The 72,089-nt window shown below is 43.9% G+C and overlaps 1 protein-coding gene across 1 annotated transcript; it reads right to left on the bottom strand.

The window, feature by feature from the left end:
- Positions 1-33,079: 33,079 nt before the first annotated feature.
- On the bottom strand, positions 33,080-34,466 carry LOC126092921 (mucin-1-like). Its single transcript, XM_049908651.1, has 2 exons — positions 34,422-34,466; positions 33,080-33,994 (listed from the first exon to the last, which is right to left on the bottom strand). Exons 1-2 carry the CDS (start codon positions 34,464-34,466, stop codon positions 33,080-33,082), a joined length of 960 nt encoding a protein of 319 aa, XP_049764608.1.
- Positions 34,467-72,089: the final 37,623 nt, after the last annotated feature.

Genomic DNA, 72,089 nt, shown 5'->3' with positions numbered 1-72,089 from the left:
AGAGACAACTTTAGTCGGTTTGAGAAAGCGCTTTATACTGGACGGTAGCAAAGTAATTGCTGACGGCTTTCAGAAGCAGAAGGATTCAGCCACGAATATCCTTTGTAATTACAACTTTTAGTAACTCTCTTCATTCGTCGATGCTATAGTGACCACTATAAACAGGTTCATAACGTCCGCCACCACAGTCGAGTGGTCGACTTAGAATCGCACGTTCCATATCGTTTGGAACATGCGCCTTCGATAGGCAGACATTCTTGGAAATTTCCGAAACTTGCGTAAGTTTCCAGATCAGTGGTTTTTCACATTGTTAGGGGCAAAATTCGCTTCAAAAAATTGTGGGGGATATGGATGGCGAATATGTTGACAGTTGTTGTGGTCTTCAGTCCTGAGACTGGTTTGATGCAGCTCTCCATGCTACTCTATCCTGTGCAAGCTTCTTCATCTCCCAGTATCTACTGCAACCTACATCCTTCTGAATCTGCTTAGTGTATTCATCTCTTGGTCTCCCTCTACGATTTTTACCCTCCACACTGCCCTCCAATGCTAAATTTGTGATCCTTTGATGCCTCAAAACATGTCCTACCAACAGATCCCTTCTTCTAGTTAAGTTGTGCCACAAACTTCTCTTCTCCCCAATCCTATTCAATACCTCCTCATTAGTTACGTGATCTACCCACCTTATCTTCAGCATTCTTCTGTAGCACCACATTTCGAAAGCTTCTATTCTCTTCTTGTCCAAACTAGTTATCGTCCATGTTTCACTTCCATACATGGCTACACTCCATACAAATACTTTCAGAAACGACTTCCTGACACTTAAATCTATACTCGATGTTAACAAATTCCTCTTCTTGAGAAACGCTTTCCTTGCCATTGCCAGTCTACATTTTATATACTCTCTATTTCGACCATCATCGGTTATTTTACTCCCTAAATAGCAAAACTCCTTTACTACTTTAAGTGTCTCATTTCCTAATCTAATTCCCTCAGCATCACCCGACTTAATTTGACTACATTCCATTATCCTCGTTTTGCTTTTGTTGATGTTCATCTTATATCCTCCTTTCAAGACACTGTCCATTCCGTTCAACTGCTCTTCCAAGTCCTTTGCTGTCTCTGACAGAATTACAATGTCATCGGCGAACCTCAAAGTTTTTACTTCTTCTCCATGAATGTTGACAGAAGAACACAAAAAAAGCGAATGGCATATTCATTGTTCGTTTTGGGGAGCTATCACAAGAAGGTTACGAGTTCTTGAGTCACATTGTGACCGGTGACGTAACGTCGATTGCGCACTACACTCCAAAGAATAAACGACAATCCAGTGAGTGGCCTCATCCAACCTCTGCGACGAAACAAGGAAATTTGAAACAAGAACGTTCAACACGAAAAATCTTGGCCACAGCTTTCTGTGACCGGAAAGGCACTATTCTGTTAGACTTTTTGCCAAGAGGAACGATAATAAACGCTGACAGATACCGTGAAACATTATTAAAACGTAGGCACGGTATTCGAAATCGCCGGCGGGGAATGATCTCAAGACGCGACGTTCTGCTTCACGAAAATGTTCGGCCTCACGTTGCGGCAAGAACAAAGACGGAACTGGACAAGTTTCATGGGGAATTACTGGATCATCCACCATAAAGCCCTGAGGTGGCACCAACAGAGTATCATCTGTTTGAAAAACCCAAGGAGTTTCTTGGTGAAAAGCACTTGGAAAACGATGCCACGTTGAAAGACGAGTAACTGGTTGAACGGCCAGGCGGCAGAGTTCTTTGATGTTGGAATCCAAAAGCTGCTCCCACGACTTGACAAATGTTTAAATATTCATGGCGATTATGCTTAAAAGAGAAAAATTAATATATTGTATTTTGTAATACAATTTACGTTCATATATACACTCCTGGAAATTGAAATAAGAACACCTTGAATTCATTGTCCCAGGAAGGGGAAACTTTATTGACACATTCCTGGGGTCAGATACATCACATGATCACACTGACAGAACCACAGGCACATAGACACAGGCAACAGAGCATGCACAATGTCGGCACTAGTACAGTGTATATCCACCTTTCGCAGCAATGCAGGCTGCTATTCTCCCATGGAGACGATCGTAGAGATGCTGGATGTAGTCCTGTGGAACGGCTTGCCATGCCGTTTCCACCTGGCGCCTCAGTTGGACCAGCGTTCGTGCTGGACGTGCAGACCGCGTGAGACGACGCTTCATCCAGTCCCAAACGTGCTCAATGGGGGACAGATCCGGAGATCTTGCTGGCCAGGGTAGTTGACTTACACCTTCTAGAGCACGTTGGGTGGCACGGGATACATGCGGACGTGCATTGTCCTGTTGGAACAGCAAGTTCCCATGCCGGTCTAGGAATGGTAGAACGATGGGTTCGATGACGGTTTGGATGTACCGTGCACTATTCAGTGTCCCCTCGACGATCACCAGTGGTGTACGGCCAGTGTAGGAGATCGCTCCCCACACCATGATGCCGGGTGTTGGCCCTGTGTGCCTCGGTCGTATGCAGTCCTGATTGTGGCGCTCACCTGCACGGCGCCAAACACGCATACGACCATCATTGGCACCAAGGCAGAAGCGACTCTCATCGCTGAAGACGACACGTCTCCATTCGTCCCTCCATTCAGGCCTGTCGCGACACCACTGGAGGCGCGCTGCACGATGTTGGGGCGTGAGCGGAACGCGGCCTAACGGTGTGCGGGACCGTAGCCCAGCTTCATGGAGACGGTTGCGAATGGTCCTCGCCGATACCCCAGGAGCAACAGTGTCCCTAATTTGCTGGGAAGTGGCGGTGCGGTCCCCTACGGCGCTGCGTAGGATCCTACGGTCTTGGCGTGCATCCGTGCGTCGCTGCGGTCCGGTCCCAGGTCGACGGGCACGTGCACCTTCCGCCGACCACTGGCGACAACATCGATGTACTGTGGAGACCTCACTCCCCACGTGTTGAGCAATTCGGTGGTACGTCCACCCGGCCTCCCGCATGCCCACTATACGCCCTCGCTCAAAGTCCGTCAACTGCACATACGGTTCACGTCTACGCTGTCGCGGAATGCTACCAGTGTTAAAGACTGCGATGGAGCTCCGTATGCCACGGCAAACTGGCTGACACTGACGGCGGCGGTGCACAAATGCTGCGCAGCTAGCGCCATTCGACGGCCAACACCGCGGTTCCTGGTGTGTCCGCTGTGCCGTGCGTGTGATCATTGCTTGTACAGCCCTCTCGCAGTGTCCGGAGCAAGTATGGTGGGTCTGACACACCGGTGTCACTGTGTTCTTTTTTCCATTTCCAGGAGTGTACTTTCTTTTATTCTGTTAGAAATCGGCTCTTACTTTAAAAATAATCCTTGTAAAATTGCGAGGAGTTACAGACATGTGCATATTCCAACCACGAAAAGAATTGTCAACCCACGTATAGTCAAACACACAAGGAACTGTCGCCTGGAAAATACCGAAAAATCGGCCAGTAGCAGAATGTATTTACCGAGATGGGAACCAAGAAATAAAATTCAGTGAGATAATCGTTTTAACAAAGACGTAGCATTATCATGCATGAATATATAGAGGAGCAATAGAGACTTTTTTCAGTCACCATTCTTCGGGTCTACTTAAGAACGGGATCCAACCCGTCGGCTTTGACCAATGACGTCAGAATTTGCCCGAGGTCATTTGTTAGACAGATTTAAAAGCAAATACGAGTGTTCGTAAACAAAGGAGCACACGAGAGAAAACAGATGTTGGAGATATATCGGGGCCAGTAATATCTCGACCATAAAATTAAGGATATCGCGAGTTTGAGTCCTAGTACTTCTGTCTTCCATTGTTGAGATGAACTGCGCTACCACTAATGCTCTGTTGTTACGTAGATAGTATTACTACCGAAGACAGAAAGATCTACACACACGATATTTGTATCCCATACTGCAGTTGCCCTATATAGGGCAGTTGAAGAGTAGGATACTACTACCCCAGGTTACGTGATCTGGGCTACTACTAAGGAAAACGAGGAAATCGACGTACGTTACATTGGCAATCTGTACCACACTTCAACTACGCGAAGGCGGACGAAGACAACACACATAAAATTTGTATCCCGTACTTCAGTTGACCTATTACGTCAACTGAAGAATGGGATATTTTTTTGTTTTTTTCCTTCGATGCTAATAGTATCGACTGAAAGTTATCATAGTCTTCCTAGCGACGCCAGGAAAATCAACAGCAGTGAAATTTACATCCCATTCTTTAGCTGAGGTATAGAGGTCAACTGGAGGATAGAATATTAGTACTACCGAATGGGAAAGAACGACATTTATAATATGCGTATTCTGTACTTCAATTGACGTGTGTACGTCAACTGAAGAATAGGATACTAGTGCTACTCAAGGCGAAAAATAGCGCCGTACAGATCATTTGCATCTTGCTCTTCAGTTGACCTATGTAGGCAAATCTCATCGATGTTACATACACTCCTGGAAATGGAAAAAAGAACACATTGACACCGGTGTGTCAGACCCACCATACTTACTCCGGACACTGCGAGAGGGCTGTACAAGCAATGATCACACGCACGGCACAGCGGACACACCAGGAACCGCGGTGTTGGCCGTCGAATGGCGCTAGCTGCGCAGCATTTGTGCACCGCCGCCGTCAGTGTCAGCCAGTTTGCCGTGGCATATGGAGCTCCATCGCAGTCTTTAACACTGGTAGCATGCCGCGACAGCGTGGACGTGAACCGTATGTGCAGTTGACGGACTTTGAGCGAGGGCGTATAGTGGGCATGCGGGAGGCCGGGTGGACGTACCGCCGAATTGCTCAACACGTGGGGCGTGAGGTCTCCACAGTACATCGATGTTGTCGCCAGTGGTCGGCGGAAGGTGCACGTGCCCGTCGACCTGGGACCGGACCGCAACGACGCACGGATGCACGCCAAGACCGTAGGATCCTACGCAGTGCCGTAGGGGACCGCACCGCCACTTCCCAGCAAATTAGGGACACTGTTGCTCCTGGGGTATCGGCGAGGACCATTCGCAACCGTCTCCATGAAGCTGGGCTACGGTCCCGCACACCGTTAGGCCGTCTTCCGCTCACGCCCCAACATCGTGCAGCCCGCCTCCAGTGGTATCGCGACAGGCGTGAATGGAGAGACGAATGGAGACGTGTCGTCTTCAGCGATGAGAGTCGCTTCTGCCTTGGTGCCAATGATGGTCGTATGCGTGTTTGGCGCCGTGCAGGTGAGCGCCACAATCAGGACTGCATACGACCGAGGCACACAGGGCCAACACCCGGCATCATGGTGTGGGGAGCGATCTCCTACACTGGCCGTACACCACTGGTGATCGTCGAGGGGACACTGAATAGTGTACGGTACATCCAAACCGTCATCGAACCCATCGTTCTACCATTCCTAGACCGGCAAGGGAACTTGCTGTTCCAACAGGACAATGCACGTCCGCATGTATCCCGTGCCACCCAACGTGCTCTAGAAGGTGTAAGTCAACTATCCTGGCCAGCAAGATCTCCGGATCTGTCCCCCATTGAGCATGTTTGGGACTGGATGAAGCGTCGTCTCACGCGGTCTGCACGTCCAGCACGAACGCTGGTCCAACTGAGGCGCCAGGTGGAAATGGCATGGCAAGCCGTTCCACAGGACTACATCCAGCATCTCTACGATCGTCTCCATGGGAGAATAGCAGCCTGCATTGCTGCGAAAGGTGGATATACACTGTACTAGTGCCGACATTGTGCATGCTCTGTTGCGTGTGTCTATGTGCCTGTGGTTCTGTCAGTGTGATCATGTGATGTATCTGACCCCAGGAATGTGTCAATAAAGTTTCCCCTTCCTGGGACAATGAATTCACGGTGTTCTTATTTCAATTTCCAGGAGTGTATATCGCGTTTTTCGTCTAACTGCCACCAGCATCCCGCACTTCAACTGACGTGTGTAAGTCAACTGAAGTACGGGATGCAAATTTTACTAGTGTCGGTCTTTTCACCTTTAATAGTAGTAGTAGTGGTAGCTTTATTCATCCATAGATCTCTTTTGACAAGGATATAGGACATGTCAAAATATTTACAAGTTTAGACTAATTTCTTCTGGTTAGAGACAATCATTAGATTTACTCCTGGTATACAATACTTTCTTTACAAATAACTTATAAATTAATGTAATGCCATACTGTTCACTTTTATCTCACTATCACTCACTGCACGCACAATACACGCATTGTTTCAAAATACTTCACTCACTACACACACAAACACACATACACACACTGGTGATCTCTGGGCCATTTTCTGTACCACAACTTCCCATTTGCTATCCTTTATTTATTTAATCGTATGGCTAGGGCTCCGCGTCGGGCAGACCATTTGCCGGGTGCCGGTCTTTCAACTTGACGCCACTTCGGAGACCTGCATATGATGAGGATGATGGGATGAGGATGAGGACAGCACAACACCTTGTCCCTGGGCGGAGAAAATTCCCCGACCCAGCCGGGAATCGAACCCGGGAACAGGAAATTGACAATCCGTCACACTGACCATTCAGCTACCGGGGGAGGACATTTGCTGTCCTGAACAACTGAGTCAGTATCCCTCTTAATGACTGAAAGAGGAAGAGGTGTTAGTATTGTGCTATGCGTAGCTTGGGAGTAAGTATTTATAAAAAGGAAAAAAGTAGGAAAGAAACATAATGTGAAGGCGTTATGTGGAATGTTGGATCTTCTATAATCATTATTATTATTTATTTATATAAAATTTTTTCATCAAATCTCTCTGTTTTATCTAAGTAATCCTTCAATGTATAAAATGTATAGCTTAACAGGTACTTTTTAGCTGCCTTTATAAATAAATGTATTTTTGAAATTTCTTTACTCTCTTTTGGTAATTTATTGTTCAGTTTTATTCCTTCGTAGAAAATGGTGTTTTGAGTTTTACGTTTATTTTTTCTTGGTAAATGTTGAGTCTAGCTCTTGTTGCAAGATTGTGGACAGATCTGTTTGTGGCCGGCCGCGGTGGTCTCGCGGTTCTAGGCGCGCAGTCCGGAACCGCGCGACTGCTATGGTCGCAGATTCGAATCCTGCCTCAGGCATGGATGTGTGTGATGTCCTTAGGTTAGTTAGGTTTAAGTAGTTCTAAGTTCTAGGGGACTGATGACCACAGCTGTTAAGTCCCATAGTGCTCAGAGCCATTTGAACCAATTTGAACCATTTGAAGATCTGGTTGTGCAGTAATTACCAGTGTTATTTTTGATGTGTACAACTGACTGGTAAATGTATTCACATGGAGCAGTTAAAATCCCCAATGTTTTGAACAGGTCTTTACAATGAGCTCGACTAGTATCTTTGGTTATTATTCTTATGGCTCTTTTCTGGAGTTTGAAAATTGTGTTCATATTTTGTGCATTTGTTCCCCAAAAACGAATGCCATAGCTAAGAACTGAGTGTATATATAAATAATATGTAACTAAAAGACACTGCATGTTACACACTGATGATAGGATTCTAAGGGCATAACATGCTGATGACATTCTGTTTGCAAGTAGCTTTGTGTGTTCACACCACTTCAACTGAGAATGAATATTCATTCCTAGAATTTCTGCATTTGCTACACAGTGTATAGAGGTGCCATCTACATTTAATTTAACATTGTCATTTTTGGTCTTCAAACTGAAATTCATGGCATTAGTTTCCTTTATGTTCAATGTCACTTTATTGCTCATTGACCAATTATAAACTTCCTTGAGAGTTTCATTTGCGTTCTCTGCAATGAGTTCTCCTGTTTTCTCAGTGACTATTACAATGCTGTCCAGCAGTTTAAAAAATACTGAATCAATCACTCACAAGACAGATTTTTCACACTTGAAATGTCGCGCACATCAGATGTCACAAAGAAAAACAAACCATTGGAAAGAGTAACATGGGGCATTTCACAGACTTAATAATCCTCCATCAAAACATGCAATCAATAAAAAATAAAATACAACTATTAGAAGTTGAGCTCCAATCTTTGAACTGCATAGTAGTTTGTGTTACTGAGCACTAGTGTAGAGTCACAGAAATCCAACATGTAGCAATATTATTGTATGAAAGGGCAAACTCTTACTGCAGAACTGCTTCAAGGGGTGGAGGATCATGCATTTATATCAGAAAAGGAACGAGGTTCAAATCAAGACATGACCTCAGTACAGTACATGAAGACAAACCTTTTGAAATATCAGCTATTGAATTAACAGGGCTTTGATATCACCAAGAAATTAATAATTTTGTGTGTGTATAGATCTCACAGTGGTAGTGTGGACACTTTTTTCAATAAATTAACAGAAGTTCTAGATAAAGTATCAAGTACAAAGGGCAACATAATTGTTTGTTGGAACATAAACATCAACACTAATATCATAAATGAATCAAGCAGCAGCACCTTCATAAATATCCTTCAAATTTTTGGCATGTTCCTATTGGTCAATAGTGCAACAAGGGTTACTACAATGATTGCATCAGTAATGGACCATGTGGACACAAATATGGACAGGGAAAAATGTGATGTAGCTCTAAAAGATCTCGGACTATCAGACCATCTCTGTCAAACAACAACAGTAAAATCAGGCATATAAGCATTACCTAAACCAGAAGCCTACAAACGACATCTACCAGAAATCAAAATAAAAGATTTTTCAGAAGAACTAGCAAAACAAAGCTGGGATGAAGTGTATAAGGAAACCAATGTGAATATGAAATTCTCTAAATTCGCCACATTATTTAAACTGAACTTTGAAAAGGCATTTCCAAAAATATGCATGTCTCTATCAACATCTCACATAACAGATGGATAACAGCAGGTCTTAAGAAGTTCTCCCAAACACTTAAACACTCTATGAAAAGATGCGCAATGATACAGAATTCTTAAATTTCTATCATAGATATAAAAAGATCTATAGGAAGGTGCTGATTGCTGCAAAAACGTCATTTAATGACAAAATAATATATAATACAGAGAATAAAAGTAAAGCAGTCTGGGATGTTGTAATAATAAAGGAAACGAGAGAGGCAAACAAACGCAGAATAACATACTGCTAAGGGTGGGGGAAAAGATAATAAATTATCCACAACACTTAGCAAACTGTGGAAACGAGTATTTTTCAAGTATTGCAGAGAAGTTACAGCAAAAATTCCCCGAAAGAAACATAACACCTGTAAATAATGTTGCACTAAATACGATGATGCTACTTCCAGCCACAGAGACTGAAGTCAATAAAACTGTTCAAAAACTAAAAAATAAAAAGTGAGTCAGCTTAGATGAAATACCAATGTGTGTACTGAAACAATGCATATGTATTATACAAGGACCGTTAGCAAGTATAATATATGAATTCTTCACATCAGGGACATTTCCAGAACAGTTAGAACAGGCGAGAGTTGTACCTTTGCTTAAGAAAGGTAATGCGAAAGACATAGAAAATTACCGGCCCATTTCCCTGCTGTCACCATTCTTAAGATTAATAGAAGCAATTATGAAAGACAGATTCATGAATTACCTGAATAAATGCAATCTTTTAAGCGAATCACAGTTTGGTTTCCGCTGTGGCAAAAATATGAAGTCAGCCATAGTAGAATCCACAAAAATTGTGCTTGATGCTCTTGATAAAGATGAGTGTGTCACGGGCATATTTTTTGCATCTTTCTAAGGCCTTTGATACAGTAGACCACAAGATTCTATTAAATACACTCCTGGAAATGGAAAAAAGAACACATTGACACCGGTGTGTCAGACCCACCATACTTGCTCCGGACACTGCGAGACGGCTGTACAAGCAATGATCACACGCACGGCACAGCGGACACACCAGGAACCGCGGTGTTGGCCGTCGAATGGCGCTAGCTGCGCAGCATTTGTGCACCGCCGCCGTCAGTGTCAGCCAGTTTGCCGTGGCATACGGAGCTCCATCGCAGTCTTTAACACTGGTAGCATGCCGCGACAGCGTGGACGTGAACCGTATGTGCAGTTGACGGACTTTGAGCGAGGGCGTATAGTGGGCATGCGGGAGGCCGGGTGGACGTACCGCCGAATTGCTCAACACGTGGGGCGTGAGGTCTCCACAGTACATCGATGTTGTCGCCAGTGGTCGGCGGAAGGTGCACGTGCCCGTCGACCTGGGACCGGACCGCAGCGACGCACGGATGCACGCCAAGACCGTAGGATCCTACGCAGTGCCGTAGGGGACCGCACCGCCACTTCCCAGCAAATTAGGAACACTGTTGCTCCTGGGGTATCGGCGAGGACCATTCGCAACCGTCTCCATGAAGCTGGGCTACGGTCCCGCACACCGTTAGGCCGTCTTCCGCTCACGCCCCAACATCGTGCAGCGCGCCTCCAGTGGTGTCGCGACAGGCCTGAATGGAGGGACGAATGGAGACGTGTCGTCTTCAGCGATGAGAGTCGCTTCTGCCTAGGTGCCAATGATGGTCGTATGCGTGTTTGGCGCTGTGCAGGTGAGCGCCACAATCAGGACTGCATACGACCGAGGCACACAGGGCCAACACCCGGCATCATGGTGTAGGGAGCGATCTCCTACACTGGCCGTACACCACTGGTGATCGTCGAGGGGACACTGAATAGTGCACGGTACATCCAAACCGTCATCGAACGCATCGTTGTACCATTCCTAGACCGGCAAGGGAACTTGCTGTTCCAACAGGACAATGCACGTCCGCATGTATCCCGTGCCACCCAACGTGCTCTAGAAGGTGTAAGTCAACTACCCTGGCCAGCAAGATCTCCGGATCTGTCCCCCATTGAGCATGTTTGGGACTGGATGAAGCGTCGTCTCACGCGGTCTGCACGTCCAGCACGAACGCTGGTCCAACTGAGGCGCCAGGTGGAAATGGCATGGCAAGCCGTTCCACAGGACTACATTCAGCATATCTACGATCGTCTCCATGGGAGAATAGCAGCCTGCATTGCTGCGAAAGGTGGATATACACTGTACTAGTGCCGACATTGTGCATGCTCTGTTGCCTGTGTCTATGTGCCTGTGGTTCTGTCAGTGTGATCATGTGATGTATCTGACCCCAGGAATGTGTCAATAAAGTTTCCCCTTCCTGGGACAATGAATTCACGGTGTTCTTATTTCAATTTCCAGGAGTGTACATTAGAAGCATTAGGAATAAGAGGGGTAGCTAATGACTGGTTACGATCATACCTAGCAGATAGGGTACAAAGAGTAGCTAGCAATCCCGCGTCCAGCTATCCTGATCTAGGTCTTCCGTGGTTTCCCAAAAGCGCTCCAGGCAAATGTCGGGATGGTTCCTTTGAAAGGGCACGGTCGACTTCCTTCCCCGTCCTTCCCTAATCCAATGAGACCGATTACCTTGCTGGCTGGTCTCCTCCCCCAAACAATCCAATCCAAAGAGCAGAAATAACACATACTTCAAATAGATCTAAATATTGACTAAAATACTTATCAGAACCAAAATACACTAATATAGGGGTTCCGCAAGGTAGCATATTAGGGACCAATACGATTCGTGGTATACATGTATGACTTTCCCAATGGTGTTGCTCATGGTGAAAAAATTCTCTTCGCTGATAGCGCTAGTATAGACTTGAAAAAAATCTTAGAGATACCAGTGCTGGGAAAGGGAAGAAGAGCAACAGCTGCCAAATGTGTATTACGTACTGCAGCTGACGATCCTATACGTAACGCAAAACAGACTAATATAACAATGAAATACATCAAAACAGACAAATTCAGTACAACACGCAAACGCCTCCGCAAAAAAAAAAAAACGAAGCTCACCCAGAAAGACATGAACAAAAATCACATACCCACATACACAAGAAACACAACATTACGAAAACACAGACACACACATTCACATCAACGAAATGAAGTTAAAAAAATTCACAGAAGAAAATTACGCAACATAAGAAAAATGAAGAATGACGGATAAACCCCAAGAAATCCAAATCAATATTTTAACCGTCTCGACCAACCCCACCCTTCTGCTTAATTATCAGTTACCCGCCATCCCAATCTGAAATTAACTAATAAATTTCGAACGATACATTTGCCCAAGACGCTTATGGAAACATTTAAATGTGCAATATATATTGGGTACACTACGCCTCCATGAATATTCATCTAAGTGATTGTAGTGTCGAAATCCATTGATTTCCCTCCCTACAACAGATTTTATGGCTGACCAATAACCATCTATACTATTGGTACCAGCCCCAGTCCCAGTTGATGAAGATTTGAATTCAATGTTATGATTAACAACAAGATGCTGAAAACCCCTATTCCCAAGTCCCAATGTGAATAAATACCATCGGAAATAATTATGGAACCCTCTGCAACATGATCTTCAATTAATTTCACCAAAACTTCCTTCGTTCGATTAGGAACTACTTTACAACTACATCGTCTCATTCTGGACGTGAAATTACAGCCCCCCAAACCCATAATCCTACCGCAGGTTCCCCCTTGTACTTCATTTGCCAAAATGCGACTCATTGATTTGCACACATAGCCAAACAGGATACCTGAAACACCAACAGCATGTAATTTTTATGATATCCCTCGAGGTGAGCTTACATTTCTCGAACCATGTTCCTCGTCTCGTTGAGCACCATAACCGATCCTTGCAACACCTCCATACGAATAAGTCGTGAGTACGACGAGCAGAAACAGTTAGCAGGCGCATATGTTCGCCGCACTCACGACATTGGCAACAAGACCAGACATTTGTAAAAATCGAATGCTTGCCATCATGTCTATGTCCATAGCCTCCTTTAAGTCATCCATATTCATTGGAATACATAAACCCATACCTACAAACGAAAATGAAAAACTAAAAACTCTCCTAAAATAAAAAGCTATTCACCGAAATTATCTCAAACTCACTAAGAATGAAGTCAAGTACCTGATGAATTACAAAGAACCAATTATTTAAATCAATGTACACGAAAAAAATTTTATGCATTATCTAGCGCTGTCTTTTAAAACCACATTCATTTTTTTCAATGTACAATGATGGCACTTATCCACAGTAGACAATCCATTTATTATCTATGGCCCGAAAGTAAACACATAATATCTATTTTTCAATGTACAATGATGGCACTTATCCACAGTAGACAATCCATTTAATATCTATGGCCCGAAAGTAAACACATAATATCTATTTTTCAATGTACAATGATGGCGCTTATCCACAGTAGACAATCCATTTATTATCTATGGCCCGAAAGTAAACACATAATGTCTATCAGCAACCTATGACGTCATTGGTCAAAGCCGACGGGTTGTGTATCCCGTGCTTTAGTAGACCCCTTCTGTCTAGTTTGATGTGGCCCGCCACAGATCCCTCTCCTGTGCCAATCTCTTCATATCAGAGTAGCGCTTGCAACTTACGTCCTCAAGTATTTGCTTGATGTATTCCAATGCCTGTCTTCCTCTACAGATTTTGACCTCCACAGCTACCTCCAGTATCATGGAAGTTAAACAGTCTGATGCCTTAACAAATGCTCTATCATTCTGTTCCTTCTTCTTGTCAGTGATTTCTATATATATTCCTCTCCTCGTCGATTCTGTGCAGAACCTCCTCAGTCCTTATCTTATCAGTTCACTGGATATTTAACATTCGTCTGTAACACCACATCTCAAATGCTTCGATTCTCTTCTGTTCCGGTTTTCCCACAGTCCACCTTTCACTACAGTTCAGTGCTGTGTTCCAAACGAACATTCTCAGAAATTTATTTCCTCAGACTGAAGCCCATGTTTCACGCTAGCAGACTCTTCTTGGCCAGGAATGCCGTTTATGCCAGTGCTACTCTGCTTTTGATGTCCTACTTGCTCGATTCGTCGTATGTTATTTTATTGCCTAGCTATCAAAATTCCTTAACTTCATCTACTTCACGACCATCAATCCTGATGTTAAGTTTCTCGCTGTTCCCATTTCAGCTACTTTTCGCTACTTTCGTCTTTCTTCCATTTTCTCTCAGTGCGTAATCTGTAATCATTACACTGTTATTTCATTCAGCAGATCCTGTAAACCTTTTCACTTTCACTGACGATAGCAATGTCATCTGCGGTTCTCATCATTTATATCCTTTCCATTGACTTTTGATTCCATTCTCGAATCTTTCTTTTATTTCCATCATTGCTTCTTCGATGTATAGATGGAACAGTAGTGGCGAAAGACTGCATCCCTGTGTAACACCCTTTTTAATCGGAGCACTCCGTTGTTGGTCTTCCACTCTTATTATTCCCTCTTGGCTCTTGTACATATTGTACACTCCTGGAAATTGAAATAAGAACACCGTGAATTCATTGTCCCAGGAAGGGGAAACTTTATTGACACATTCCTGGGGTCAGATAATTCACATGATCACACTGACAGAACCACAGGCACATAGACACACGCAACAGAGCATGCACAATGTCGGCACTAGTACAGTGTATATCCACCTTTCGCAGCAATGCAGGCTGCTATTCACCCATGGAGACGATCGTAGAGATGCTGGATGTAGTCCTGTGGAACGGCTTGCCATGCCATTTCCACCTGGCGCCTCAGTTGGACCAGCGTTCGTGCTGGACGTGCAGACCGCGTGAGACGACGCTTCATCCAGTCCCAAACATGCTCAATGGGGGACAGATCCGGAGATCTTGCTGGCCAGGGTAGTTGACTTACACCTTCTAGAGCACGTTGGGTGGCACGGGATACATGCGGACGTGCATTGTCCTGTTGGAACAGCAAGTTCCCTTGCCGGTCTAGGAATGGTAGAACGATGGGTTCGATGACGGTTTGGATGTACCGTGCACTATTCAGTGTCCCCTCGACGATCACCAGTGGTGTACGGCCAGTGTAGGAGATCGCTCCCCACACCATGATGCCGGGTGTTGGCCCTGTGTGCCTCGGTCGTATGCAGTCCTGATTGTAGCGCTCACCTGCACGGCGCCAAACACGCATACGACCATCATTGGCACCAAGGCAGAAGCGACTCTCATCGCTGAAGACGACACGTCTCCATACGTCCCTCCATTCACGCCTGTCGCGACACCACTGGAGGCGGGCTGCACGATGTTGGGGCGTGAGCGGAAGACGGCCTAACGGTGTGCGGGACCGTAGCCCAGCTTCATGGAGACGGTTGCGAATGGTCCTCGGCGATACCCCAGGAGCAACAGTGTCCCTAATTTGCTGGGAAGTGGCGGTGCGGTCCCCTACGGCACTGCGTAGGATCCTACGGTCTTGGCGTGCATCCGTGCGTCGCTGCGGTTTGGTCCCAGGTCGACGGGCACGTGCACCTTCCGCCGACCACTGGCGACAACATCGATGTACTGTGGAGACCTCACTCCCCACGTGTTGAGCAATTCGGCGGTACGTCCACCCGGCCTCCCGCATGCCCACTATACGCCCTCGCTCAAAGTCCGACATCTGCACATACGGTTCACGTCCACGCTGTCGCGGCATGCTACCAGTGTTAAAGACTGCGATGGAGCTCCGTATGCCACGGCAAACTGGCTGACACTGACGGCGGCGGTGCACAAATGCTGCGCAGCTAGCGCCATTCGACGGCCAACACCGCGGTTCCTGGTGTGTCCGCTGTGCCGTGCGTGTGATCATTAATTGTACAGCCCTCTCGCAGTGTCCGGAGCAAGTATGGTGCGTCTGACACACCGGTGTCAATGTGTTCTTTTTTCCATTTCCAGGAGTGTATAATATTGTCCCTGTTTTCTGTATTTTCTCTTCCCGTATCAGAGAGTACTTTACTGGCTTCTTCAGAGCACTAAATAATACGCATAAAAAGGGAAAATAGGAGGATCATATACTGTGATACGAGATGATCTTTGACCCTAGTGATGCAATGGAAACCCCGTCCCCCCATACGGTGGTGAGTCTTTGAGGCAGCTCAATACTGAGAAATGCTCTCACGATTTACGTGATGGTACCACTTCGGTGTTACTCCGTCATGTTCAAAAATGGTAACGAAATTCCTGTAATCGTCTTCTACGCAAAAAGAACAGTCCGTAAACATGTTCTCGAAGATCGGCACAGGACACATGTAGTTTTAAAGTGTCTCCGTCAGGCTTGACTACGTTGCTGTGTAGCCATATCCGTACGTTCTGTCGCTATTCTTGTTAACTGAAATTTATCCTCATCACTGAACACGTTGTTTCTTGCCTTCGAATGGATTGTTTACAAATGAATGCTGTATTGCGTGAAACTCAAATATCGTCGCAAATCACACCATACGGAATGACGAACAGTTAACTCCTGACTGTTACACAGACTGAACTGCTACGGATTACATTTAAAACAAGAAAGGAAAATTAGAGAACTGTACTTAACACTCTGATGACGTGCTCTGCGCCTTGGGGATGCGTACATGGCGGCCCTCTCACAGACAAGAAGTCTCGAAATAATGAGACAAATCGTAGGATCGCTTTAGTTATGGGAGATTCAATATCGCATACTTGGAGAAAACCACGTTGTATTGTCGTAAATGAATTGTGCCGGCTGAAACAGAGAATGCAATACACTGTTTGTTGCCTGTTATCTCTATCTCGATTAAGCACTTGTTGGTAATGGATGAGCGAACATACGAGTTAGGTTCTCGAAGGAGAACTGTTGCTGCAAGTACATGAAACGGCAACTTAATAGTAGTCACCAATGTACACATTTAGCTTCGAAGTGGAAGTGGAAGTTAAATTTCATGCCAAATGTCTATATTGATTCGCGTAATAAATAAAGAGCGTTCGTGTCGAAAAAATATTGAGTTACAGCTCTCGGTTTGAGTGCGTAATAACTTCTACACCTTTAACAAACGGAATTTTAATTCCGAAAATAAATTAAATAACACAACTGCATAGATAATAACATAGCGAGTGAAGATGCAACTATCAGCTAGCAGAGAAATAATAGAAAGTAGATCGCATCACAGTATTGAGGTATGCAAAACAAGGGGTACTGGAACTGATGATTTATTTAAGCTTACAGGAAACTACTCCTGAAAATCTAAAAATTTAGCTAGGTACCTTATCTTAAGATGAACGCAATTACCATGCGTTTAATTGTGATCTCTAAGATCATGTTACATATTTGTGCTGGGAATCAAGAGACTAATGGAATGGACAACTGTGTCCACATTCTTAGATAATAGTATTGTTTACCACTTTTAGAATGCGTAAGTGTTGTGGTAAAAAATGGGAAGTCCAAATCATTTTCCCTACCATCATAGCTCTGCGCTGACATTCTATTACAAGGAAATTACATTCTTTCCGTGGTGAAGACAATTTTGACTTTTCATGCGTTACTAGGAAATTTGTACCTAAATTGCTATTTAAGTAATATTTCCTATTAGTAATACCTTTAAGAAAAAGTAAAAGGCAAGCTCTTTCTTTTCAGCTTGCATCTTCTCTATCCTATGTCACCTACTACATTACTTTATTTCACACATAAAGCAACGATCTCAAATAGATAATTTCAGTACTCTGTACTGAGACGGAAGTTGCTCATCAGTACACCCGAGAGATTATACGATTTCTTTCTACCTCCCCTCCGCTTCACATGCGGGGCCGCTAGTTAAACAACAGTAATAGTTCCAGTTCGCATACCTGGTAATTTAAACGTTTTCCTTGTCGGTACGCCAGGTGGGTGACCAGCTGCCTACGGTTATGTGGTTCGTCCTTCTCGTATTACAACTGATTCGTTATAACATACCCAGCCTAGATGTTATTTGTGTCTTGGTCACCGTGGGCAGCAGCAAGTTGTGGTAGCTTCCGGCTCCCCTCGATGTAGCCCGCCCAAAGCCACGAAGAGGCTTGTCTACGTTCTGTGTCTTTCGAGCATTGTTCGCGAAACATAATCATTTATTAATATCCACTTACATTTGTTCCTGATTGGCTGTGTCATACCACCATCGAGACGCAAGCGTTTGATGTTCCACCGCGGGTAGGTAAAAGTAAAGAAGTATGAGTTCGGCTGAGGGCCACGCGGTGTAATTTGGACAGCGAGCGTTTCACTTCTGACGAGCAGTGAGTGTGTCCTGTCTGCGAGATCCGGGCAGGGAGTACAAATAACAGCACAATCAGTACCAACTGAAGAAGACTGCTGGATCAGTAGTGCAAATACTGTGCGTGAAATGAAATCAGCAACTCGTCACTACACATGAAAGCAAACAACTGATCAATTACCTTCAAGAATCCTGATGAACATCTGTGACCCGTCTTTATAACATTGTCGAGAAGCAAAACAGTTGAAAAAATGTGACAGATATTCCTTCACGTTGGTGCCTGTGTTTATCTTAGTCACATACTCCCCTTACATGCTGAAATAAATGTGGAGAAGCGCAGGATATGTGATACTTACCATAGTTCAGGCTTCTCTTGGTAATCTGCAGGTCTGGTTCGTCTGTACGACCTTGTTTCTATAAATTCGGCATACAGTGTACGCGATGTAGTTTCAGTAGCTAGGTTCACTTCTCGCCATTTGTGTCTTATGTATTCGTAGTCATATTTATTTGTCGGGTTCGCATATGTAGCATGCAGTGTAGAGGGATCTGTTTAGGAGTTCATTGTTAGCCACAGGGGCACTCTGTTTGCTGACCGAGGTGTGCCTTCCATGAAGGACCATTCGGTACCGGCCATATCCTACTAAAGGAATGCACCATGCCTGGACTGGGGTGTAATGGTGAATTTTCAGCTCCACTCGGACGTTGCGGAAAAAGAGTAAATTCTAGAACCGTTAACAATGCTTACCCAATCCCGCTGCCACGCATTCACTTGTCACTGCACCAGTTGCCCCTAGTCCCTTAAATCATGATCCGTATTTTCCATTATCTGTCTACTTTTCCTCTCTTCAAGCAGTATATTTAAGCTCGCTGACACATTGTTAGCTCACTCGGATATGTTCCGAGTATCACGCATAGTGCCTCCACTGACGTTGTGCTGAAAGCCCCTATCAGTCTCAGCAGAACAGTTCTTTGACGTCGCGTAACAAGGTACGTTCGTTATGAGAGAGTGACCATGTGCACGCCGCGAACACACACTACGTGATCAAAATTATACGGACATCCCAAAAACATACGTTTTTCATTTTAGGTGCGTTGTGCTATCACCTATTGCCAGGTACTCCATATCAGCAACCTCAGTAGTCATTAGACATCGTGAGAGAGCAGAATGGGTCGCTCACGGACTTCAAACGTGGTTAGGTGATTGGGTGTCACTTGTGTCGTTCGTCTGTACGTTTGATTTCCACACTCCTGAATAACCCTAGGTCCACTATTTCCGATGTGATAGTGCAGTGGAAACGTGAAGGGATACGTCCTGCACCAAAGTGTACAGGCTGACCTCGTCTGTTGACTGACAGAGACCGCCGACAGTTGAAGAGCGTCGTAATGTGTAACAGCGAGAAATCTATCCAGGCGATCGCATACGAATTCCAAGCTGCATCAGGATTCACTGCAAATACTATGACAGTTAAGCGGGAGGTGAGAAAACTTGGATTTCATGGTCGAGCGGCTGCTCATAAGCCACACATCACGCCGGTAAATACCAAAGGACGCCTCGCTTGGTCTGAGGAGCGTAATCATTGGACAACTTCACAGTGGTGTAACGAATCACGGAACACAGTGTGGTGAACCAATGGCAGGGTGTGGGTATGGCGAATGTCCGGTGAACGTCATCTGCAAGCGTGTGTAGTGCCAACAGTAAAACTCGGAGGCGGTGGTGTTGTGGTGTTTAACATGGAGTGGGCTTGCACCCCTTGTTGTTTTGCGTGTCACTATCACAGCACAGGCACACATTAATGTTTTATGCACCTTCTTGCTTCCTACTGTTGTACAGCAATTCGGGGATGGTGACTGCATCTTTCAACACGACCGAGCACCTCTTCATAATACACGGACTCTGGCGGAGGGATCATATGACGATAACATCCCTGTAATGGACTTGCGTACACAGAGACCTGATCGCAATACTATAGAACACCTTTGGGATGTTTTGGCACGCCGACTTCGTGCCAGGCATCACAGACCGACATCGATACCTCTCCTCAGTGCAGCACTCCGTGAAGAATGGGCTGTCATTCCCTAAGAAACCTTCCAGCACCTGACTGAACATATGCCTGCGAGAGTGGATGCTGTCATTGACGCTAAGGTTGCGCCAACACCGGATTGAATTCCGTCATTAACGATTGAGTGCGCCACGAACTTGTATGTCATTTGCAGCCAGGTGTCCGGATACTTTTGATCGCATAGTGTAGGTTGTAGTGGAGCTCTTTTAGCGGCTGTGTTGATGCATGAGAGTCGAAAAGTTCCGCTGTTTTATCAACCCCCTGTTTTAAGGGGTTGATTGAGCGGTAGTCCATCGTCAGTCTATACCAGTAAGTATCTAGTTATGGGTTTTCTGTGAATATTTGCATTGTGCCGTTTAATGAGCCGCTCTCCCTGTAATTTTACTACCGATAACATGCGGACTGTCATGTCGGTAGCCCAAGTGACCTTCTTTCTCAGGCATCACCTGCCAAGACAGTGTAGAATGACTTTAGATTTGATTTATAGAATTCTTCATGAGTTGGCTCACACCACAGACAACATTTCATCAACGTCTGCGACATTATCGCAAATATGTACTAATATACCCCATACTTATCTGCTAGGTGAAGCTCGATGGAAAACTTGCGTTTGACATTGTGCGCTAACTCGTATACCCGGTTAAATGTATCATCAATCGATTTATTTCCGCGGAACCCGTAATTTGTGCTAATTGAATGTCGTATACGTGGTTACAGGTGTTACAGAGTAAATATATAACCAATTCGTAAACCAAACATCGTCTGCTTACACTTCTGGAGTTAACTTTTAACGACGTTGTATATAAAAATTTCTGCAACTAACCAACTAACAGTAGGAAAAGTACCTTCAGAAACAGTGTTGGAATATATATGCTGTTCTAAGAGAATCAAATGAAATCTATGTATATGGAGAAGCATGACTTGCTCATCGTAATGTTAATGGATATTACTAATGTACGCATGAACTGTATGTTGATTACGAGTCTGAGGTACTTACAAACACACACACACACACACACACACACACACAGAGTGAATAAATGAAGCAACTGACGTCATCCGCAGTGGCTAGTCTACATGTACTTTATACATGTAGATTAGTGGTTAATACCTGTGATACAGGGAAGCGCCAAAGAAACTTGTATAGACTTGCGTGTTAAAACAAAAACAAGAAAAGCAAACTCTGCTCGAACAGGCCACGAAGTTCCATCGATACGGACAGGTCGCCGTGTCATTCTAAGCCTATAGGTGTCACAGGATGCTGGTATAGAGTGGCATGTGGTCGACACACGCTCTCCCAGCCGTATGTCAGTTTACTGCGTATTCAGATACAGAGATATGTTAACAGGCAGAATAGAGCGTGGCGATCGGCTACGCCTTTCTGATACTACAAACATCTGGCGCAGTTGTTAGATGGGTTACTGCTGCTATGGTATGTTATCAAGACGTTAGTGTGTCTGAGCGTGGTGTTATAGTCGGCGCACGAGCGATGGGACATAGTATCTACGAGGTAGCGATGAACTGGGCAATTTCCGGTATGACCATTTCGTGAGTGTACCGTGAATATCAGGAAACCGGTAAAACATCAAATCTCCGACATCGTTGCGGCCGGGAAATGATACCGCAAGAACGGGACCGACGACGACTGAAGAGAAGCGTTCAAGGATACAGAAATGTAACCCTTCCGCAAGAAACTGTAGATTACAATGCTGTGCCATCAATAAGTGTCAGCGTGCGAACCACTCAAGGAAACATCATTTATATGGGCTTTCCGAGCCGAGGGCCACTCGTGTACTCCTGATGACAGCACCAGGCTATGAGAAGTATGGGACTTAACATCTGAGGTCATCAGTTCCCTAAAACTTAGAACTACTTAAACCTACCTAAGGACATCACACACTTCCATGCCCGAGGCAGAATTCGAACCTGCGACCGTAGCGGTCGCGCAGTTCCAGACTGTAGCGTGACTGCAGGACACAAAGCTTTACACCTCGCCTCGGTGCGTCAACACAGTTTTAAATTGTATCGAGAGGATGGACGTGTACGGGTAAGGAGATAACCTCATGAATCCATGGACCCTGCATGTCAGCAGGGGACTGTTGAGGCTGGTGGAGACTCTGTAATGCTGTGGGGCGAGTGCAGTTGGAGTGATGTGGGATCCCTGATACGTCTAGGTACGTCATTGACAGGTGTCACGTACGTAAGCATTCTCTCTTATCACCTGCATCCATTTATGTCCATTGTGCATTCCTACGGACTTGGGCAATGCCAGCAGGACAATGAGCCCCACCAAAGGTCCAGAATTGTTATAGAGTGGCTCAATGAGCACTCTTCTGAGTTTAAACCTTCCGCTGGCCACCACACTCCGCAGACATGAAAATAATTGAGCATATCCGGGATGCCTTGCAACTAGCAGTTCAGAAGAGATCACCACCCCCTCGTAGTCTTACAGATTTACGGACAGCCCTGCAGGATCCATGGTGTCAATTCCCCCCAACACTTCTTCAGACACGTCACGTCGTGTCCCGACCCTTCTGAGTGCTCCCGGGGGCCCTGTACGATATTAGGCAGGTGTAGCAGTTTCTTTAGCTCTTCAGTGTAAGAAATGCAACTGTTTCTGACACACTGTTCATCAAGAGCATATTATCGAGGTTCCACTTACGCTTCCAACTGGACAGGGCTTCAGCAGCCACGCTGTTAAATTTTAATACTTACGTCCGTCTTGGTTCTCCTCCGCTGTCAGCAACTTTGGGCCAGCTTCTCAGCTATAATAGACAGCAGATTCCTAACCTGGGCCAGTTTACCGCGGGAACAACGGACAAGGCTGTGGTGCGCCCATTGATATTCCTAGCAATGGGCAGAGCGCTTACGGAACATTTGTTCGTTTTGGACGGTATCCGGGCTTTTCGATTTACGATATCCGATTCCGTTTATTTTGTGTCTGATTTTGTGCCTTATGAACGGCTGAATTATGTTTACCAGGAATATTGTGCCCTTTTCTCCCGGGACTCAAGAAGGCTGCTGATTACGTAGTGCGTATGTCATAAAAATCGACAGCGTGAACTAGTTTATTCCGTGCCAGGAATGTAACACTTCGCGCAAAAGTGAACGAAGAATTAGACAGATTGACCGCTTTAGGCGTCGTGGCACCTATTTGATCCAGTCCCTGGGCTACAACATTAGTCATTATCAAGACGCCGACGGTCATAATCCGTGTCTGTGGTGATGACTCTGAGCTGCCAGGACTAACCTGTGACGAAGCTGTGCATGTACAGTATTTTTCAAAAATAGATTCCTTGGAAGTACATTAACAGCTACAACTTGATGACAGATTACGTCTGCTTCTTGCTATGAATATCCCGTAAGGCCTCTACATTTAAGACTGAAGTGTTTCTTGTGTTGTAAACACGCCGTTCCGTAGGACTAAAGTGCAATTTGGAAAAGTCATACTTCTTGCAACCCTGTATAGAATACATTGGACATCTTATTTCTTGTCGGGTGATTCAGCCAACCGACAGCCACACACCGCCTGTTACGGCCCTTTCGCCCCGCGAATATGAGAGGGTTCCAGGATTTCTTAGGCAAAGTGGCGAATTGCCTCAAGTTCCTTCAGCAAGTAGCTTTGGTTTCATTTCCTTGATATCAGCCACTTATGAAAGGTGCAGCGTTTGAGTCAACTCCTGCCTGAGACCACGCATTCCAGACCTTGAAGAATGTTCGCCGTTCTGCCCCTTACTTGACCACTATCACCTGGTCCTCCAATTTGTGGTTGCAACTGACCCGTCGCGGTATGGCTTGGAGCTCGTGATGTAGTGGCGTTGTGCAAAATAATCATAACAGCCCATTTGCTTTGTGTCAAAGACGTTTAATGATGGACAGGAGAATTATTCTCAAATAGAGAAGGATGCGCTTGTTATTATGTATCCTATGAAGAAATCTTATATGTTTCTCTACAGTGTTAAGTCTCATTTGGTGTCTGATCACAACCGCAAATGTCTCTCTTTAGCCCCGTGGCAAACTTCCCGTATAACACAAGCCATAGACTTCAGAATTGGGCCCTGTTCCTTAGTAGATGTAACTATGGTATTCATTTCCGCAAGTAGCTTATCATTGAAACGCAGTCGCCCTTTCGCATTTACTGATGGGATCTGACCCTGGTTTCGATCAGGATGATGTTCTCTGCTGATCGTAAGGTTTTCGCTTGGCACGACATAATTCACCTTCTGCATAAGGATCATTTGCGACATTTCATTCACCAAGATGTTGGCTAGTCGCCATGTCTAAAGCTTTGAATTAATCATGAATTTGAACATTTAATCACAGCTTTATCTAAATGCGCAGTGTATCAGGCCGCTCACCGGCAAAGCTGTTCACCATGGTCTGGGCTATCAGCCTTGTGAGTGGGTCCGTGTAGACTTCACAGACTCCCTCTTGGATGCTTGTTGATTGCTGGTCATTGACACTTACTCCCGTTTCACAGAGCTGCCAACCTCCACTTCAACACTGCAGAGCCTCTCACTCAGGTAATCTGAATCAAAGATCTGCCCCACACCTCGGTCAGTGACAACTGTCACAATTTTATTCTCAGACCCTTTTTGTGCACAGTATGGTATTCACCACATACGTGCATTTCCGTTCCACCTTCAATCGAGCAAAGATGCAGAACACCTCATCTGCACTTTTGAGACACAACTAAAAAATTGTAATGGTAACGTCACAGGAGAAGAGATATATGAATAACTTATATGACAAATGAGGAACGCAGGGGTTAAAACATATACTGGTGAGCATTTTATTATTTTTCTTAAGATTCCTGGGATTTCAGTTGGCGCTGTGGGAGATTTGTATGGAGATAAATTATTAATTCCTATCTTTAATTTAAGATTACACAGGGGCTGTTCGGAAAGTAAGGTTCGGTCGGTCGTGAAATAGAAACTACAGTGAAGATCAAAAATATTTTAAGTGCAACAGTACGATAAACTTTCCAGCAACTGCTCTACATAGTGGCAGCTACGACTGACGCATTTGTCATAGCATTGTAGCAGTTTCCACAATACCGCCATCACAGAATTCTGCTAAATGTGCTTCCTGCCAATTCTCTACGCTGATCTGCGGCTTGTTGTCAACGACCAAATTTTATCGCTCTGTGAGCAGATATGAAACTCAGAGGTAGCCAAGTCCCCGCTCTATGGTGGGTGATCAAACACTTCCTACTAAAATTGCTGCAGGAACGACCTCATTGCCCCTGCAGTGTGCGACAGCGAAACGTCCTAAAGAAGGAAACGCATGACGATAACGCTGTGTGGGCTGTATGAAATCAGGCGAAATCTCTCACAGGCCCTCATACATGGTGGAAGACACTGTTTTTTGGGCATCTTTAGGTGCTCTCTGTGCACAGAGAGCTGAAAAGATCGAAGTGTCGCGATCGTTGGGCAGATCTATGCAAAGCTTCTGCAAACTTTCGTCGTGGTTTCCACTGCACGATCTAGCGGACCATACTTTCCGAGTAGCCCTCTCAGAACGCAATACGTCAAACTGTCTGCAACATGGTATGTTGTTTCCACGTACATATATGCAGCTGGAATCGGAGAGGTGACAAGGCTCATTTTTAAAATTCTCAATAAAACTGGGCGGGAACTGTCGAGGGTTTTTTCGAAGTAGATGTCTTAGTGGGACCCATTGCCATTTTTTTAATGTGTGTGATATCTTATGGGACTTAACTGCTAACGTCATCAGTGCCTAAGCTTACACACTACTTAACCTAAATTATCGTAAGGACAAACACACACACCCATGCCCAACGGAGGACTCGATCCTCCGAAGGGATCAACCACACAGGCCATGACTGCAGCGCCCAGAACGCTCGGCTAATCCCGCGCGGCTTTGCCAGTTTAATCACGCGTATGTCAACATCGCGTCTCCGCCACACCCCTCCACACCCACAAAGCACATTTTGGCCCTGTAGGTTCCAATCTGCAAACGACAGTAAAAATTCGGTCGGGCAACCACGTTCAAGGGGAATACTACGCCATATAGCCTTTAGAGAATGGTTGTAACTTGCTGGGCTGTCAGCAATGTCAGCGTCTCCCGTTCCTCATTGCATTTAGAGCTGTCATTTTCCACAGTGATATGGGTGGGAGTCATCGCCCCAAGGGAAGGTGGTTTCATTGACGCGCCTTATGCAACCCCTGCCGCCTTCGTTTTAATTCTGAGCGGCGGTGTGTCTGAAATGTGTTCCTCGGCCAACCACAAGAAAACTCCGTGATTTCAGTGATGGGTGTCGCGGTTGTGACCTCTATCTCAATGGCGTCAAACGAAAGAGTTAAACGTCCACTGTGGCAACGGGCAGAAAAGTTGTGAAATTTGGTGCGGATGTGACATCATTAACCCATCTTACAGCTCATACGACCTTCTGAGCTGCGGCCTGTTTTGAAGTGTCATCGAGCCAAGGGTGACGTCGCAGGGCGCCAGTTTTGCACCTTTATTGAAGAAGGCTGTAGGCACTTTGAGTCACATTTCAATTTTCTGTGTCCTAATGGATGTTAAGTATTGAATTTCGTAAAACTGATCCTTTAATTCTATTGCACAGTGTATTTTCCCATACTGACCTGTGCTTATCAACATCTTGTTGATCTGCTTTTACAAGTATACATACCAGGTTGGTACGGCTGAATTTTGATCTTTTAAGTACAATGAGTTCTGAAACCTCTTTATTTAAATGAGTGTGGCTGTACTTAAATTGCTGAAGGACTGAGACCCACAATATCTTAGTGCTACGCAATCTCACTGCTCATAGAAAAATAACCAGACTTCAAATAATTAATTCAAAAGAATGGCGCTGACTAAAAAAAAATCCTAACAGTAACCTATACATTTCATTAAGCACTTACCTCACAAAAATCTTCATGATGCGAACTATTCCAATACCGTGAGTGTCAATACTGCCAGCTAAATAAAAGAATCTAGCTACTAAAGCAACTAACAGGCATGTGGTTAGCAAAGGAAAGATTTTCTTGAAAACCAAATCATGTATTTTTTTACGTTAATATTGTGACATCCAGTTGAGACACGGATATAAATCGTAACTGACATCTAGAACAAAGGTATATAATCATGAATAATATTGAATCTCCAAGTCGAACGTGTCCAGATTGTTAGCCTACGCTAACACTTGAGACCTCTATCCTCCACCAATGCTAACTTCTCATCACTGCTGGCTGTTCACCTCCAACTGCCCAACAGGACTTCCATCACTGCTGTCGACTAACTTCCAACTGCATAACACAACTGGCAATTAACTTCCAACAACGAATCCAACCAGCCACAGAGTCTCTTACAAAGAAAGCGCAATCATAGATCCAATGCAAAGCGCTACACAGCGCTGCTAAAACAGATGCAGCCCTTCAGTATCTATCATTTCGATACCACCCTCTTTAAAGAGTAATGTTATTCTGCTGTATTTTACCTTGAAAATATTTCAACGGCCTACGAAATTCAGTAGACTTCTGGCTATATGCGCTGGCAGCAGCAAAATGGACCCTGTTTAATACACTTCCGATAAAATGAAGTCTTTCCCTAGTTTGTCTTCCTGGATCACCTCGGGACTTGGGCTTATATGTAGATGAATTCTGGTCCTAAATTTGTTCAACATGATTATTATCTTGGATTTGTTACTATTTATTATGGCTGCTATTGTTGGATAGTACGTGTTCACTTAACGTTGTGGGTGCTGTGTCTGGTCTTGTGTCGACACGCATATCCTCAAATCATCTGCAAACACTGTAAATACGATTTTCTTTTGTAATAAGGTAAGGTCTGGGAATGAGCTTTTAACTTTCGTTACCAGAGGTCCGACCGCAGTTGCGAGTTGGGCCGCCGACAATGGGCACCACCGAGGGCATGTCCACTTTATACGGTATGCCCCAGTTAGTTATCCGCTGATCGTGATTTTTTGACTGGGCCCTTCCAAAGATGACTCTCACAAGTGGTGAGTATTTGTTGCAGGTACCTAACTTCCGTACTGCTTTAAGCAGAAATCGGAGCAGATTTCCATAGAAAGCATTCGAAAAATAAACTGATATCACGCACCACGTTGTTTCCCATATATCCGTGGTGCCTGTTAGGTCGTGGTATTCATTTACGGTGTGTGCTGCGGAGGTGTGGTAATCACGTTATTCATCACAATTCTTCTTCACTGCTCGGGCTAATAATGGACGGGGCAAAACCACATTGTTAAGGTAGTCATAGTCTGCAGCAAGCATAATGGGGTCTGTTCAAAAATCAGGGATTTACTGATGACACCGTAAAGTAAAGAAAGCTAAATGTGTCTACGAGAATTAAAATAAATGTCACCAAGAAAAGGCACTTTTTATTCCCAAAACAAATAATTCGATGATCGTTGTCGGGTCTTTCTTGGCTACCTATATGATGGATCTCTCCTGGAATCTTATAGGGAGCTGTTGGACTTTCCAAGGATCATTACATATTCCAAAAATGAACAGCAAAGAGTCAGAAGTGATGACACTTTGTGCAGGACCTGACCATCATTTTGCTGGACAATGCTCGAGCACGTTGAGTGCAAGCTGTTACAGTTTTGTTTGACTGACGGGGCTGCTAAATTCTCTACCACCTACTGCACGCCCCCGGACTTAAGCCCTCGTGAGTCCAACTCGATTTCTAAACTGAAGGACACTCTTCGCGGCATTCGCTTCAGAACTGCTACTAAATCGTCGGCCAATAGACCACGCCGCTCGAACTGTCAACACAACTGGCACTGCTAAGAGTATCCTGCGACTTCCACATCGCTGACAACGGGTTATACACAATGCTGGTGACGACTATGTGGGTCAGTAAGACTCCGAAACGCGTATCTATTTTGTACGAGCTGTAAATAAATAGTTACGCATCACTGTTAAAATTCCATCCCTCGTAATAACACGTCCGTGAATACTTAGCTGGCAGAAGTGTTGTCCGATTCTGCCAGAACGTCAACAATAACAATTTGAAAAACTGTTTCGAGGTTGTCATCTATGTCTACTGCAGTATACAACTCATGGAAACGTTGCAGCACTGCGCTTTTGTTATAACAGTACTGTTATGTTGCGTCACTTCGTATCTTGTGTTCTTTTTTATTTTGTATTTTGTCCTCTCCCATGTTAGGATTAAGTGGTACAGTGACATATTTTCCTCTTGGATAATACTGTCACCTCTAGACCTCACTTCAAGATCTTCTAGTTTTCGTCTCAGCATTCACATATGCTTCCTCTATATTTATCAGTGATTATGTCTCGTGTGTCTTCGTACAATTCTCAGAGACACATGAAATAAAATGCTTCTCACTTTTATTGTAACCATATTGTCTTCCCAATCCGCGTTGTTAGCATTTTGCGTGCTCCATCCAACAGTTTAATCTGCGGGGATATTTCTTTACGGTAGTGACGTAGGCCCCCGTGTTCCCACCACGTGTATTTCCTTGTCTCAGGCTAAGGCGATATTTAATTTCTATGATGCTTTCCCACGAAAAGCTGTCGAATTTCGAAAAACGACTTTGGTAATATAAGTACAGTGGATGGAAAAATTTGTAGGCCACATTTCTGATGCAGTGATGTTAAATAATAAATCTTGTGAGATATAAATCTGATCTTTCCTTCTCGCAGAAAGACCATTCACTTAGGTGTATAATAGTAAGTCCGCGTTTGTTGCCTCTCACGTGTCAATCAAACACGAATTTATAACCATATATTCAAGTTCCACGCATCTATTTGAATTTGGCTTTTGATATTTTTTATAAACAACAGAGTTAAAATCACCATCAAATACGTCGCTGGTCCACGTCGTTGTATAGGCCGCTGTGGAACAGAGTTAAAATCACCATCAAATACGACTCTGTTCGATGTCGTTGGGTCGGCCGCTGTGGCCGAGTGGATCTAGGCGCTTCAGTCCAGAACCGTGGTGCTGCTACGGCCACACTTTCGAATCCTGCCTCGAGCATGGATGTGTGTGTTCCACTTAGGTTAGTTAGGTTGAAGTAGTTCTAAGTCTAGGGGACCGATGACCTCAGATGTTAAGTCCCATAGTGCTTAGAGACATTTGAACCATTTAAAGAATAGAAAAGTAGAACTAGCGAATGGGAGATAACGACATTTATAACGTGCGTATTCTGTTCTTCAATCGCCCTATGTATGTCAATTTAAGAACAGAATACTAGTGCTACGGAAGACGAAAAATAGAGCCATACGTAACATTTGCATCCTACTCTTCAGTTGACCGGTGGATAAAGATCAGAATTCGGTATTGTGATTAACAACATGATGCTGATAACCCCTATTCCCCAAATCCCTACATGAAGAAAAACCATCTGAAATCACTACGGAACCCTCTACAACATCATTTTCAATTAATGTAACCAAATCATCCGTCGTTCGATTGGGACCTACTTTAGAAATTACTTCGTCACATCTTGACCTCAAACTACAGCATCCCAAATAAATAATCCTACAGGAGGTTCCCCATGTTGTAGTTCCTTTTGCCAAAATGCTACTCGTCGATTTCGACTATAACCGGCCACCCAATTGCCCCCTGTACTTTAAATGTTCCCTACAAACTTCCCTACAAAAAGAGTAGCAGTCTACAATTGTACGCTCACTCACACGACATTCATGCACGCACAGCCACACAGGCTACCTCAAACACCAGCAGTATATAATTTTTATTTTATCCCTCAAGGCGAGCTTAGACTTCTCGATCCATGTTCCTCGTCTAACCGACCGCCACAACCGATGTTTGCTGCAGCGCCATACGAATAAGTCGTGAGTACGGCGAGCGGACACACTTGTCTGGTGCATATGTTCGTCGCACTCACGACATCGAACTTAACCGGCAACAGGAACATACATTTGTAAAAATCGAGTCATGGCCATTATGTCTGAGCCCATAGCCTCCTTTAAATCATCCAGGTTCATTGGAATAGATAAATCCATACCTCCAAACTAAAACGAAAAAGAAAAAATTCTCATAAAACAAAAAACAATCCGTCCAAATTATTTCAAATTCACTAAGAATGAAATTAAGTACCGAATGAATTGCAAAATACCAATTACTGAAATCGATGCAAACGAAAAAGATTTTGCGAGTAACTAGCTCTGTCTTTTAAAACAACATTTACCTTTTTAAATACACAATGATGGCGCTTATCCGCAGCAGACAACCGATTTATCATCTATGGTTGGAAAGTAAAGACATTAATATCTATGGGCTGCCTAGGACGTCTTTAGTCAAAGTTGACTGCTTTAATTCTGTGCTTCAGTAGACCCTGCTGATCTGATGCCTTTATTGACGGTAGTTCAGATAGAATTTGTCAGTGGCGTCAGTCGTTTACCCGTAAGAAGTGGTCAATGAGTCTCTGTTTCGTTTGTGGTTCAGTTGTGGTTGTACGTAATGTGAAGTACCGGTTCAGTGTGGGGGCTGGAGCAATGGAATCAGTTCAGCATTCATTTTGCCTACACCAAGGCCACGGCGGTTTTTTCATATGACAGCTGATCACTTCTGCTGACGGTTAATTCGAGCGCATGCCTAAGTTTTACCTTTTTCACAGCTTGACTTACTCTCTTAAGTTTTTACCTAACATAGTTTTCGGGGATGGGGCGTACATTTCACTTCCGATGTGCAGAAAATCTACTGTGTACCACTACGAAAGGAGTAACTGTAGAGGAGTTTCTATTTTTTAGTGCAATATGTTCGACTTTCCTTACTCGATTCTTAAATTCGCAAGTATATATGTTAAATAGCTCTTTAAACATTAAATTTGGGGATCAGGAAGGCGTCAAGTGGAAACCTTGTTCGTTATAATGGGATAGTAGTTTTGTACACGAGAGCAATAGCGTGATTGACATTACATGTACCAGCAAATAAGTAAAAAAATGTTATCAGTACACTGTTGGAGTACGACATAGTGGTGGTAACGTAAGAGTTAGAGCCCCCTATATTTCTCATCAAGGAATATGCGCAGCATCTCAGGAACAGACAACGAGGGACCGGCCACTGGAAGTTTGTAGGTAGGTACATCATTTACTGTCTGGTGTATATACGAAATTGTAGCGAGTACACCCAGTAATGTGTACTTTCAGTGGCTGGTACTTTTTACGATATGTATTATTTAGAATTTTAACGTGCAGCAAGAAGGATTTCTGGATTCACATGTACAATTGTTTAGATCTAACTGCGATATCAGCATGACCATATGAGCACAGAAAATGTATTATCAGATCTTTGAACTCTGTCTGATGCCACCCGTTCTAAACAGCATTAATCGAAGTTTCTCGTATCAGTTCTTCATTCTATTAAGTGTGGTGGGGGTCCGCAGAATAATGTTCCTGTACAACTATGGAATGTTTGGTTGTTTTGACGCAAGTATGCAGCACTCGTCAAATTCTGCTGGTGTCAGCCGCAGAATCTTGCTGAACAAAACTGTGTGTAGGAGGAATGAGTCTTTTGATATACTTACGAATTACTCCAAAGGAAAACTAGCTGCTACCAAGTATTTAATCTAGGCACACACCAAGATTGTTTCAATTTGAATTTCATTCAAAACGTGATCGATCTGTGAAACTGTAATCCTGTGCTCCACTTTCCAACATCTCAGCACAATCATAGACAGAAAAGAGATTTTTTATCTGTTTGTACAGTAGTCATAATACTCCATTCGTACCTCTCCCTTCTAAACAACAACGTTTTCTTTTCTTGTCAACTAACACTGCAGTAGAATTGGCAAATGTAGAATTACTTGGGATGAATTATGAAGTACTAGGGGGCTATAATGTTATTATTACAGATTACATTACAATGTATCCACACACATGTAAGTGTCGTGTCTGTACATGCATACATCATCATAGTTAAAAATAGACACAGCATATAGCACATATAATTTCGTTTTTATTGAATCAAAAGTGTAATAAGAACAAATGATATATTTCACTGAAATTCAGAATCTTGCGACGCGAATCATGTTGTAGCTAGCAGCAGGACTGGTGACAGAACACGTGTTGTATCTGGCAGCAGGACTGGTGGCACAGCGTGTGCTGAATCTGGCAGCAGGACTGGTGACACTGTGTGTGCTGAATCGGGCAGCAGGACTGGTGGCACAGCGTGTGCTGAATCGGGCAGCAGGACTGGTGACACAGCGTGTGCTGAATCTGGCAACAGGACTGGTGACAGGATGTGTGCTGTATCCAGCAGCAGGACTGGTGACACAGCGTGTGCTGTATCTGGCAACAGGTTTGGAGCCTTGACGGGTGTTGTATCTGGCAACAGGACTGGTGATAGGATGCATGCCGTAGCAGGCAATGGGGATGGCGGATGATATTTGTGTGGAGGCTGACGGCGATGCTTTGGACACCAACTGCTCTAAAGGTAATGAGGCTACACGTTTTGTGTTTAGGTAGTCTGCTGGTGACGCAACTTCTGTTTTGCCTGGTGATGAGACTCGAAGAATTGCTCTCGTTGTGGGTGGCAACGCCACTTCAATTTTAGGTGCCGACGTCACTTGTGTCACGTCTGATGAGACATGTGTTGTAGATGGGCGCGTGGTGGGAGATGCCATGTGTGTAGCAGCTGCTGGTTCAAGTTGTGTCGTGGATGGCAATACGGCTGGAGACTCCAGTTGTGTTGTGGCCTCCTTGGCCACTCCTGTTGTGGCTGGTGACGCAGCTGGTGCAACCACTTGTGGTGCAGCTGGTCGTTCAACTGGTACTGCGAATGGTGACGCAGGTGGAGACGCCTCTTCTCTTGTGGCTTCTGCTGGCTCTCCTCCTGTGTCCGGCAGCGTGGCTGGCGGTACCTGCAGTGTTGCCGTGGGCGACGTGGCTGGTGACGCCGCTGTTGTTGCTAATGCTGGCTCCTGTGAGAAAAAGATATAATGGATGATGTTAAGATGTTGCTAAAAGTGTTCCATGTGTTACAAGTTGAGAGAAGATCTATCCACAATAATTTAGATGATTAAAGTAACATTAAATATTGCCAGTTCTTTGGTACATCTATTCAGTACATATTTAAATCGAATGAGAGTAAGAATTATTTATCAGTCAATATAGTGACATCATAAATACTGTGAGATTATATTGGTGTATAAATTATTCTCGTGCATTTTTTTTCTCAGGGTTGGATCTTTAAGAGCTTGTTATTCTGAAAAGTAATCTAAACCTTTGCAAAGGACTATCACTGCTCGACGTTCCAAACAATGATACAGTCTCATTCACAACATGACGTTGTGATGTCTCCCAATCGCTCGATATGGACCATGCCTGTAAGCTCACTTCTGCACTTACGAGAAGAAACGCGAGGATGCGCATATCCACCTCGCAGGGTTTCATGGTGGTCTCTGTCCTACAAACTTATACTGACGATCCAAAATAATATGACCGAATATTTAATACGGTGTTGGGCCGCCTCAAGAATACAATACACAAGAAGTTCTGGATGTTGCGTATTATATTATTGTGCCTGTACCAGCAATCTGCTCTATCGTCATATCTGCCACAGGTAGCCTCCAATCCTGCTCTACAGTCCGCAAATGATTCCGACCGTTACATACCGTGATGAGGAGAGGACATCGAAGGTCTTATCGGCTACCGCAGGTTTCACCGTCATTCAACCTCCTTTCACAGCTCACGACAGCCAAACAAGTTAACCATTTACCAATGATTGTCCCTAACCACCTGACACAGCAGACTACCCGTTCTCCGTATTATCGACCCGTATCGTTGCTAGAATGGGTTTTCATTTATTTCTGCTACGTTTAGATACCTTCATTAGCGCACCCCGTATCCCCAATACCACTAGGGAGCTTTCAATGTTGACATACTAATGGGCATAATGTTTACGCTAATTAGAATAAAGCCACTATATAGCATGCCACACCTACGTTTTCCTCATAATTTCACACTATTAGTCTTGGTCGTGCGTTCCTTATTCGATTGATAAATATACAAATACGTTTGACACCTTATGCGAGTGCCACTTTTGATTACCATCGACGTATAAGGACTAACCACTTAACATGAGAACAGAGAAACCCGCAACTGAAGCAAGTGACATTTCTTGACTCTTACAAACAACGGTAAAGTAGGTAACGCTCAGAACGTAGTCTAAAGGAAGCAGTAATTCAGAACACCACTCTTTATCTCAGCCACCAGCTAAGAAAGATTGCCAAGGTTTCACAAAATACCTAATAGTGATAGACGAAAATAGCGCTTTTAAATCAAGTAGTCTACTCAGAAGGCAGGCACCACGGCGCCCCTCACCTCCATGCTGTCCAGTGGGTGGCCAGGGGCGGTCTTCTCCTCCGGCGGGTCGTCTGCCTCGCTCCCCTCCCCAGTGGTACAGCAGGGCAGCCACCGGCGAAACCGGCGAAACATCTTCTGCAGGAAAGAAACTCACTAAATATTGTCCGACATTGTGTGTGAATGCGGTGCTCTTTCAACGCATCACACTTGGAGTAGACATTAACGAAAAGTTGTAACGGTTGTAGTGTTCCAGTCCAATTACACAGTTAGATGGGTCGATGGACAATTATTCTTTTGCGTAGCATGAAACAGTATTATGTGAACTTCAACTGGGATTATATTAAAGAAGGTATCTCGAGCCACCACCTACTACTTATTTATGTTGCACCTTTGCTTCGAAAGAAAAAACAGTTAGTGGATAGGCTGCAGTTCAGGAAAAATGTATGGAATTTTGATGTAGCTTGATAATGCTTGATTAATTCTGCAGGAGAATCAGATTGTGAAGCTCTCTTAAATATATTAAAAATCATACACGTCTGATCTAATCTGGCCTGCGGGAACCTTGACAGGGAACTGAATAAATAACGGAGGAGTCACTGAAAGTCAGCAACGGCATTTGTTTTAGGATTAAATCTGAAAAATGGAAGCACACGACAAACGTGTATTTATCAGGAAAACCTTAATTTACCGTGGACTGTTTGTTGCGAATATTACCGGTAAAACCGACTTAAAAACATGTATGAATCGCACGATCATTTGAAATCAGGAGTGCCGTGGAAGATACGAATTACGCACACACAAATATTAAGACTAACCATTCATACACAGAAAAAAGTTGCTCAATAATTTAATAAACGAAACATCTAAACTCGGTTGGGGAGAGAACAGCCAAGATGGTCGAATACTTTAATAGAAAATTATTCCAAAATTAATAAAAGTTCTTTCGCTAGACAGCTATGAAAACAATGAACCCGAACTACGTTCTACGTTTTCAAACGAGTATGATGTATAGGCAAATCTCTATGAGCAATTGTTTAGTCTGAAAGACTAATGTCTTGTACTATTGTGTGTGTCTTGTACTATTTCCTGGGCGGTTGTAACAGCTTTATGTGTACTTTTGGACTACTTAATGTCTGTCTAAAGGCGGACGAGGACAGAATGTACCACTTATTACATACCTGTTCCGAAGAAGTGGTGTCCGGCTGGAAAAATGGACCTTTAGGCTTCTTCTCAGATGGTAATGCGAAGCTTTCACAACTTTCTTCTTCAAGTTGACCGTTAAGTTACGGTTTTTTCAGAACACCTCGAGACAATACTAGAGCGCACGAGAACTATACGGACTCGCAATGTTCCTGAGCAACGGCACAGATCGCTTCAAGCGACGCTGCATTGTTGACAGGCAACCCAGATGACGACACATGCGCTGTTAACTGACTGCGTCCTACAGTTGCTACACAGTATTTTAGTGTCCATATATTACAGCACTTTCATAATCGTGTCTCTCTTGAACGTAAGTATAAATTACGGGGTGAAATATCTAAAGGCAAAAATTATTGCTTCAGAATCGAAATATGCCAAAGGGATTTCCGAATATACCTCTACATCGACATCATACTCTGGAAGCCACCTAATGTTGTGTGGCGGAGGGTACTTTCGGTACCACTATCCGATCCCTCCAACTCTGTTCCACTCGCGAATAGAGAGTGAAAAGTTTCATTCTTTCACCTACTAAACTACAGAACAACTTTTACGTGACTTTAAGTAGTCCCATTCATGACCATTGAAAATATGTTTGCAATTTTTGTAGTAATGAATTGCCTTATGCTATTACAAGTTTCCTTTATAGAGTAGGTTTTTAATAGATGGAGTCAAAGACAAAGGAGCAGTCTAGATGTCTTATACTGTATTTGTATCTAATTGCATAAAAGACAGTGTTATACGAAATGTCGGCAACTTGTTACTACAGACGTACGCTGTCACAGGGGAACCCTACGGCCAGTTTGCCTGTGAGCCCAGCTTATTGTGTCGCTGTGCTTACTCAAGTACGAAAGCTGATTTCATTCTTATCCGAGTGTGATCGACGCCGTGTGTTCGGGAAGCGAAAAGAACAAAATCGGTTAACTCTACTGATATTAGAACAGTTACTGCAATTCACTCCATCTCGTTGGTCGTGCTATGTTCTTTGAGCTGAAATTTATGTATGTGAGTTGCGAAATATTCAGTAAGATTAATTCGAATGTCGGTGCAAATGCTTATGTCCAGACGTAACATAGGAATTGACTCTGAGAACACTAGATATACTCAGAGGTGAAAATTTCTCTTTCACAATGATGGCGCCAGCAGTTTCAAGAGTTTTCGATGTGAAAGGTACTTCCACCCACCGGTTCACATTTACAAATTCATAGACACAAACACGGCTCACACTATCGATGAGCGTTTCATCAGGGGAGACAATAACGAGTAAATTTAGCAGTAGTTAATGTTATGACAAGTTAAATAAATATCTTAATGAAGGTTAATATAATATTGTCCCTGTTTTCTGTATTTTCCTTTCTCGTATCAGAGAGTACTTTACTGGCTTCTTCAGAGCACTATATAATACGCATAAAAAGGTAAAATAGGAGGATCATATACCGCGAGATGAGATGATCTTTGACCCTAGTGATGCAATGGAAAGCCCGTCCCCCCATACGGCGGTGAGTCTTTGAGGCAGCTCAATACTGAGAAATGCTCTCACGATTTACGTGATGGTACCACTTCGGTGTTACTCCGTCATGTTCAAAAATGAAATACTAATAAAGCCAGGTCCACGACATTTAGGTAACAAAATTCTTGTAATCGTCTTCTACGCAAAAAGAACAGTCCGTAAACGTGTTCTCGAAGATCACAGGACACATGAAGTTTTAAAGTGTCTCCGTCAGGCTTGTCTATCTTGCTGTGTAGCCATATCCGTACGTTCTGTCGCTATTCTTGTTAACTGAAATTTACCCTTATCACTGAACACTAAACGTGAAAGCACATTGTTATCTTCCATCTCAACGCACAGCCCAAGTTTGTTTATTGCCTTCGTAATGGATTGTTTACAAATGAATGCTGTATTGCGTGAAACTCAAATATCGTCGCAAATCACACCGTACGGAATGACGAACAGTTAACTCCTGACTGTTACACAAACTGAACAGCTACGGATTACATTTAAAACAAGAAAGGAAAATTAGAGAACTGTACTTAATACTCTGATGACGTGCTCTGCGCCTTGGGGATGCGTACAGGGCGGCACTATCACAGACAAGAAGAGTCTCGAAATAATGAGACAAATCGTAGGATCGCTTTAGTTATAGATGATGCAATATCGCATACTTGGAGATGGTTCAAATGGTTCAAATGGCTCTGAGCACTATGGGACTTAACATCTATGGTCATCAGTCCCATAGAACTTAGAACTACTTAAACCTAACTAACCTAAGGACAGCACACAACACCCAGCCATCCCAAGGCAGAGAAAATCCCTGACCCCGCCGGGAATCGAACCTGGGAACCCGGGCGTGGGAAGCGAGAACGCTACCGCACGACCATGAGATGCGGGCATACTTGGAGAAAACCACGTTGTATTGTGCCGGCTGAAACAGAGAATGCAACACACTGTTGGTTGCCTGTTACCTTTATCTCGATTAAGCACTTGTTGGTTACGGATGAGCGAACGTACGAGTGAGGTTCTCGAAGGAGAACTCTTGCTGCAAGTACATGAAACGGCAACTTAATAGTAGTCACCAATGTACACATTCAGCTTCGAAGTGGAAGTCAAATTTCATGCCAAATTTCTATATTGATTTGCGTAATAAATAAAGAGCGTTCAAGTCGAAAAAATATTGAGTTACAGCTCTCGGTCTGAGTGCGTAATAACTTCTACACCTTTAACAAACGGAATTTTGATTCCGAAAATAAATTAAATAACACAACTACATAGATAACAACATAGCGAGTGAAGATGCAACTATCAGCAAGCAGAGACATAATGGAAAGTAGATCGCATCACAGTATTCAGGTGTGCAAAACAAGGGGAACTGTAACTGATGATTTATTTAAGCATTTAGGAAGCCACTCCTGAAAATCTATAAATGTAGCTAGGTACCTTATCTTAACGTGAACGCAATCACCATGCGTTTAATTGTAATTTCTAAGATCATTGTAGATATTTGTGCTGGGAATGAAGAGACTAACGGAATGGACTACTGCGTCCACATTCTTAGATAATTGTATTGTTTATCACTTCAAGAATGCGTAAGTGTTGTTGTAAAAAATGGGAAGTCCACATCATTTTCTGTGCCATCATAGCTCTGAGCTGACATTCTATTACAAGGAAATTACATTCCTTCCGTAAGACAGTTTTGAGTTTTCATGCGTTACTAGGAAATTTGTAACTGGATTGCTATTGAAGTAATATTTCCTATTTGTAATATCTTTAAGAAAAAGTAAAAGGCAAGCTCTTTCTTTTCAGCTTGCATCTTCTCTATCCTATGTCACCTACTACATTACTTTATTTCACACATACAGCAACGATCTCAAATAGATAATTTCAGTACTCTGTACTGAGACGGAAGATGCTCATCAGAACACCCGAGAGATTATACGATTTCTTTCTACCTCCCCTCCCCTTCACATGCGGGGCCACTAGTTAAACAGCAGTAATACTTCCAGTTCGCATACCTGGTAATTTAAGCGTTTTTCTTGCCGTTACGCCAGGTGGGTGACCAGCTGCCTACGGTTATGTGGTTCGTCCTTCCTTTATTACAACTGATTCGTTATAACATACCCAGCCTAGATGTTATTTGTCTCTTGGTCACCGTGGGCAGCAGCAAGTTGCGGTAGCTTCCGGCTCCCCTCGATGTAGCCCGCCCAAATCCACGAAGAGGCTTGTCTACGTTCTGTGTTCTTCATGCAATGTTCGTGAAACATAATCGTTTATTAATATCCACTTACATTTGTTCCTTATTGGCTGTGTCATACCACCTTCGAGACGTAAGCGTTTGATGTTCCACCACGGGTAGGTGACAGTGAAAAAGTATCAGTTCGGCTGGGGGCCACGCGGTGTAATTTGGACAGCGAGCGTTACAATTCTGACGCTCAGTGAGTGTGTCCTGTCTGCGAGATCCGGGCAGGGAGTACAAATAACAGCACAATCAGTACCAACTGAAGAAGACTGCTGGATCAGTAGTGCAAATACTATGCGTGAAATGAAATCAGCAACTCGTCACTACATATGAAAGCAAACAACTGATCAATTACCTTCAAGAATCCTGATGAACATCTGTGACCCGTCTTTATAATATTGTCGAGAAGCAAAACAGTTGAAAAAATGTGACAGATATTCCTTCACGTTGGTGCCTGAGTTTATCTTAGTCACATACTCCCCTTACATGCTGAAATAAATGTGCAGAAGCGCAGGATGTATGATACTTACCATAGTTCAGGCTTATATTGGTAATCTGCAGGTCTGGTTCGTCTGTACGATCTTGCTTCTATAAATTAGGCATACAGTGTACGGGATGTAGTTTCAGTAGCTAGGTTCACGGCTTGCCATTTGTGTCTTATGGATTCGTAGTCATATTTATTTGTCGGGTTCGCATATGTAGCATGCAGTGTAGAGGGATCTGTTTAGGAGTTCATTGTTAGCCACAGGGGCACTCTGTTTGCTGACCGAGGTGTGCCTTCCATGAAGGACCATTCGGTACCGGCCATATCCTACTAAAGGAATGCACCATGCCTGGACTGGGGTGTAATGGTGAATTTTCAGCTCCACTCGGACGTTGCGGAAAAAGAGTAAATTCTAGAACCGTTAACGATGCTTACCCAATCCCGCTGCCACGCATTCACTTGTCGCTGCTCCAGTTGCCCCTAGTCCCTTAAATCATGATCCGTATTTTCCATTATCTGTCTACTTTTCCTCTCTTCAAGCAGTATATCTAAGCTCGCTGACACATTGTTAGCTCACTCGGGTATGTTCCGAGTATCACGCATAGTGCCTCCACTGACGTTGTGCTGAAAGCCCCTATCAGTCTCAGCAGAACAGTTCTTTGACGTCGCGTAACAAGGTACGTTCGTTATGAGAGAGTGACCATGTGCACGCCGCGAACACACACCGTGTGATCAAAATTATACGGACACCCCATAACATACGTTTTTCATATTAGGTGCATTGTGCTATCTCCTATTGCCAGGTACTCCATATCAGCAACTTCAGTAGTCATTAGACATCGTGAGAAAGCAGAATGGGTCGCTCACGGACTACAAACGTGGTTAGGTGATTGGGTGTCACTTGTGTCGTTCGTCTGTACGTGTGATTTCCACACTCCTGAATAACCCTAGGTCCAGTATTTCCGATGTGATAGTGCAGTGGAAACGTGAAGGGATACGTACTGCACCAAAGTGTACAGGCTGACCTCGTCTGTTGACTGACAGAGACCGCCGACAGTTGAAGAGCGTCGTAATGTGTAACAGTGAGAAATCTATCCAGGCGATCGCATACGAATTCCAAGCCGCATCAGGATTCACTGCAAATACTATGACAGTTAAGCGGGAGGTGAGAAAACTTGGATTTCATGGTCGAGCGGCTGCTCATAAGCCACACATCACGCCGGTAAATACCAAAGGACGCCTCGCTTGGTCTGAGGAGCGTAATCATTGGACAACTTCACAGTGGTGTAACGAATCACGGAACACAGTGTGGTGAACCAATGGCAGGGTGTGGGTATGGCGAATGTCCGGTGAACTTCATCTGCAAGCGTGTGAAGTGCCAACAGTAAAACTCGGAGGCGGTGGTGTTATGGTGTGGTGGTGTTTAACATGCAGTGGGCTTGCACCCCTTGTTGTTTTGCGTGTCACTATCACAGCACGGGCCTACATTGATGTTTTAAGCTCCTTCTTGCTTCCTACTGTTGAACAGCAATTCGGGGATGGTGACTGCATCTTTCAACACGACCGAGCATCTATTCATAATACACGGACTGTGGCGGAGGGGTCATATAACAATAACATCCCTGTAATGGACTTGCGTACACAGAGACCTGATCGCAATACTATAGAACACCTTTGAGACGTTTTGGCACAACGACTTCATGCCAGGCATCACAGACCGACATCGATACCTCTCCTCAGTGCAGCACTCCGTGAAGAATGGGCTGTCATTCCCTAAGAAATCTTCCAGCACCTGACTGAACATATGCCTGCGAGAGTGGATGCTGTCATTGACGCTAAGGTTGCGCCAGCACCGGATTGAATTCCGTCATTAACGATTGAGTGCGCCACGAACTTGTATGTCATTTGCAGCCAGGTGTCCGGATACTTTTGATCGCATAGTGTAGGTTGTAGTGGAGCTCTTTTAGCGGCTGTGTTGATGCATGAGAGTGGAAAAGTTCCGCTTTTTATCAACCCCCTGTTTTAAGGGGTTGATTGAGCGGTAGTCCATCGTCAGTCTATACCAGTAAGTATCTAGTTATGGGTTTTCTGTGAATATTTGCATTGTGCCGTTTAATGAGCCGCTCTCCCTGTAATTTTACTGCCGATAACATGCGGACTGTCATGTCGGTAGCCCAAGTGACCTTCTTTCTCAGGCATCACCTGCCAAGACAGTGTAGAATGACTTTAGATTTGATTTATAGAATTCTTCATGAGTTGGCTCACACCACAGACAACATTTCATCAACGTATGCGACATTATCGCAAATATGTACTAATATACCCCATACTTATCTGCTAGGTGAAGCTCGATGGAAAACTTGCGTTTGACATTGTGCGCTAACTCGTATACCCGGTTAAATGTATCATCAATCGACTTATTTCCGCGGAACCCGTATTTTGTTCTAATTGAATGTCGTATACGTGGTTACAGGTGTTACAGAGTAAATATATAACCAATTCGTAAACCAAACATCGTCTGCTTACACTTCTGGAGTTAACTTTTAACGACGTTGTGTATAAAAATTTCTGCAACTAACCAACTAACAGTAGGAAAAGTACCTTCAGAAACAGTGTTGGAATATATATGCTGTTCTAAGAGAATCAAATGAAATCTATGTATATGGAGAAGCATGACTTGCTTATCGTAATGTTAATGGATATTACTAATGTACGCATGAACTGTATGTTGATTACGAGTCTGAGGTACTTACAAACACACACACACACACACACACACACACACACAGAGTGAATAAATGAAGCAACTGACGTCATCCGCAGTGGCTAGTCTACATGTACTTTATACATGTAGATTAGTGGTTAATACCTGTGATACAGGGAAGCGCCAAAGAAACTTGTATAGACTTGCGTGTTAAAACAAAAACAAGAAAAGCAAACTCTGCTCGAACAGGCCACGAAGTTCCAACAATACCGACAGGTCGCCGTGTCATTCTAAGCCTATAGGTGTCACTGGATGCTGGTATAGAGTGGCATGTGGTCGACACACGCTCTCCCAGCCGTATGTCAGTTTACTGCGTATTCAGATACAGAGATATGTTAACAGGCAGAATAGAGCGTGGCGATCGGCTACGCCTTTCTGATACTACAAACATCTGGCGCAGTTGTTAGATGGGTTACTGCTGCTATGGTATGTTATCAAGACGTTAGTGTGTCTGAGCGTGGTGTTATAGTCGGCGCACGAGCGATGGGACATAGTATCTACGAGGTAGCGATGAACTGGGCAATTTCCGGTATGACCATTTCGTGAGTGTACCGTGAATATCAGGAAACCGGTAAAACATCAAATCTCCGACATCGTTGCGGCCGGGAAATGATACCGCAAGAACGGGACCGACGACAACTGAAGAGAAGCGTTCAAGGATACAGAAATGTAACCCTTCCGCAAGAAACTGTAGATTACAATGCTGTGCCATCAATAAGTGTCAGCGTGCGAACCACTCAAGGAAACATCATTTATATGGGCTTTCCGAGCCGAGGGCCACTCGTGTACTCCTGATGACAGCACCAGGCTATGAGAAGTATGGGACTTAACATCTGAGGTCATCAGTTCCCTAAAACTTAGAACTACTTAAACCTACCTAAGGACATCACACACTTCCATGCCCGAGGCAGAATTCGAACCTGCGACCGTAGCGGTCGCGCAGTTCCAGACTGTAGCGTGACTGCAGGACACAAAGCTTTACACCTCGCCTCGGTGCGTCAACACAGTTTTAAATTGTATCGAGAGGATGGACGTGTACGGGTAAGGAGATAACCTCATGAATCCATGGACCCTGCATGTCAGCAGGGGACTGTTGAGGCTGGTGGAGACTCTGTAATGCTGTGGGGCGAGTGCAGTTGGAGTGATGTGGGATCCCTGATACGTCTAGGTACGTCATTGACAGGTGTCACGTACGTAAGCATTCTCTCTTATCACCTGCATCCATTTATGTCCATTGTGCATTCCTACGGACTTGGGCAATGCCAGCAGGACAATGAGCCCCACCAAAGGTCCAGAATTGTTATAGAGTGGCTCAATGAGCACTCTTCTGAGTTTAAACCTTCCGCTGGCCACCACACTCCGCAGACATGAAAATAATTTAGCATATCCGGGATGCCTTGCAACTAGCAGTTCAGAAGAGATCACCACCCCCTTGTAGTCTTACAGATTTACGGACAGCCCTGTAGGATTCATGGTGTCAATTCCCCCCAACACTACTTCAGAAACGTCAAGTCGTGTTCCGACACTTGTGAGTGCACGCGGGGGCCCGGTACGATATTAGGCAGGTGTAGCAGTTTCTTTAGCTCTTCAGTGTAAGAAATGCAACTGTTTCTGACACACTGTTCATCAAGAGCATATTAACGGGGTTCCACTTACGCTTCCAACTGGACAGCGCTTCAGCAGCCACGCTGTTAAATTCTAATACTTCCGTCCGTTTTCGTTCTCCTCCGCTGTCAGCAACTTTGGGCCAGCTTCTCAGCTATAATAGACAGCAGATTCCTAACCTGGGCCAGTTTACCGCGGGAACAACGTACAAGGCTGTGGTGCGCCCATTGATATTCCTAGCAATGGGCAGAGCGCTTACGGAACATTTGTACGTTTTGGACGGTATCCGGGCTTTTCGATTTACGATATCCGATTCCGTTTATTTTGTGTCTGATTTTGTGCCTTATGAACGGCTGAATTATGTTTACCAGGAATATTGTGCCCTTTTCTCCCGGGACTCAAGAAGGCTGCTGATTACGTAGTGCGTATGTCATAAAAATCGACAGCGTGACCTAGTTTATTCCGTGCCAGGAATGTACCACTTCGCGCAAAAGTGAACGAAGAATTAGACAGATTGATCGCTTTAGGCGTCGTGGCACCTATTTGATCCAGTCCCTGGGCTACAACATTAGTCATTATCAAGACGCCGACGGTCATAATCCGTGTCTGTGGTGATGACTCTGAGCTGCCAGTTAATTCAAAGTAAGCGGTCGATACATACCCCCGTCTACGCCAGGACTAACCTGTGACGAAGCTGTGCATGTACAGTATTTTTCAAAAATAGATTCCTTGGAAGTACATTAACAGCTACAACTTGATGACAGATTACGTCTGCTTCTTGTTATTAATATCCCGTAAGGCCTCTACATTTAAGACTGAAGTGTTTCTTGTGTTGTAAACACGCCGTTCCGTAGGACTAAAGTGCAATTTGGAAAAGTCATACTTCTTGCAACCCTGTATAGAATACATTGGACATCTTATTTCTTGTCGGGTGATTCAGCCAACCGACAGCCACACACCGCCTGTTACGGCCATTTCGCCCCGCGAATATGAGAGGGTTCCAGGATTTCTTAGGCAAAGTGGCGAATTGCCTCAAGTTCCTTCAGCAAGTAGCTTTGGTTTCATTTCCTTGATATCAGCCACTTATGAAAGGTGCAGCGTTTGAGTCAACTCCTGCCTGAGACCACGCATTCCAGACCTTGAAGAATGTTCGCCGTTCTGCCCCTTACTTGACCACTATCACCTGGTCCTCCAATTTGTGGTTGCAACTGACCCGTCGCGGTATGGCTTGGAGCTCGTGTTGTAGTGGCGTTGTGCAAAATAATCATAACAGCCCATTTGCTTTGTGTCAAGGACGTTTAATGATGGACAGGAGAATTATTCTCAAATAGAGAAGGATGCGCTTGTTATTATGTATCCTATGAAGAAATCTTGTATGTTTCTCTACAGTGTTAAGTCTCATTTGGTGTCTGATCACAACCGCAAATGTCTCTCTTTAGCCCCGTGGCAAACTTCCCGTATAACACAAGCCATAGACTTCAGAATTGGGCCCTGTTCCTTAGTAGATGTAACTATGGTATTCATTTCCGCAAGTAGCTTATCATTGAAACGCAGTCGCCCTTTCGCATTTACTGATGGGATCTGACCCTGGTTTCGATCAGGATGATGTTCTCTGCTGATCGTAAGGTTTTCGCTTGGCACGACATAATTCACCTTCTGCATAAGGATCATTTGCGACATTTCATTCACCAAGATGTTGGCTAGTCGCCATGTCTAAAGCTTTGAATTAATCATGAATTTGAACATTTAATCACAGCTTTATCTAAATGCGCAGTGTATCAGGCCGCTCACCGGCAAAGCTGTTCACCATGGTCTGGGCTATCAGCCTTGTGAGTGGGTCCGTGTAGACTTCACAGACTCCCTCTTGGATGCTTGTTGATTGCTGGTCATTGACACTTACTCCCGTTTCACAGAGCTGCCAACCTCCACTTCAACACTGCAGAGCCTCTCACTCAGGTAATCTGAATCAAAGATCTGCCCCACACCTCGGTCAGTGACAACTGTCACAATTTTATTCTCAGACCCTTTTTGTGCACAGTATGGTATTCACCACATACGTGCATTTCCGTTCCACCTTCAATCGAGCAAAGATGCAGAACACCTCATCTGCACTTTTGAGACACAACTAAAAAATTGTAATGGTAACGTCACAGGAGAAGAGATATATGAATAACTTATATGACAAATGAGGAACGCAGGGGTTAAAACATATACTGGTGAGCATTTTATTATTTTTCTTAAGATTCCTGGGCTTTCAGTTGGCGCTGTGGGAGATTTGTATGGAGATAAATTATTAATTCCTATCTTTAATTTAAGATTACACAGGGGCTATTAGGAAAGTAAGGTTCGGTCGGTCGTGAAATAGAAACTACAGTGAAGATCAAAAATATTTTAAGTGCAACAGTACGATAAACTTTCCAGCAACTACTCTACATAGTGGCAGCTACGACTGACGCATTTGTCATAGCATTGTAGCAGTTTCCACAATACCGCCGTCACAGAATTCCGCTAAATGTGCTTCCTGCCAATTCTCTACGCTGATCTGCGGCTTGTTGTCAACGACCAAATTTTATCGCTGTGTGAGCAGATATAAAACTCAGAGGTAGCCAAGTCCCCGCTCTATGGTGGGTGATCAAACACTTCCTACTAAAATTGAAGCAGGAACGACCTCATTGCCCCTGCAGTGTGCGACAGCGAAACGTCCTAAAGAAGGAAACGCATGACGATAACGCTGTGTGGGCTGTATGAAATCAGGCGAAATCTCTCACAGGCCCTCATACATGGTGGAAGACACTGTTTTTTGGGCATCTTTAGGTGCTCTCTGTGCACAGAGAGCTGAAAAGATCGAAGTGACGCGATCGTTGGGCAGATCTATGCAAAGCTTCTGCAAACTTTCGTCGTGGTTTCCACTGCACGATCTAACGGACCATACTTTCCGAGTAGCCCTCTCAGAACGCAATACGTCAAACTGTCTACAACATGGTATGTTGTTTCCACGTACATATATGCAGCTGGAATCGGAGAGGTGACAAGGCTCATTTTTAAAATCTAAAATAAAACTGAGTGGGAACTGTCGAGGGTTTTTTCGAAGTAGATGTCTTAGTGGGACCCATTGCCATTTTTTTAATGTGTGTGATATCTTATGGGACTTAACTGCTAACGTCATCAGTGCCTAAGCTTACACACTACTTAACCTAAATTATCGTAAGGACAAACACACACACCCATGCCCAAGGGAGGACTCGAACCTCCGAAGGGATCAGCCGCACAGTCCATGACTGCAGCGCCCCAGAACGCTCGGCTAATCCCGCGCGGCTTTGCCATTTTAATCACGCGTATGTCAACATCGCGTCTCCGCCTCACCCCTCCACACCCACAAACCACATTTTGGCCCTGTAGGTTCCAATCTGCAAACGACAGTAAAAATTCGGCGGGGCAAGCACGTTCAAGGGGAATACTACGCCATATAGCCTTTAGAGGATGGTTGTAACTTGCTGGGCTGTCAGCAATGTCAGCGTCTCCCGTTCCTCATTGCATTTAGAGCTGTCATTTTCCACCGCATTATGGGTGGGGGTCATCGCCCCAAGGGAAGGTGGTTTCATTGACGCGCCTTATGCAACCCCTGCCGCCTTCGTTTTAATTCTGAGCGGCGGTGTGTCTGAAATGTGTTCCTCGGCCAACCACAAGAAAACTCCGTGATTTCAGTGATGGGTGTCGCGGTTGTGACCTCTATCTCAATGGCGTCAAACGAAAGAGTTAAACGTCCACTGTGGCAACGGGCAGAAAAGTTGTGAAATTTGGTGCGGATGTGACATCATTAACCCATCTTACAGCTCATACGACCTTCTGAGCTGCGGCCTGTTTTGAAGTGTCATCGAGCCAAGGGTGACGTCGCAGGGCGCCAGTTTTGCACCTTTATTGAAGAAGGCTGTAGGCACTTTGAGTCACTTTTCAATTTTCTGTGTCCTAATGGATGTTAAGTATTGAATTTCGTAAAACTGATCCTTTAATTCTATTGCACAGTGTATTTTCCCATACTGACCTGTGCTTATTAACTTCTTGGTGATCTGCTTTTACAAGTATACATACCAGGTTGGTACGGCTGAATTTTGATCTTTTAAGTACAATGAGTTCTGAAACCTCTTTATTTAAATGAGTGTGGCTGTACTTAAATTGCTGAAGGACTGAGACCCACAATATCTTAGTGCTACGCAATCTCACTGCTCATAGAAAAATAACCAGACTTCAAATAATTAATTCAAAAGAATGGCGCTGACTAAAAAAAAATCCTAACAGTAACCTATACATTTCATTAAGCACTTACCTCACAAAAATCTTCATTACGCGAACTACTCCAATACCGTGAGTGTCAATACTGCCAGCTAAATAAAAGAATCTAGCTACTAAAGCAACTAACAGGCATGTGGTTAGCAAAGGAAAGATTTTCTTGAAAACCAAATCATGTATTTTTTTACGTTAATATTGTGACATCCAGTTGAGACACGGATATAAATCGTAACTGACATCTAGAACAAAGGTATATAATCATGAATAATATTGAATCTCCAAGTCGAACGTGTCCAGATTGTTAGCCTACGCTAACACTTGAGACCTCTATCCTCCACCAATGCTAACTTCTCATCACTGCTGGCTGTTCACCTCCAACTGCCCAACAGGACTTCCATCACTGCTGTCGACTAACTTCCAACTGCATAACACAACTGGCAATTAACTTCCAACAACGAATCCAACCAGCCACAGAGTCTCTTACAAAGAAAGCGCAATCATAGATCCAATGCAAAGTGCTACACAGCGCTGCTAAAACAGATGCAGCCCTTCAGTATCTATCATTTCGATACCACCCTCTTTAAAGAGTAATGTTATTCTGCTGTATTTTACCTTGAAAATGTTTCAACGGCCTACGAAATTCAGTAGACTTCTGGCTATATGCGCTGGCAGCAGCAAAATGGACCCTGTTTAATACACTTCCGATAAAATGAAGTCTTTCCCTAGTTTGTCTTCCTGGATCACCTCGGGACTTGGGCTTATATGTAGATGAATTCTGGTCCTAAATTTGTTCAACATGATTATTATCTTGGATTTGTTACTATTTATCACGGCTGCTATTGTTGGATAGTACGTGTTCACTTAACGTTGTGGGTGCTGTGTCTGGTCTTGTGTCGACACGCATATCCTCAAATCATCTGCAAACACTGTAAATACGATTTTCTTTTGTAATAAGGTAAGGTCTGGGAATGAGCTTTTAACTTTCGTTACCAGAGGTCCGACCGCAGTTGCGAGTTGGGCCACCGACAATGGGCACCACCGAGGGCATGTCCACTTTATACGGTATGCCCCAGTTAGTTATCCGCTGATCGTGATTTTTTGACTGGGCCCTTCCAAAGATGACTCTCACAAATGGTGAGTATTTGTTGCAGGTACCTAACTTCCGTACTGCTTTAAGCAGAAATCGGAGCAGATTTCCATAGAAAGCATTCGAAAAATAAACTGATATCACGCACCACGTTGTTTCCCATATATCCGTGGTGCCTGTTAGGTCGTGGTATTCATTTACGGTGTGTGCTGCGGAGGTGTGGTAATCACGTTATTCATCACAATTCTTCTTCACTGCTCGGGATAATAATGGACGGGGCAAAACCACATTGTTAAGGTAGTCCTAGTCTGCAGCAAGCATAATGGGGTCTGTTCAAAAATCAGGGATTTACTGATGACACCGTAAAGTAAAGAAAGCTAAATGTGTCTACGAGAATTAAAATAAATGTCACCAAGAAAAGGCACTTTTTATTCCCAAAACAAATAATTCGATGATCGTTGTCGGGTCTTTCTTGGCTACCTATATGATGGATCTCTCCTGGAATCTTATAGGGAGCTGTTGGACTTTCCAAGGATCATTCCATATTCCAAAAATGAACAGCAAAGAGTCAGAAGTGATGACACTTTGTGCAGGACCTGACCATCATTTTGCTGGACAATGCTCGAGCACGTTGAGTGCAAGCTGTTACAGTTTTGTTTGACTGACGGGGCTGCTAAATTCTCTACCACCTACTGCACGCCCCCGGACTTAAGCCCTCGTGAGTCCAACTCGATTTCTAAACTGAAGGACACTCTTCGCGGCATTCGCTTCAGAACTGCTACTAAATCGTCGGCCAATAGACCACGCCGCTCGAACTGTCAACACAACTGGCACTGCTAAGAGTATCCTGCGACTTCCACATCGCTGACAACGGGTTATACACAATGCTGGTGACGACTCTGAGGACTCCGAAACGCGTATCTATTTTGTACGAGCTGTAAATAAATAGTTACGCATCACTGTTAAAATTCCATCCCTCGTAATAACACTTCCGTGAATACTTAGCTGGCAGAAGTGTTGTCCGATTCTGCCAGAACGTCAACAATAACAATTTGAAAAACTGTTTCGAGTTTGTCATCTATGTCTACTGCAGTATACAACTCATGGAAACGTTGCAGCACTGCGCTTTTGTTATAACAGTACTGTTATGTTGCGTCACTTCGTATCTTGTGTTCTTTTTTATTTTGTATTTTGTCCTCTCCCATGTTAGGATTAAGTGGTACAGTGACATATTTTCCTCTTGGATAATACTGTCACCTCTAGACCTCACCTCAAGATCTTCTAGTTTTCGTCTCTGCATTCACATATGCTTCCTCTATATTTATTAGTGATTATGTCTCGTGTGTCTTTGTACAATTCTCAGAGACACATGAAATAACATGCTTATTGTAACCATATTGTCTTCCCAATCTGCGTTGTTAGCATTTTGCATGCTCCATCCAACAGTTTAATCTGCGGGGATATTTCTTTACGGTAGTGACGTAGGCCCCCGCGTTTCCACCACGTGTATTTCCTTGTCTCAGGCTAAGGCGGTATTTAATTTCTATGATGCTTTCCCACGAAAAGCTGTCGAATTTCGAAAAACGACTTTGGTAATAGGAGTACAGTGGATGGAAAAATTAGTAGGCCACATTTCTGATGCAGTGATGTTAAATAATAAATCTTGTGAGATTTAAATCTGATCTTACCTTCTCGCAGAAAGACCATTCACTTAGGTGTATAATAGTAAGTCCGCGTTTGTTGCCTCTCACGTGTCAATCAAACACGAATTTATAACCATATATTCAAGTTCCACGCATCTATTTGAATTTGGCTTTTGATATTTTTTATAAACAACAGAGTTAAAATCACCATCAAATACGTCGCTGGTCCACGTCGTTGTATAGGCCGCTGTGGAACAGAGTTAAAATCACCATCAAATACGACTCTGTTCGATGTCGTTGGGTCGGCCGCTGTGGCCGAGTGGATCTAGGCGCTTCAGTCCAGAACCGTGGTGCTGCTACGGCCACACTTTCGAATCCTGCCTCGAGCATGGATGTGTGTGTTCCACTTAGGTTAGTTAGGTTGAAGTAGTTCTAAGTCTAGGGGACCGATGACCTCAGATGTTAAGTCCCATAGTGCTTAGAGACATTTGAACCATTTAAAGAATAGAAAAGTAGTACTAGCGAATGGGAGATAACGACATTTATAACGTGCGTATTCTGTTCTTCAATCGCCCTATGTATGTCAATTTAAGAATAGAATACTAGTGCTACGGAAGACGAAAAATAGAGCCATACATAACATTTGCATCCTACTCTTCAGTTGACCGGTGGATAAAGATCAGAATTCGGTATTGTGATTAACAACATGATGCTGATAACCCCTATTCCCCAAATCCCTACATGAAGAAAAACCATCTGAAATCACTACGGAACCCTCTACAACATCATTTTCAATTAATGTAACCAAATCATCAGTCGTTCGATTGGGACCCACTTTAGAAATTACTTCGTCACATCTTGACCTCAAACTACAGCATCCCAAATAAATAATCCTACAGGAGGTTCCCCATGTTATAGTTCCTTTTGCCAAAATGCTACTCGTCGATTTCGACTATAACCGGCCACCCAATTGCCCCCTGTACTTTAAATGTTCCCTACAAACTTCCCTACAAAAGGGTAGCAGTCTACAATTGTACGCTCACTCACACGACATTCATGCACGCACAGCCACACAGGCTACCTCAAACACCAGCAGTATATAATTTTTATTTTATCCCTCAAGGCGAGCTTAGACTTCTCGATCCATGTTCCTCGTCTAACCGACCGCCACAACCGATGTTTGCTGCAGCGCCATACGAATAAGTCGTGAGTACGGCGAGCGGACACACTTGTCTGGTGCATATGTTCGTCGCACTCACGACATCGAACTTAACCGGCAACAGGAACATACATTTGTAAAAATCGAGTCATGGCCATTATGTCTGAGCCCATAGCCTCCTTTAAATCATCCAGGTTCATTGGAATAGATAAATCCATACCTCCAAACTAAAACGAAAAAGAAAAAATTCTCATAAAACAAAAAACAATCCGTCCAAATTATTTCAAATTCACTAAGAATGAAATTAAGTACCGAATTAATTGCAAAATACCAATTACTGAAATCGATGCAAACGAAAGAAATTTTGCGAGTAACTAGCTCTGTCTTTTAAAACAACATTTACCTTTTTAAATACACAATGATGGCGCTTATCCGCAGCAGACAACCGATTTATCATCTATGGTTGGAAAGTAAAGACATTAATATCTATGGGCTGCCTAGGACGTCTTTAGTCAAAGTTGGCTGCTTTAATTCTGTGCTTCAGTAGACCCTGCTGATCTGATGCCTTTATTGACGGTACTTCAGATAGAATTTGTCAGTGGCGTCAGTCGTTTACCCGTAAGAAGTGGTCAATGAGTCTCTGTTTCGTTTGTGGTTCAGTTGTGGTTGTACGTAATGTGAAGTACCGGTTCAGTGTGGGGGCTGGAGCAATGGAATCAGTTCAGCATTCATTTTGCCTACACCAAGACCACGGCGGTTTTTTCATATGACAGCTGATCACTTCTGCTGACGGTTAATTCGAGCGCATGCCTAAGTTTTACCTTTTTCACAGCTTGACTTACTCTCTTAAGTTTTTACCTAACATAGTTTTCGGGGATGGGGCGTACATTTCACTTCCGATGTGCAGAAAATCTACTGTGTACCACTACGAAAGGAGTAACTGTAGAGGAGTTTCTATTTTTTAGTGCAATATGTTCGACTTTCCTTACTCGATTCTTAAATTCGCAAGTATATATGTTAAATAGCTCTTTAAACATTAAATTTGGGGATCAGGAAGGCGTCAAGTGGAAACCTTGTTCGTTATAATGGGATAGTAGTTTTGTACACGAGAGCAATAGCGTGATTGACATTACATGTACCAGCAAATAAGTAAAAAAATGTTATCAGTACACTGTTGGAGTACGACATAGTGGTGGTAACGTAAGAGTTAGAGGCCCCTATATTTCTCATCAAGGAATATGCGCAGCATCTCAGGAACAGACAACGAGGGACCGGCCACTGGAAGTTTGTAGGTAGGTACATCATTTACTGTCTGGTGTATATACGAAATTGTAGCGAGTACACCCAGTAATGTGTACTTTCAGTGGCTGGTACTTTTTACGATATGTATTATTTAGAATTTTAACGTGCAGCAAGAAGGATTTCTGGATTCACATGTACAATTGTTTAGATCTAACTGCGATATCAGCATGACCATATGAGCACAGAAAATGTATTATCAGATCTTTGAACTCTGTCTGATGCCACCCGTTCTAAACAGCATTAATCGAAGTTTCTCGTATCAGTTCTTCATTCTATTAAGTGTGGTGGGGGTCCGCAGAATAATGTTCCTGTACAACTATGGAATGTTTGGTTGTTTTGACGCAAGTATGCAGCACTCGTCAAATTCTGCTGGTGTCACCCGCAGAATCTTGCTGAACAAAACTGTGTGTAGGAGGAATGAGTCTTTTGATATACTTACGAATTACTCCAAAGGAAAACTAGCTGCTACGAAGTATTTAATCTAGGCACACACCAAGATTGTTTCAATTTGAATTTCATTCAAAACGTGATCGATCTGTGAAACTGTAATCCTGTGCTCCACTTTCCAACATCTCAGCACAATCATAGACAGAAAAGAGATTTTTTATCTGTTTGTACAGTAGTCATAATACTCCATTCGTACCTCTCCCTTCTAAACAACAACGTTTTCTTTTCTTGTCAACTAACACTGCAGTAGAATTGTCAAATGTAGAATTACTTGGGATGAATTATGAAGTACTAGGGGGCTATAATGTTATTATTACAGATTACATTAAAATGTATCCACACACATGTAAGTGTCGTGTCTGTACATGCATACATCATCATAGTTAAAAATAGACACAGCATATAGCACATATAATTTCGTTTTTATTGAATCAAAAGTGTAATAAGAACAAATGATATATTTCACTGAAATTCAGAATCTTGCGGCGCGAATCATGTTGTAGCTAGCAGCAGGACTGGTGACAGAACACGTGTTGTATCTGGCAGCAGGACTGGTGGCACAGCGTGTGCTGAATCTGGCAGCAGGACTGGTGACACTGTGTGTGCTGAATCGGGCAGCAGGACTGGTGGCACAGCGTGTGCTGAATCGGGCAGCAGGACTGGTGACCCAGCGTGTGCTGAATCTGGCAGCAGGACTGGTGACAGGATGTGTGCTGTATCCAGCAGCAGGACTGGTGACACAGCGTGTGCTGTATCTGGCAACAGGTTTGGAGCCTTGACGGGTGTTGTATCTGGCAACAGGACTGGTGATAGGATGCATGCCGTAGCAGGCAATGGGGATGGCGGATGATATTTGTGTGGAGGCTGACGGCGATGCTTTGGACACCAACTGCTCTAAAGGTAATGAGGCTACACGTTTTGTGTTTAGATAGTCTGCTGGTGACGCAACTTCTGTTTTGCCTGGCGATGAGGCTCGAAGAATTGGTCTTGTTGTGGGTGGCAACGCCACTTTAATTGTAGGTGCCGACGTCACTTGTGTCACGTCTGACGAGACATGTGTTGTAGATGGGGACGTGGCGGGAGATGCCATGTGTGTAGCAGCTGCTGGTTCAAGTTGTGTCGTGGATGGCAATACGGCTGGAGACTCCAGTTGTGTTGTGGCCTCCTTGGCCACTCCTGTTGTGGCTGGTGACGCGGCTGGTGCAACCACTTGTGGTGCAGCTGGTCGTTCAACTGGTACTGCGGATGGTGACGCAGGTGGAGACGCCTCTTCTCTTGTGGCTTCTGCTGGCTCTCCTCCTGTGTCCGGCAACGTGGCTGGCGGTACCTGCAGTGTTGCCGTGGGCGACGTGGCTGGTGACGCCGCTGTTGTTGCTAATGCTGGCTCCTGTGAGAAAAAGATATAATGGATGATGTTAAGATGTTGCTAAATGTGTTCCATGTGTTACAAGTTGAGAGAAGATCTATCCACAATAATTTAGATGATTAAAGTAACATTAAATATTGCCAGTTCTTTGGTACATCTATTCAGTACATATTTAAATCGAATGAGAGTAAGAATTATTTATCAGTCAATATAGTGACATCATAAATACTGTGAGATTATATTGGTGTATAAATTATTCTCGTGCATTTTTTTGTCAGGGTTGGATCTTTAAGAGCTTGTTATTCTGAAAAGTAATCTAAACATTTGCAAAGGACTATCACTGCTCGACGTTCCATACAATGATACAGTCTCATTCACAACATGACGTTGTGATGTCTCCCAATCGCTCGATATGGACCATGCCTGTAAGCTCACTTCTGCACTTACGAGAAGAAACGCGAGGATGCGCATATCCACCTCGCAGGGTTTCATGGTGGTCTGTGTCCTACAAACTTATACTGACGATCCAAAATAATATGACCGAATATTTAATACGGTGTTGGGCCGCCTCAAGAATACAATACACAAGAAGTTCTGGATGTTGCGTATTAAATTATTGTGCCTGTACCAGCAATCTGCTCTGTCGTCATATCTGCCACAGGTAGCCTCCAATCCTGCTCTACAGTCCGCAAATGATTCCGACCGTTACATACCGTGATGAGGAGAGGACATCGAAGGTCTTATCGGCTACCGCAGGTTTCACCGTCATTCAACCTCCTTTCACAGCTCACGACAGCCAAACAAGTTAACCATTTACCAATGATTGTCCCTAACCACCTGACACAGCAGACTACCCGTTCTCCGTATTATCGACCCGTATCGTTGCTAGAATGGGTTTTCATTTATTTCTGCTACGTTTAGATACCTTCATTAGCGCACCCCGTATCCCCAATACCACTAGGGAGCTTTCAATGTTGACATACTAATGGGCATAATGTTTACGCTAATTAGAATAAAGCCACTATATAACATGCCACACCTACGTTTTCCTCATAATTTCACACTATTAGTCTTGGTCGTGCGTTCCTTATTCGATTGATAAATATACAAATACGTTTGACACCTTATGCGAGTGCCACTTTTGATTCCCATCGACGTATAAGGACTAACCACTTAACATGAGAACAGAGAAACCCGCAACTGAAGCAAGTGACATTTCTTGACTCTTACAAACAACGGTAAAGTAGGTAACGCTCAGAACGTAGTCTAAAGGAAGCAGTAATTCAGAACACCACTCTTTATCTCAGCCACCAGCTAAGAAAGATTGCCAAGGTTTTACAAAATACCTAATAGTGATAGATGAAAATAGCGCTTTTAAATCAAGTAGTCTACTCAGAAGGCAGGCACCACGGCGCCCCTCACCTCCATGCTGTCCAGTGGGTGGCCAGGGGCGGTCTTCTCCTCCGGCGGGTCGTCTGCCTCGCTCCCCTCCCCAGTGGTACAGCAGGGCAGCCACCGGCGAAACCGGCGAAACATCTTCTGCAGGAAAGAAACTCAGTATAAATTGTCCGACATTGTGTGTGAATGCGGTGGTCTTTCAGCGCATCACACTTGGAGTAGACAATACCGCAAAGTTGTAACGGTTGTAGTGTTCCAGTCCAATTACACAGTTAGATGGGTCGATGGACAATTATTCTTTTACGTAGCATGAAACAGTATTATGTGAACTTCAACTGGGATTATATTAAAGAAGGTATCTCGAGCCACCACTTATTTATCTTGCAACTTTGCTTCGAAAGAAAAAACAGTTAGTGGATAGGCTGCAGTTCAGGAAAAATGTATGGAATTTTGATATAGCTTGATAATGCTTGATTAATTCTGCAGGAGAATCAGATTGTGAAGCTCTCTTAAATATATTAAAAATCATACACGTCTGATCTAATCTGGCCTGCGGGAACCTTGACAGGGAACTGAATAAATAACGGAGGAGTCACTGAAAGTCAGCAACGGCATTTGTTTTAGGATTAAATCTGAAAAATGGAAGCACACGACAAACGTGTATTTATCAGGAAAACCTTAATTTACCGTGGACTGTTTGTTGCGAATATTACCGGTAAAACCGACTTAAAAACATGTATGAATCGCACGATCATTTGAAATCAGGAGTGCCGTGGAAGATAAGAATTACGCACACACAAATATTAAGACTAACCATTCATACACAGAAAAAAGTTGCTCAATAATTTAATAAACGAAACATCTAAACTCGGTTGGGGAGAGAACAGCCAAGATGGTCGAATACTTTAATAGAAAATTATTCCAAAATTAATAAAAGTTCTTTCGCTAGACAGCTATGAAAACAATGAACCCGAACTACGTTCTACGTTTTCAAACGAGTATGATGTATAGGCAAATCTCTATGAGCAATTGTTTAGTCTGAAAGACTAATGTCTTGTACTATTGTGTGTCTCTTGTACTATTTCCTGGGCGGTTGTAACAGCTTTATGTGTACTTTTGGACTACTTAATGTCTGTCTAAAGGCGGACGAGGACAGAAAGTACCACTTATTACATACCTGTTCCGAAGAAGTGGTGTCCGGCTGGAAAAATGGACCTTTAGGCTTCTTCTCAGATGGAAATGCGAAGCTTTCACAACCTTCTTCTTTACGTTCACTGTTAAGTTACGGTTTTTTCAGAGCACCTCGAGACAATACTAGAGCGCACGAGAACTATACGGACTCGCAATGTTCCTGAGCAACGGCACAGATCGCTTCAAGCGACGCTGCATTGTTGACAGGCAACCCAGATGACGACACATGCGCTGTTAACTGACTGCGTCCTACAGTTGCTACACAGTATTTTAGTGTCCATATATTACAGCACTTTCATAATCGTGTCTCTCTTGAACGTAAGTATAAATTACGGGGTGAAATATCTAAAGGCAAAAATTATTGCTTCAGAATCGAAATATGCCAAAGGGATTTCCGAATATACCTCTACATCGACATCATACTCTGGAAGCCACCTAATGTTGTGTGGCGGAGGGTACTTTCGGTACCACTATCCGATCCCTCCAACTCTGTTCCACTCGCGAATAGAGAGTGAAAAGTTTCATTCTTTCACCTACTAAACTACAGAACAACTTTTACGTGACTTTAAGTAGTCCCATTCATGACCATTGAAAATATGTTTGCAATTTTTGTAGTAATGAATTGCCTTATGCTATTACAAGTTTCCTTTATAGAGTAGGTTTTTAATAGATGGAGTCAAAGACAAAGGAGCAGTCTAGATGTCTTATACTGTATTTGTATCTAATTGCATAAAAGACAGTGTTATACGAAATGTCGGCAACTTGTTACTACAGACGTACGCTGTCACAGGGGAACCCTACGGCCAGTTTGCCTGTGAGCCCAGCTTATTGTGTCGCTGTGCTTACTCAAGTACGAAAGCTGATTTCATTCTTATCCGAGTGTGATCGACGCCGTGTGTTCGGGAAGCGAAAAGAACAAAATCGGTTAACTCTACTGATATTAGAACAGTTACTCCAATTCACTCCATCTCGTTGGTCGTGCTATGTTCTTTGAGCTGAAATTTATGTATGTGAGTTGCGAAATATTCAGTAAGATTAATTCGAATGTCGGTGCAAATGCTTATGTCCAGACGTAACATAGGAATTGACTCTGAGAACACTAGATATACTCAGAGGTGAAAATTTCTCTTTCACAATGATGGCGCCAGCAGTTTCAAGAGTTTTCGATGTGAAAGGTACTTCCACCCACCGGTTCACATTTACAAATTCATAGACACAAACACGGCTCACACTATCGATGAGCGTTTCATCAGGGGAGACAATAACGAGTAAATTTAGCACGAGTTAATGTTATGTCAAGTTAAATAAATATCTTAATGAAGGTTAATATAATATTGTCCCTGTTTTCTGTATTTTCCTTTCTCGTATCAGAGAGTACGTTACTGGCTTCTTCAGAGCACTATATAATACGCATAAAAAGGTAAAATAGGAGGATCATATACCGCGAGATGAGATGATCTTTGACCCTAGTGATGCAATGGAAAGCCCGTCCCCCCATACGGTGGTGAGTCTTTGAGGCAGCTCAATACTGAGAAATGCTCTCACGATTTACGTGATGGTACCACTTCGGTGTTACTCCGTCATGTTCAAAAATGAAATACTAATAAAGCCAGATCCACGACATTTATGTAACAAAATTCGTCTAATCGTCTTCGACGCAAAAAGAACAGTCTGTAAACGTGTTTTCGAAATCGGCACAGGACAAATGAAGATTTAAAGTGTCTCCGTCATCCTTGTCTATGTTGCTGTGTAGCCATATTCATACGTTCTTTCGCTATTCTTGTTAACTGAAATTGACCCTCATCACTGAACACTAAACGTGAAAGGACATTGTTATCTTCCATCTCAACGCACAGACCGAATTTACAAATCCGAACACGTTGTTTATTGCCTTCACAATGGACTGTTTACAAATGGTTGCTGTATTGCGTGAAACTCAAATAGCGTCGCAAATCACACCATACGGAATGACGAACAGTTAACTCCTGACTGTTACAGAGACTGAACTGCTACGGATTACATTTAAGACAAGAAAGGAAAATTAGAGAACTGTACTTAATACTCTGATGACGTGCTCTGCGCCTTGGGGATGCGTACAGGGCGGTCCTCTCACAGACAAGAAGTCTCGAAATAATGAGACAAATCGTAGGATCGCTTTAGTTATAGATGATGCAATATCGCATACTTGGAGAAAACCACGTTGTATCGTCGTAAATGAATTGTGCCGGCTGAAACAGAGAATGCAATACACTGTTTGTTGCCTGTTATCTCTGTCTCGATTAAGCACTTTTTGGGTAATGGATGAGCGAACATACAAGTTAGGTTCTCGAAGGAGACCTCTTGCTGCAAGGATATGAAACGGCAACTTAATAGTAGCCACCAATGTATACATTTAGCTTCGAAGTGGAAGTGGAAGTTAAATTTCATGCCAAATGTCTATATTGATTAGCGTAGTAAATAAAGAGCGTTCGTGTCGAAAAAATATTGAGTTACAGCTCTCGGTTTGAGTGCGTAATAACTTCTACACCTTTAACAAACGGAATTTTAATTCCGAAAATAAATTAAATAACACAACTGCATAGATAATAACATAGCGAGTGAAGATGCAACTATCAACAAACAAAGAAATAATGGAAAGTAGATCGCATCACAGTATTCAGGTATGTGAAACAAGTGGTACTGGAACTGATGATTTATTTAAGCATTTAGGAAACCACTCCTGAAAATCTAAAAATTTAGCTTGGTACCTTACCTTAACGTGAACGCAATCACCATGCGTTTAATTGTCATCTCTAAGATCATTGTAGATATTTGTGCTGGGAATCAAGAGACTAACGGAATGGACTACTGCGTCCACATTCTTAGATAATTGTATTGTTTATCACTTCAAGAATGCGTAAGTGTTGTGGTAAAAAATTGGAAGTCCACATCATTTTCTCTGCTATCGTAACTCTGCGATGACATTCTATTACAAGGAAATTACATTCCTTCCGTAAGACAGTTTTGAGTTTTCATGCGTTACTAGGAAATTTGTAACTGGATTGCTATTGAAGTAATATTTCCTTTTTGTAATATCTTTCAGAAAAAGTAAAAGGCAAGCTCTTTCTTTTCAGCTTGCATCTTCTCTATCCTATGTCACCTACTACATTACTTTATTTCACACATACAGCAACGATCTCAAATAGATAATTTCAGTACTCTGTACTGAGACGGAAGTTGCTCATCAGAACACCCGAGAGATTATACGATTTCTTTCTACCTCCCCTCCCCTTCACATGCGGGGCCACTAGTTAAACAACAGTAATACTTCCAGTTCGCATACCTGGTAATTTAAACGTTTTTCTTGCCGTTACGCCAGGTGGGTGACCAGCTGCCTACGGTTATGTGGTTCGTCCTTCCTTTATTACAACTGATTCGTTATAACATACCCAGCCTAGATGTTAGGTGACAGTGAAAAAGTATGAGTTCGGCTGGGGGCCACGCGGTGTAATTTGGACAGCGAGCGTTACACTTCTGACGCTCAGTGAGTGTGTCCTGTCTGCGAGATGCGGGCAGGGAGTACAAATAACAGCACAATCAGTACCAACTGAAGAAGACTGCTGGATCAGTAGTGCAAATACTATGCGTGAAATGAAATCAGCAACTCGTCACTACATTTGAAAGCAAACAACTGATCAATTACCATCAAGAATCCTGATGAACATCTGTGACCCGTCTTTATAACATTGTCGAGAAGCAAAACAGTTGAAAAAATGTGACAGATATTCCTTCACGTTGGTGCCTGAGTTTATCTTAGTCACATACTCCCCTTACATGCTGAAATAAATGTGCAGACTCGCAGGATGTATGATACTTACCATAGTTCAGGCTTATATTGGTAATCTGCAGGTCTGGTTCGTCTGTACGATCTTGCTTCTATAAATTAGGCATACAGTGTACGGGTTGTAGTTTCAGTAGCTAGGTTCACGGCTTGCCATTTATGTCTTATGGATTCGTAGTCATATTTATTTGTCGGGGTCGCATATGTAGCATGCAGTGTAGAGGGATCTGTTTAGGAGTTCATTGTTAGCCACAGGGGCACTCTGTTTGCTGACCGAGGTGTGCCTTCCATGAAGGACCATTCGGTACCGGCCATATCCTACTAAGGGAATGCACCATGCCTGGACTGGGGTGTAATGGTGAATTTTCAGCTCCACTCGGACGTTGCGGAAAAAGAGTAAATTCTAGAACCGTTAACGATGCTTACCCAATCCCGCTGCCACGCATTCACTTGTCGCTGCTCCAGTTGCCCCTAGTCCCTTAAATCATGATCCGTATTTTCCATTATCTGTCTACTTTTCCTCTCTTCAAGCAGTATATCTAAGCTCGCTGACACATTGTTAGCTCACTCGGGTATGTTCCGAGTATCACGCATAGTGCCTCCACTGACGTTGTGCTGAAAGCCCCTATCAGTCTCAGCAGAACAGTTCTTTGACGTCGCGTAACAAGGTACGTTCGTTATGAGAGAGTGACCATGTGCACGCCGCGAACACACACCGTGTGATCAAAATTATACGGACACCCCATAACATACGTTTTTCATATTAGGTGCATTGTGCTATCTCCTATTGCCAGGTACTCTATATCAGCAACCTGAGTAGTCACTAGACATCGTGAGAGAGCAGAATGGGTCGCTCACGGACTACAAACGTGGTTAGATGATTGGGTGTCACTTGTGTCGTTCGTCTGTACGTGTGATTTCCACACTCCTGAATAACCCTAGGTCCAGTATTTCCGATGTGATAGTGCAGTGGAAACGTGAAGGGATACGTCCTGCACCAAAGTGTACAGGCGGACCTCGTCTGTTGACTGACAGAGACCGCCGACAGTTGAAGAGCGTCGTAATGTGTAACAGCGAGAAATCAATCCAGGCGATCGCATACGAATTCCAAGCTGCATCAGGATTCACTGCAAATACTGTGACAGTTAAGCGGGAGGTGAGAAAACTTGCATTTCATGTTCGAGCGGCTGCTCATAAGCCACACATCACGCCGGTAAATACCAAAAGACGCCTCGCTTGCTCTGAGGAGCGTAATCATTGGACAACTTCACAGTGGTGTAACGAATCACGGAACACAGTGTGGTGAACCAATGGCAGGGTGTGGGAATGGCGAATGTCCGGTGAACGTCATCTGCAAGCGTGTGAAGTGCCAACAGTAAAACTCGGAGGCGGTGGTGTTATGGTGTGGTGGTGTTTAACATGGAGTGGGCTTGCACCCCTTGTTGTTTTGCGTGTCACTATCTTAGCACAGGCACACATTAATGTTTTAAGCACCTTCTTGCTTCCTACTGTTGAACAGCAATTCGGGGATGGTGACTGCATCTTTCAACACGACCGAGCACCTCTTCATAATACACGGACTGTGGCGGAGGGATCATATGACGATAACATCCCTGTAATGGACTTGCGTACACAGAGACCTGATCGCAATACTATAGAACACCTTTGGGATGTTTTGGCACGCCGACTTCGTGCCAGGCATCACAGACCGACATCGATACCTCTCCTCAGTGCAGCACTCCGTGAAGAATGGGCTGTCATTCCCTAAGAAACCTTTCAGCACCTGACTGAACATATGCCTGCGAGAGTGGATGCTGTCATTGACGCTAAGGTTGCGCCAACACCGGATTGAATTCCGTCATTAACGATTGAGTGCGCCACGAACTTGTATGTCATTTGCAGCCAGGTGTCCGGATACTTTTGATCGCATAGTGTAGGTTGTAGTGGAGCTCTTTTAGCGGCTGTGTTGATGCATGAGAGTGGAAAAGTTCCGCTGTTTTATCAACCCCCTGTTTTAAGGTGTTGATTGAGCGGTAGTCCATCGTCAGTCTATACCAGTAAGTATCTAGTTATGGGTCTTCTGTGAATATTTTCATTGTGCCGTTTAATGAGCCGCTCTCCCTGTAATTTTACTACCGATAACATGCGGACTGTCATGTCGGTAGCCCAAGTGACCTTCTTTCTCAGGCATCACCTGCCAAGACAGTGTAGAATGACTTTAGATTTGATTTATAGAATTCTTCATGAGTTGGCTCACACCACAGACAACATTTCATCAACGTATGCGACATTATCGCAAATATGTACTAATATACCCCATACTTATCTGCTAGGTGAAGCTCGATGGAAAACTTGCGTTTGACATTGTGCGCTAACTCGTATACCCGGTTAAATGTATCATCAATCGACTTATTTCCGCGGAACCCGTATTTCGTTCTAATGGAATGTCGTATACGTGGTTACAGGTGTTACAGAGTAAATATATAACCAATTCGTAAACCAAACATCGTCTGCTTACACTTCTGGAGTTAACTTTTAACGACGTTGTGTATAAAAATTTCTGCAACTAACCAACTAACAGTAGGAAAAGTACCTTCAGAAACAGTGTTGGAATATATATGCTGTTCTAAGAGAATCAAATGAAATCTATGTATATGGAGAAGCATGACTTGCTTATCGTAATGTTAATGGATATTACTAATGTACGCATGAACTGTATGTTGATTTCGAGTCTGAGGTACTTACAAACACACACACACACACACAGAGTGAATAAATAAAGCAACTGACGTCATCCGCAGTGGCTAGTCTACATGTACTTTATACATGTAGATTAGTGGTTAATACCTGTGATACAGGGAAGCGCCAAAGAAACTTGTATAGACTTGCGTGTTAAAACAAAAACAAGAAAAGCAAACTCTGCTCGAACAGGCCACGAAGTTCCAACAATACCGACAGGTCGCCGTGTCATCCTAAGCCCATAGGCGTCACTGGATGCTGGTATAGAGTGGCATGTGGTCGACACACGCTCTCCCAGCCTTATGTCAGTTTACTGCGTATTCAGATACAGAGATATGTTAACAGGCAGAATAGAGCGTGGCGATCGGCTACGCCTTTCTGATACTACAAACATCTGGCGCAGTTGTTAGATCGGTTACTGCTGCTATGGTATGTTATCAAGACGTTAGTGTGTCTGAGCGTGGTGTTATAGTCGGCGCACGAGCGATGGGACATAGTATCTACGAGGTAGCGATGAATTGGGCAATTTCCGGTATGACCATTTCGTGAGTGTACCGTGAATATCAGGGAACCGGTAAAACATCAAATCTCCGACATCGTTGCGGCCGGGAAATGATACCGCAAGAACGGGACCGACGACGACTGAAGAGAAGCGTTCAAGGATACAGAAATGTAACCCTTCCGCAAGAAACTGTAGATTACAATGCTGTGCCATCAATAAGTGTCAGCGTGCGAACCACTCAAGGAAACATCATTTATATAGGCTTTCCGAGCCGAGGGCCACTCGTGTACTCCTGGTGACAGCACCAGGCTCCGAGCAGTATGGGACTTGACATCTGAGGTCATCAGTGCCCTAGACTTAGAACTACTTAAACCTAACTGACCTAAGGACATCACACACATCCATGCCCGAGGCAGAATTCGAACCTGCGACCGTAGCGGTCGCGCAGTTCCAGACCGTAGCGTGACTGCAGGACACAAAGCCTTACACCTCGCCTCGGTGCGTCAACACAGTTTTAAATTGTATCGAGAGGATGGACGTGTGCGGGAAAGGAGATAACCTCATGAATCCATGGACCCTGCATGTCAGCAGGGGACTGTTGAGGCTGGTGGAGACTCTGTAATGCTGCGGGCCGAGTGCCGTTGGAGTGATGTGGGATCCCTGATACGTCTAGGTACGTCATTGACAGGTGTCACGTACGTAAGCATTCTGTCTTATCACCTGCATCCATTTATGTCCATTGTGCATTCCTACGGACTTGGGCAATGCCAGCAGGACAATGAGCCCCACCACAGGTCCAGAATTGTTATAGAGTGGCTCAATGAGCACTCTTCTGAGTTTAAACCTTCCGCTGGCCACCACACTCCGCAGAAATGAAAATAATTGAGCATATCCGGGATGCCTTGCAACTAGCAGTTCAGAAGAGATCACCACCCCCTCGTAGTCTTACAGATTTACGGACAGCCCTGCAGGATTCATGGTGTCAATTCCTCCCAACACTTCTTCAGACACGTCACGTCGTGTTCCGACCCTCCTGAGTGCACGCGGGGGCCCGGTACGATATTAGGCAGGTGTAGCAGTTTCTTTAGCTCTTCAGTGTAAGAAATGCAACTGTTTCTGACACACTGTTCATCAAGAGCATATTAACGGGGTTCCACTTACGCTTCCAACTGGACAGCGCTTCAGCAGCCACGCTGTTAAATTTTAATACTTACGTCCGTCTTCGTTCTCCTCCGCTGTCAGCAACTTTGGGCCAGCTTCTCAGCTATAATAGACAGCAGATTCCTAACCTGGGCCAGTTTACCGCGGGAACAACGTACAAGGCTGTGGTGCGCCCATTGATATTCCTAGCAATGGGCAGAGCGCTTACGGAACATTTGTACGTTTTGGACGGTATCCGGGCTTTTCGATTTACGATATCCGATTCCGTTTATTTTGTGTCTGATTTTGTGCCTTATGAACGGCTGAATTATGTTTACCAGGAATATTGTGCCCTTTTCTCCCGGGACTCAAGAAGGCTGCTGATTACGTAGTGCGTATGTCATAAAAATCGACAGCGTGACCTAGTTTATTCCGTGCCAGGAATGTAACACTTCGCGCAAAAGTGAACGAAGAATTAGACAGATTGACCGCTTTAGGCGTCGTGGCACCTATTTGATCCAGTCCCTGGGCTACAACATTAGTCATTATCAAGACGCCGACGGTCATAATCCGTGTCTGTGGTGATGACTCTGAGCTTCCAGTTAATTCAAAGTAAGCGGTCGATACATACCCCCGTCTACGCCAGGACTAACCTGTGACGAAGCTGTGCATGTACAGTATTTTTCAAAAATAGATTCCTTGGAAGTACATTAACAGCTACAACTTGATGACAGATTACGTCTGCTTCTTGTTATTAATATCCCGTAAGGCCTCTACATTTAAGACTGAAGTGTTTCTTGTGTTGTAAACACGCCGTTCCGTAGGACTAAAGTGCAATTTGGAAAAGTCATACTTCTTGCAACCCTGTATAGAATACATTGGACATCTTATTTCTTGTCGGGTGATTCAGCCAACCGACAGCCACACACCGCCTTTTACGGCCCTTTCGCCCCGCGAATATGAGAGGGTTCCAGGATTTCTTAGGCAAAGTGGCGAATTGCCTCAAGTTCCTTCAGCAAGTAGCTTTGGTTTCATTTCCTTGATATCAGCCACTTATGAAAGGTGCAGCGTTTGAGTCAACTCCTGCCTGAGACCACGCATTCCAGACCTTGAAGAATGTTCGCCGTTCTGCCCCTTACTTGACCACTATCACCTGGTCCTCCAATTAGTGGTAGCAACTGACCCGTCGCGGTATGGCTTGGAGCTCGTGATGTAGTGGCGTTGTGCAAAATAATCATAACAGCCCATTTGCTTTGTGTCAAGGACGTTTAATGATGGACAGGAGAATTATTCTCAAATAGAGAAGGATGCGCTTGTTATTATGTATCCTATGAAGAAATCTTATATGTTTCTCTACAGTGTTAAGTCTCATTTGGTGTCTGATCACAACCGCAAATGTCTCTCTTTAGCCCCGTGGCAAACTTCCCGTATAACACAAGCCATAGACTTCAGAATTGGGCCCTGTTCCTTAGTAGATGTAACTATGGTATTCATTTCCGCAAGTAGCTTATCATTGAAACGCAGTCGCCCTTTCGCATTTACTGATGGGATCTGACCCTGGTTTCGATCAGGATGATGTTCTCTGCTGATCGTAAGGTTTTCGCTTGGCACGACATTATTCACCTTCTGCATAAGGATCATTTGCGACATTTCATTCACCAAGATGTTGGCTAGTCGCCATGTCTAAAGCTTTGAATTAATAATGAATTTGAACATTTAATCACAGCTTTATCTAAATGCGCAGTGTATCAGGCCGCTCACCGGCAAAGCTGTTCACCATGGTCTGGGCTATCAGCCTTGTGAGTGGGTCCGTGTAGACTTCACAGACTCCCTCTTGGATGCTTGTTGATTGCTGGTCATTGACACTTACTCCCGTTTCACAGAGCTGCCAACCTCCACTTCAACACTGCAGAGCCTCTCACTCAGGTAATCTGAATCAAAGATCTGCCCCACACCTCGGTCAGTGACAACTGTCACAATTTTATTCTCAGACCCTTTGTGTGCACAGCATGGTATTCACCACATACGTGCACTTCTGTTCCACCTTCAATCGAGCAAAGATGCAGAACACCTCATCTGCACTTTTGAGACACAACTAAAAAATTGTAATGGTAACGTCACAGGAGAAGAGATATATGAATAACTTATATGACAAATGAGGAACGCAGGGGTTAAAACATATACTGGTGAACATTTTATTATTTTTCTTAAGATTCCTGGGATTTCAGTTGGCGCTGTGGGAGATTTGTATGGAGATAAATTAATAATTCCTATCTTTAATTTAAGATTACACAGGGGCTATTCGGAAAGTAAGGTTCGGTCGGTCGTGAAATAGAAACTACAGTGAAGATCAAAAATATTTTAAGTGCAACAGTACGATAAACTTTCCAGCAACTGCTCTACATAGTGGCAGCTACGACTGACACATTTGTCATAGCATTGTAGCAGTTTTCCACAATACCGCCATCACAGAATTCTGCTAAATGTGCTTCCTGCCAATTCTCTACGCTGATCTGCGGCTTGTTGTCAACGACCAAATTTTATCGCTCTGTGAGCAGATATAAAACACAGAGGTAGCCAAGTCCCCGCTCTATGGTGGGTGATCAAACACTTCCTACTAAAATTGAAGCAGGAACGACCTCATTGCCCCTGCAGTGTGCGACAGCGAAACGTCCTAAAGAAGGAAACGCATGACGATAACGCTGTGTGGGCTGTATGAAATCAGGCGAAATCTCTCACAAGCACTCATACATGGTGGAAGACACTGTTTTTTGGGTATCTTTAGGTGCACACTGTGCGCAGAGAACTGAAAAGATTGAAGTGACGCGATCGTTGGGCAGATCTATGCAAAGCTTCTGCAAACTTTCGTTGTGGTTTCCACTGCACGATCAAGCAGACCATACTTTCCGAGTAGCCCTCTCAGAGCGCTATACGCCAAACTGTCTGCAACATGGTATGTTGTTTCCACATACATATATGCAGCTGGAATCGGAGAGGTGACAAGGCTCATTTTCTAAATTCACAATAAAACTGGGCGGGAACTGTCGAGGGTTTTTTCGAACTAGATGTCTTAGTGGGACCCATTGCCATTTATTTAACGTGTGTGATATCTTATGGGACTTAACTGCTAACGTCATCAGTGCCTAAGCTTACACACTACTTAACCTAAATTATCGTAAGGACAAACACACACACCCATGCCCAAGGGAGGACTCGATCCTCCGAAGGGATCAGCCGCACAGGCCATGACTGCAGCGCCCCAGAACGCTCGGCTAATCCCGCGCGGCTTTGCCAGTTTAATCACGCGTATGTCAACATCGCGTCTCCGCCACACCCCTCCACACCCACAAACCACATTTTGGCCCTGTAGGTTCCAATCTGCAAACGACAGTAAAAATTCGGCGGGGCAACCACGTTCAAGGGGAATACTACGCCATATAGCCTTTAGAGAATGGTTGTAACTTGCTGGGCTGTCAGCAATGTCAGCGTCTCCCGTTCCTCATTGTATTCGGAGCTGTCATTTTCCACCGCATTATGGGTGGGGGTCATCGCCCCAAGGGAAGGTGGTTTCATTGACGCGTTTTATGCAACCCCTGCCGCCTTCGTTATAATTCTGAGCGGCGGTGTGTCTGAAATGTGTTCCTCGGCCAACCACAAGAAAACTCCGTGATTTCAGTGATGGGTGTCGCGGTTGTGACCTCTATCTCAATGGCGTCAAACGAAAGAGTTAAACGTCCACTGTGGCAACGGGCAGAAAAGTTGTGAAATTTGGTGCGGATGTGACATCATTAACCCATCTTACAGCTCATACGACCTTCTGAGCTGCGGCCTGTTTTGAAGTGTCATCGAGCCAAGGGTGACGTCGCAGGGCGCCAGTTTTGCACCTTTATTGCAGAAGGCTGTAGGCACTTTGAGCCACATTTCAAATTTCTGTGTCCTAATGGGTGTTAAGTATGGAATTTCGAAAAACTGATCCTTTAATTCTATTGCACAGTGTATTTTTCCATACTGACCTGTGCTTATTAACTTCTTGGTGATCTGCTTTTACAAGTATACATACCAGGTTGGTACGGCTGAATTTTGATCTTTTAAGTACAATGAGTTCTGACACCTCTTTATTTAAATGAGTGTGGCTGTACTTAAATTGCTGAAGGACTGAGACCCACAATATCTTAGTGCTACGCAATCTCACTGCTCATAGAAAAATAACCAGACTTCAAATAATTAATTCAAAAGAATGGCGCTGACTAAAAAAAAATCCTAAGAGTAACCTATACATTTCATTAAGCACTTACCTCACAAAAATCTTCATTACGCGAACTACTCCAATACCGTGAGTGTCAATACTGCCAGCTAAATAAAAGAATCTAGCTACTAAAGCAACTAACAGGCATGTGGTTAGCAAAGGAAAGATTTTCTTGAAAACCAAATCATGTATTTTTTTACGTTAATATTGTGACATCCAGTTGAGACACGGATATAAATCGTAACTGACATCTAGAACAAAGGTATATAATCATGAATAATATTGAATCTCCAAGTCGAACGTGTCCAGATTGTTAGCCTACGCTAACACTTGAGACCTCTATCCTCCACCAATGCTAACTTCTCACATCTAACATCCATCACTGCTTGCTGTTCACCTCCAACTGCCCAACAGTACTTCCATCACTGCTGTCGACTAACTTCCAACTGCATAACACAACTGGCAATTAACTTCCAACAACGAATCCAACCAGCCACAGAGTCTCTTACAAAGAAAGCGCAATCATAGATCCAATGCAAAGTGCTACACAGCGCTGCTAAAACAGATGCAGCCCTTCAGTATCTATCATTTCGATACCAC

This window comes from Schistocerca cancellata, chromosome 7 (genome assembly GCF_023864275.1).
Source record: "Schistocerca cancellata isolate TAMUIC-IGC-003103 chromosome 7, iqSchCanc2.1, whole genome shotgun sequence".
Classification (NCBI taxonomy): Eukaryota; Metazoa; Arthropoda; class Insecta; order Orthoptera; family Acrididae; genus Schistocerca; species Schistocerca cancellata.
The sequence above is the reverse complement of the archived record's forward strand: the minus strand, read 5'-3'. Positions and strand labels throughout refer to the sequence as shown.

Coding starts and splice junctions, on each gene's coding strand:
- LOC126092921 (XM_049908651.1), bottom strand. CDS start 34,466: ATGAAACCCTGCGAGGTGGATATGCGCATCCTCGCGTTTCTTCTC. Junction 33,995..34,421: donor GCATCCTCGCGTTTCTTCTC/GTAAGTGCAGAA, acceptor TTTTTCTCACAG/GAGCCAGCATTAGCAACAAC.